Source organism: Meles meles, chromosome 15, assembly GCF_922984935.1.
Source record: "Meles meles chromosome 15, mMelMel3.1 paternal haplotype, whole genome shotgun sequence".
NCBI classification, from domain to species: Eukaryota; Metazoa; Chordata; class Mammalia; order Carnivora; family Mustelidae; genus Meles; species Meles meles.
In genome coordinates this window covers 55,513,365-55,585,453 of record NC_060080.1, presented here as the reverse complement: position 1 = coordinate 55,585,453, position 72,089 = coordinate 55,513,365, and the positions used below count along the sequence as shown (strand labels likewise).

The 72,089-nt window shown below is 40.4% G+C and overlaps 1 protein-coding gene across 1 annotated transcript; it reads left to right on the top strand.

Annotated features, from left to right (window-relative positions):
- Window positions 1-32,330: 32,330 nt before the first annotated feature.
- Window positions 32,331-34,281, top strand: LOC123925856 (importin subunit alpha-1-like). The gene has a single exon (XM_045979417.1). It carries the CDS (start codon window positions 32,449-32,451, stop codon window positions 34,036-34,038), a length of 1,590 nt encoding a protein of 529 aa, XP_045835373.1. The 5' UTR covers window positions 32,331-32,448; the 3' UTR covers window positions 34,039-34,281.
- Window positions 34,282-72,089: the final 37,808 nt, after the last annotated feature.

Genomic DNA, 72,089 nt, shown 5'->3' with positions numbered 1-72,089 from the left:
GTATCAGGAGATTTGGAAAAGGTCATGCCTCTTGCCCGAGTAGCTCAGCTTCCAGTTATCTACCCCAAGGAAGTAATAAGTGGTGTGAATAAAGATTTATGTGTGGAGATGTTCATCACAGCACTGTTTAGATTATCCGTGGACATACATGTCCAGCCACAGGGTCAAGTTTAAATTAATCTGGGATGAGGGTACAGCCATTCAATGGCATATCAGTGACCATTAAATGGGATGTTTTTTAAAGGGTTTTTAATGGCACAGAAGACATTTCACAATATGATGCTAAATGGGAAAGGCAGGATACAATGCAGTCAATACAATATGATTCCAAATCTGCAGTACAGAGAGATAGAAACTGTAGGGAGAAAGAAATAGATAAAGAGAAAATCAGAAGTTAATATTTCATGATATGAATTGGGGTTACACCTTAATTATGAGGTTATGAGTGATTTTTCAGTCATCCTTTTTTGTATCTCCCAATTATTATATATTCTCAAATAGTTTTTATAGTTAGAAAAAAAAACCCAGAATATTTTAAATTCTTATCATTGCTATCTGTTTAAACCAGTTAATACATCTTTTTTTTTTAAAGATTTATTTATTTATTTGACAGAGATTACAAGTAGGCAGAGAGGCAGGCAGAGAGAGGGGGGAAGCAGGCTCCCTGCAGAGCAGAGAGCCCCATGCGGGGCTCGATCCCAGGAACCTGAGATCATGACCTGAGCCGAAGGCAGCGGCTTAATCCACTGAGCCACCCAGGCGCCCCACCAGTTAGTACATCTAATATGGGGGAAACAACATATTCTAAATTCTAGCAATTTCAGTAATATTGAAAAACAGTGTTCCAGAACACCTCCTCCCACAGGACCCCTATGTTATCTTCAAAAACTCTGTGCATTTGCCCAAATATCCAACTGTCATGATCTGTGTGACAAGAGGAACTAATAATTACAAGGATTTGCCTGGTGAGGGAACGTAGCAAGGGAAGTTTAGGAGAGTCAGATCCCAGCCAGAGATTGCCATTGACTTTTTAAGCAAATCATTTAACCCCTCAGGCTTCCTTTGTGTCATCTGAGTTAGACTAGGTGATGTCCAAGTTTTTTTCCAGCTTTGAAGTTCATCAAATAATTGTCTCTTTCTCAGCCCTGGCCATGCTGTCCTAGGAGGCCACCACTGACTAAACTACATTTGGAACGTGATAGAACTCAACTGTTGCTGACTGTCCAGTAACTCTAAAGCACAAGGGAGGCCAACCACAAACATTTTGGTCATTAAACAGCCTTCCTCCACCTCATCCCCTGGCTCTGGGCCCAAATAATACAACATGCTTAGCATTCTGTTCTCCCCACCAGGTATAATTTTTAACCTGAAGTATCTACTTTTATCATAAGGGAAACCAAAGATGTCCTCAAGAATAGAGAACCTCAGCCTTTTCTGGGACAGAGCTGCCTTTGAGAACCTACAGAAAAGACTGATCGACTTCTCCTCAGAAAAATACTCTTTTATATCAAATTTTTTCACTTCATGACATTACAGAAAGACCAAAGTACTTAGGGCCCTTGGATGCAATGTTAAAAACCTCTGGTGAGGGGGGCACCTGGGTGGCTCAGTGGGTTAAGCCACTGCCTTTGGCTCAGGTCATGATCTCAGGGTCCTGGGATCAAGCCCCACAATCGGGTTCTCCACTCTGCAGGGAGCCTGCTTCCCCCCCTCTCTCTGTCTACTTGTGATCTCTCTCTCTCTCTGTCAAATAAATAAATAAAATCTTAAAAAAAAAAAAAAAAGAAACCCTGGTGAGGAAAATATTGACCTATTCAGTAGAGTCCCAGACAATTTAAAAGTATGCTTCTTCTTCAAGAATAGGATGATCATGATGACGAGAAATAATCCAAGTAACAAAGAGGCCCTCCCAGGCCTTGTGATTTGCAAGGAAGGGAAGACACTAGTCTACTAGTCTACTACTAGTCTAGTAGGACAGTTTAAGAGGCAACAAGCTTTAGGATTGCAGTGAGGAGATGGGATCCCAGAAACTTCCCCTGCTCCCATGCCCATCTATAAGTCACAAAGTTGAAACCATCATGACACACTTATCCTTTGTAAGAATTATAACTACCATGCACTGAGTGTTTACAATGCCCCACGTATTACCTCACTTGATCCTTACCACAACTCTCTGTAGTACTATTGTGCTTTCACGGTACTCAATACACTTCCATTTTACAGATGAGGAAACAGTGTCAGGGAGGTTAAGAAGCTTCCCCAAGGTCATAGCACCAGTAAACATGAGGAGCAAATTTGATAAATGCTCTGCTTGCTCTACTCCATCTGCTTAAAGCTAACCATTACCAAGAAAGTCTCCTTGCTCAGCCCAGTCACTGGGTTGAGTTAGTTTCTTAAGAAATATTGATATAAGCCTAACACAAGTGACACAGAGCAGACTTATGGAAAGTTGGCAACAAGTGGCAGCTGAATAGCAATAAAGTCTTGATGTCCAGTGCTTCCCGAAGGTCTGTTGGAAAGAGGAAGTAAGGGAAGAGGTTGCCTGAAGCTTCTGGAAAATAGCATCTTTGTTTTTTTTTCCCATTTGCAGAGTCATTGTTTCCCTGTCTGTTCAAGGCTGTGAGTGAACATCTATAGCCAGGGGGAACTCTATAGCTACAGACCATTGCCAAAGCCTTTACTGAAATCCCCAGGGCTAGGGAGTCACACACCAGTGCACAGCAAACTTGGCTCTGTGTTCCAGAAACTGGCTAATTCTCTCAACAAAACAGACTCCCTTTGTCCCCTAGTGACCTTACTCAGAATCTTAGAAATTAAGAAATGGAAAGAATCTCAAATGTTACTTGGTTTAATTCCTTTCTCCTTTTCATCATACCCACCTTCCTTTACCATAGTACTTGACTTTACCAAGGAAGAAATTCAAAACCAGAGAAAAGAAATGACTTGCTTGAGATTACTCTTACAGAAAAGAAATTGAACTCAAGTTTACTTTGGGCTGGGAAGTATACTGATATTTTATAAATAACATCCCATTTAAACATATAACCATTCACTAAAGTAGGTATAGTAATACCTATAATAATAATACAATGGAAAAATGATCACAAAGGTAAATAACTCTCCAAGGTAAAACATACAAACAAAATGCTATTTGAACACAGATTAGCCTGAACAATAAAACCAAGGCCTTTTTCAAAAACCACTATTGGCCACCAGAGTCGAGGAAGAAGTTACCCTGGTCATGACACAGTGAGGTGTAAATCCAAGTGTTTTGGTTCTCTTGCACTCTCCTTACCTCTGGTGCTCTATCTCTCTTTTTCTCTAGGTCTAGAGAATGCACAGCAGACATGATGGTGGAAATCAACATGAGACCTCTTCCATGGGCACAGTGGGGAGAGAGAACAAACACCAGAATCTGAAAAGGAACCATTCAGGTTTGGATATGTACTAGAGTGGATGGAAGACTCATCCTAGGGTCAAAAGAGATAAGTGGTATCTCAAGTATTCCAGAATACTAATATACAGAGGGAGATATAAAACAAATACACTTTCCCTAAAAACCATGGTGTCACCTGTCACCATCCAACATAGCTTCAATGCTTAGAGAAAGAAGGGAATAAAAGGATTTTAAAATGAAGAAAAAGAGTCTATCTAAAGAATAAGATTTAGTTTTCCCCATCAGGCAAAGTAGAAGTTCAAAATCAGTGTAAAGTGAGTTACAGAAAAATAAAGATTGGGGGAGGAGCAAGATGGCAGACAAGTAGGAGATCTAAATTTCATCCGGTCCCAGGAATTCAGCTAGATAATTCAGCTAGATATCAAGCCATTCTGAACACCTATAAACTCAACAGGAGATCGAAAAAAGAATAGCAGCAATTCTGTGAACATAAAAGCAACCACTTTCTGAAAGGTAGGACATGTGGAGAAGTGAATCTGAGGTGATATTTCAGAAGATAAACAATGGGGGAGGAAGCCTCCATCAGCCAGCTACTAGCAAGCAACAGAGCAGTAGAGCACAAAATCAGAACTTTTAGAAGTCTGCTCCACTGAGGGCCGACACTCCAGTGGCTAAACAAGAGGTGGAGTCCTCACGGGGACATACTGGTCTCAGGACCTCAGGGGTCACAGAAAGACTGGGGGTGCCTAAGTGTGACAGATCCCCCAGGTATCGGAGTGGGGAAGCTGGGTGCAGAGACAGAGCCGAGCAGTGGGCTTTCAGCTCAGGGTTGCCATAAAACCATGATCCAAGGCACTATTGGGCCACTGAACTCTGAACAGGGACTCACCAAGCAGCAGATCCAGGGAGACTCACCCTCCTCTCCTGGGAGGAGCTGCATGGGAGCATGCTGCAGGTATCTGCTGGGTTTGGAGACTCCAAACGGGGCCATGCGCTAGAGATAGAAACGCTCAGTCACAGTCAAATGAGCATAGAGTGTGGCCGGAGACAAGGGAGACAGAAGTGATTGACTACTTTTCTCTAAAGGAGCACTGAGGAGTAGGACCCCAAGCTCTCGGCTCCTCCAGGACCAGAGATTGGGAGGCCACCATTTTTATGCCCATCCTCCAAAGCTGTACAGAAAGCTTTCAGGGAACAAAAGCTACAGAGGAGAGACCTGAGCAGATTTCTTAGCCTGGCCCCTGGCAGGGGCAGTGCAATTCCACCTCCAAGACAAAGTTTACCAATCAATGATAACTGCAAAACTCCCGTATTAGGGGAATGTAGCACATACAATTCATGGCTTTTTCCCCATGATTCTTTAGCCTTTCAAACATAATTTTTAAAATTTCCTTTGTTTTTTTCTTTTTCTATTTTTGGATTATTCTTCTTTCCTTTTTCAAAACATCTTATCAATTCCTTTTTAAAAATATTTTTAAATTTTCATTTTACAGTTATATTCTATCCCTTCATTATATTTAACCTTAGTGTGTGTGTGTGTGTGTGTGTGTAAATAACTTGGGATATAGTTTCTTCTAACAGACCAAACTATACCCTAAATCTAGTGTATGGCTTTGTACTAGTCTCCCATCTGATCACATTCTCTCCTTTTTTTCTTTTTTAATTTTTTTCAACCAACTTTTTATCGTATAAATTCCTTTCTTAAAATATTTTATAATTTTTATCTTTACAGTCATAGTCCATCCCTTCATCGTATTTACCTTTGTGTGTGCATGTATGTATGTGTGTGTGTGTATGTATGTATATATATATATATATATATCTTTTCCTTTCTTTAAATTTTGGGAGGCAGTTTCTTCTAACAGATCAAAATCCACCCAAAATCTAGTGTATGTTTCTGTTCTATTCTCCAGCTTGATCGTATTCTTTTTTTTTTTCCTTTTTCCTTTTCCCCTCCGTTTTGGGTCTTTTCTAATGTGTTTGGTGTATTTTTCTGGGGTCATTATTACCCTTTTAGCATTTTGTTCCCTCATTCATTTGGACAAAGGGACAAAATGGAAAAACACCTCAAAAAAAAGAACAAGAGACAGTACCAACTGTCAGGGACCTAATCAATACAGATATTAGTAAGATGTCAGAGCTAGAGTTCAGAATGATGTTGATAAAGATCCTAGCTGGGCTTGAAAAAAGCACACAAGATACTAGAGAATCCCCTTCTGGAGAAATAAAAGAACTAAAATCTAACCAAGTTGAAATCAAAAAGGCTATTAATGAGGTGCAATTGAAAACAGAGGCTCTAACTGCTAGGATCAACGAGGCAGAAGAGAGAATTAGTGATAAAGAAGGCCAAATGATGGAGAATAAAGAAGCTGAGAAAAAGAGACATAAACAACTACTAGACATAAACAACTAGATCAGGAGGGGAGAATTCAAGAGATAAGTGATACCATAAGATGAAACAATATTAGAATAATTGGGATCCCAGAAGAAGAAGAAAGAGAGGGGCAGAAGGTATATTGAAGCAAATTATAGCAGAGAACTTTCCTAATTTGGGGAAAAAAAACAGGCATCAAAATCCAGGAAGCACAGAGAAACCCCCTCAAAATCAATAAAAATAGGTCAACACCCTTCCAACTGATAGGAAAACTTACAAGTTTCAGAGACAAAGAGAAAATACTGAAAACAGCTCAGGACAACAGGTCTGCAACCTACAATGGTAGAAACATTATATTGAATAGCCACAGAGACCTGGCATGTCAGAAAGGACTGGCATGAATATTCAGAGCACTAAATGAGAAAAATATGCAGTCAAGAATACTATATGCAGGTAGGCTTCACTGAAAATAGAAGGAAAGATAAAAAGCTTTCAAGACAAACAAAAAAAAGAATTTGTGAACACAAAACCAACCCTACAGGAAATAATGAAAGGGGTCCTCTAAGCAAAGAGGGAGCCTAAAAGTAACATAGACCAGAAAGGAACAGAGACAATATACAGAAATGGTCATGTTATATGTAATACAATGCCACTAAGTTCATATCTTTCAATAGTTACCATGAATGTAAATGAGCTAAATGCTCCAATCAAAAGATACAAGGTATCAGATTGGATTAAAAAACAAGACGCACTAATATGCTGCTGGCAAGAGACTCATTTTATTTATTTGCTTCTAAAGATTTTATTGATTTATTTGAAAGATAGATCACAAGCAGGCAGAGAGGCAGGCAGAGAGAGAAAGGGGGAAGCAGGCTCCCTGCCAAGCAGAGAGCCCAATGTGGGGCCTGATCCCAGGACCGTGGAATCATGACCTGAGCTGAAGGCAGAGGTTTTAACCCACTGAGCCACCAAGGTGCCCCAAGAGACTCATTTTAGAACCAAATATACTTCTAGATTTAAAGTGAGGGGGTGGAAATCCACTTACCATGCTAACAGATATCAAAAGGAAGCTAGAGTGGCAATCCTTATATCTGACAAATTAGATTTTAAGCCAAAGACTAAATTAGAGATGAGGAAGAACACTGTATCATACTTAAAGAATCTGTCCAACAAGAAGATCTAACAATTTTAAATATCTATGCCCCTAACATGAGAGCAGCCAGTTATATAAGCCAATTAATAACAAAATCAAAGAAACACATTGACAATAATACAAAAATAGTAGGGGAATTTAACATCCCTCACTGAAATGGACAGATCATCTAAGCAAAAGATCAACAAGAAAAAAAAGGCTTTAAACGACACACTGGACCAGATGGACATCACAAATATATTCAGAACATTCCATCCCAAAGCAACAGAATACACACTCTTCTCTAGTGCACATGGAACATTCTCCAGAATAGATCACATCTTGGGTCACAAATCTGGTCTCAACTGGTACCAAAAATTGGCATCATTCCCTGCATATTTTGGGATCACAATGCTTTGAAACTTAAACTCAATCACAAGAAGAAAGTTGGAAAGAACTCAAACACATGGAGGCCAAAGAGCATCCTACTAAAGAATGAATGGATTAACTAGGAAATTAAAGAAGAATTTTAAAAAAATCACAGAAACAAATGAAAATGAAAACACAACTGCTCAAAATCTTTGGAATGCAGCAAAGCCGGTCTTAAAAGTAAAGTATATAACAGTACAAGCCTTTCTCAAGAAACAAGAAAGGTCCCAAATACACAACCTAACCCTACACATAAAGGAGCTGGAGAAAGAACAGCAAATAAAGCCTAAACTCAGCAGGAGAAGAGAAATAATAAAGATTAGAGCAGAAGTCAATGATTTAGGGGGAAGGAGTCAAGATGGCGGAGAAGTAGCAGGCTGAGACTACATCAGGTAGCAGGAGATCAGCTCGATAGCTTATCTAAACATTGCAAACACCTACAAATCCAACGAGAGATCGAAGAGAAGAAGAACAGCAACTCTAGAAACAGAAAATCAACCACTTTCTGAAAGGTAGGACTGGCAGAGAAGTGAATCTAAAACGACGGGAAGATAGACCGTGGGGGAAGGGGCCAGCAACCGGCAAGCAGCGGAGGAACGGAGCACAAAATCAAGACTTTTAAAAGTCTGTTCCACTGAGGGACATTGCTCCAGAGGCTAACCCAGGGTGAAGCCCACGCGGGGTCAGCCTGGCCCCAGGTCCCGCAGGGTCACAGAAGGATCGGGGGTGTCGGAGTGTCGCAGAGCTCGCAGGTATTAGAACAGAGAAGCTGGCTACAGAGACAGAGCCGAGGACTGAACTCTCAGCTCGGGGTTACCTTGAACTGGTCGTGGGCTGGGTGAGCTTGGAGCACGGCTAGAGGCTGGGGATATGGGAGTGATTGGGTGCTATCCTCTGGGGGCGCACTGAGGAGTGGGGCCCCAGGCTCTCGGCTCCTCCGGGCCGGAGACTAGGAGGCCACCATTTTCATTCCTGTCCTCCGGAACTCTACAGAAAGCGTTCAGGGAACAGAAGCTCCCAAAAGCGAACCCGAGCCGATTACTTAGTCTGGCCGCCGGTAAGGGCGGTGCAATCCCGCCTCGGGCAAAGACACTTGAGAGTCACTACAACAGGCCCCTCCCCCAGAAGATCAACAAAATATCCAGCCAGGCCGAAGTTCATCTATCAAGGAAAGCAGGTTCAATTCCTAAAACAGCAGCGCAATTCCAGAGGAGGAGAAAGCAAAGCACGGAACTCATGGCTTTCTCCCCATGATTCTTTAGTCTTGCGGCTAAGTCCATTTTTTTTCTTTTTTCAATTTTTTTTCTTTTTTTCTTTTTTCTTCTTCTGCTAAGTTTTTTAAAACTTTTACCCTTTTCTTTTTTAACTTTTTTGACTAGTTTATCTAAATATATATATTTTTTCTTTCTTTTTTATATTTTTTCTTTATTTGTTTTATTTTTTAAATTTTTTTCTTTTTTTTTCTGAACCCCTTTTTATCCCCTTTCTCCCCCCCACAATTTGGGGTCTCTTCTGATAAGGTTACAGCACATTTTTTCTGGGGTCTTTGCCACCCTTTTAGTATTTTATTTGATCCTTCATATCCTCTTATCTGGACAAAATGACAAGGCGGAAAAAATCACCACAAACAAAAGAACAAGAGCCAGTACCGAAGGCTAGGGACCTAATCAACACAGACATTGGTAATATGTCAGATCAAGAGTTCAGAATGACGATTCTGAACATTCTAGCCGGGCTCGAAAAAGGCATGGAAGATATTAGAGAAACCCTTTCTGGAGATATTAAAGCCCTTTCTGGAGAAATTAAAGAACTAAAATCTAACCAAGTTGAAATTAAAAAAGCTATTAATGAGGTGCAATCAAAAATGGAGGCTCTCACTGCTAGGATCAATGAGGCAGAAGAAAGAATTAGTGATATAGAAGACCAAATGACAGAGAATAAAGAAGCTGAACAAAAGAGGGACAAACAGCTACTGGACCACGAGGGGAGAATTCGAGAGATAAGTGACACCATAAGACGAAACAACATTAGAATAATTGGGATTCCAGAAGAAGAAGAAACAGAGAGGGGAGCAGAAGGTCTATTGGAGAGAATCATTGGAGAGAATTTCCCTAATATGGCAAAGGGAACAAACATCAAAATCCAGGAGATGCAGAGAACCCCCCTCAAAGTCAACAAGAATAGGTCCACACCCTGTCACCTAATAGTAAAATTTACAAGTCTTAGTGACAAAGAGAAAATCCTGAAAGCAGCCCGGGAAAAGAAGTCTGTAACATACAATGGTAAAAATATTAGATTGGCAGCAGATTTATCCACAGAGACCTGGCAGACCAGAAAGAGCTGGCATGATATATTCAAAGCACTAAACGAGAAAAACATGCAGCCAAGAATACTATATCCAGCTAGGCTATCATTGAAAATAGAAGGAGAGATAAAAAGCTTCCAGGACAAACAAAAACTGAAAGAATTTGCAAACACCAAACCAGCTCTACAGGAAATATTGAAAGGGGTCCTCTAAGCTAAGAGAGAGCCTAAAAGTAGTAGATCAGAAAGGTACAGAGACAATATACAGTAACAATCACCTTACAGGCTAATAATGGCACTAAATTCATATCTCTCAATAGTTACCCTGAATGTTAATGGGCTAAGTGCCCCAATCAAAAGACACAGGGTATCAGAATGGATAAAAAAAACAAAACCCATCAGTATGTTGCCTACAAGAAACTCATTTTACACACGAAGACACCTCCAGATTTAAAGTGAGGGGGTGGAAAACAATTTATCATGCTAATGGGCATCAGAAGAAAGCTGGGGTGGCAATCCTTATATCAGATCAATTAGATTTTAAGCCAAAGACTATGATAAGAGATGAGGAAGGACACTATATACTATTCAAAGGGTCTGTCCAACAAGAAGATCTAACAATTTTAAATATCTATGCCCCTAACGTGGGAGCAGCCAACTATATCAACCAATTAATAACAAAATCAAAGAAACACATCAATAATAATACAATAATAGTAGGGGACTTGAACACTCCCCTCACTGAAATGGACAGATCATCCAAGCAAAAGATCAACAAGGAAATAAAGGCCTTAAATGACACACTGGAGCAGATGGACATCACAGATATATTCAGAACATTTCATCCCAAAGCAACAGAATACACATTCTTCTCTAGTGCACATGGAACCTTCTCCAGAATAGATCACATCCTGGGTCACAAATCAGGTCTCAACCGGTATCAAAAGATTAGGATCATTCCCTGCATATTTTCAGACCACAATGCTCTGAAGCTAGAACTCAATCACAAGAGGAAAGCTGGAAAGAACCCAAATACATGGAGACTAAACAGCATCCTTCTAAAGAATGAATGGGTCAACCAGGAAATTAAAGAAGAATTGAAAAAATTCATGGAAACAAATGATAATGAAAACACAACAGTTCAAAATCTGTGGGACACAGCAAAGGCAGTCCTGAGAGGAAAATATATAGCGGTACAAGCCTTTCTCAAGAAACAAGAAAGGTCTCAAGTACACAACCTAACCCTACACATAAAGGAGCTGGAGAAAGAACAAGAAAGAAACCCTAAACCCAGCAGGAGAAGAGAAATCATAAAGATCAGAGCAGAAATCAATGAAATACAAACCAAAAAAACAATAGAACAAATCAACAAAACTAGGAGCTGGTTCTTTGAAAGAATCAATAAGACTGATAAACCCCTGGCCAGACTCATCAAAAAGAAAAGAGAAAGGACTCAAATAAATAAAATCATGAATGAAAGAGGAGAGATCACAACTAACACCAAAGAAATACAGACAATTATAGGAACATACTATGAGCAACTCTACGCCAACAAATTTGACAATCTGGAAGAAATGGATGCATTCCTAGAGACATATAAACTACCACAACTGAACCAGGAAGAAACAGACAACCTGAACAGGCCCATAACCAGTAAGGAGATTGAAACAGTCATCAAAAATCTCCAAACAAACAAAAGCCCAGGGCCAGACAGCTTCCCAGGGGAATTCTACCAAACATTTAAAGAAGAACTTATTCTTATTCTCCTGAAACTGTTCCAAAAAATAGAAATGGAAGGAAAACTTCCAAACTCATTTTATGAGGCCAGCATCACCTTGATCCCAAAACCAGACAAGGATCCCACCAAAAAAGAGAACTACAGACCAATATCCTTGATGAACACAGACGCAAAAATTCTCACCAAAATACTAGCCAATAGGATTCAACAGTACATTAAAAGGATTATTCACCACGATCAAGTGGGATTTATTCCAGGGCTGCAGGGTTGCTTCAACATCCGCAAATCAATCAATGTGATAGAACACATTAATAAAAGAAAGAACAAGAACCATATGATACTCTCCATAGATGCTGAAAAAGCATTTGACAAAGTACAGCATCCCTTCCTGATCAAAACTCTTCAAAGTGTAGGGATAGAAGGCACATACCTCAATATTATCAAAGCCATCTATGAAAAACCCACCGCAAATATCATTCTCAATGGAGAAAAACTGAAAGCTTTTCTGCTAAGGTCAGGAACACGGCAGGGATGTCCATTATCACCACTGCTATTCAACATAGTACTAGAAGTCCTAGCCTCAGCAATCAGACAACAAAAAGAAATTAAAGGCATCCAAATTGGCAAAGAAGAAGTCAAACTATCACTCTTCGCAGATGATATGATACTATACGTGGAAAACCCAAAAGACTCCACTCCAAAACTGCTAGAACTTGTACAGGAATTCAGTAAAGTGTCAGGATATAAAATCAATGCACAGAAATCAGTTGCATTTCTGTACACCAACAATAAGACAGAAGAAAGAGAAACTAAGGAGTCAATCCCATTTACAATTGCACCCAAAACTATAAGATACCTAGGAATAAACCTAACCAAAGAGGCTAAGAATCTATATGCAGAAAATTATAAAGTACTCATGAAAGAAATTGAGGAAGACACAAAGAAATGGAAAAATGTTCCATGCTCCTGGATTGGAAGAATAAATATTGTGAAAATGTCTATGCTACCTAAAGCAATCTACACATTTAATGCAATCCCTATCAAAATACCATCCATTTTTTTCAAAGAAATGGAACAAATAATCCTCAAATTTATATGGAACCAGAAAAGACCTCGAATAGCCAAAGGAATATTGAAAAAGAAAGCCAAAGTTGGTGGCATCACAGTTCCGGACTTCAAGCTCTATTACAAAGCTGTCATCATCAAGACAGCATGGTACTGGCACAAAACAGACACATCGATCAGTGGAACAGAATAGAGAGCCCAGAAATAGACCCTCAACTCGATGGTCAACTAATCTTCGACAAAGCAGGAAAGAATGTCCAATGGAAAAAAGACAGCCTCTTCAATAAATGGTGCTGGGAAAACTGTACAGCCACATGCAGAAAAATGAAATTGGACCACTTCCTTACACCACACACGAAAATAGACTCAAAATGGATGAAGGACCTCAATGTGAGAAAGGAATCCATCAAAATCCTTGAGGAGAGTGCAGGCAGCAACCTCTTCGACCTCAGCTGCAGCAACATCTTCCTAGGAACCACGGCAAAGGAAAGGGAAGCAAGGGCAAAAATGAACTATTGGGATTTCATCAAGATCAAAAGCTTTTGCACAGCAAAGGAAACAGTTAACAAAACCAAAAGACAACGGACAGAATGGGAGAAGATATTTGCAAACGACATATCAGATAAAGGGCTAGTATCCAAAATCTATAAGGAACTTAGCAAACTCAACACCCAAAGAACAAACAATCCAATCAAGAAATGGGCAGAGGACATGAACAGACATTTCTGCCAAGAAGACATCCAGATGGCCAACAGATACATGAAAAAGTGCTTCACATCACTCGGCATCAGGGAAATACAAATCAAAACCACAATGAGATATCACCTCACACCAGTCAGAATGGCTAAAATTAACAAGTCAGGAAATGACAGATGCTGGCGAGGATGCGGAGAAAGGGGAACCCTCCTACACTGTTGGTGGGAATGCAAGCTGGTGCAACCACTCTGGAAAACAGCATGGAGGTTCCTCAAAATGTTGAAAATAGAACTACCCTATGACCCAGCAATTGCACTACTGGGTATTTACCCTAAAGATACAAACATAGTGATCCGAAGGGGCACGTGTACCCGAATGTTTATAGCAGCAATGTCTACAATAGCCAAACTATGGAAAGAACCTAGATGTCCATCAACAGATGAATGGATAAAGAAGATGTGGTATATATATACAATGGAATACTATGCAGCCATCAAAAGAAATGAAATCTTGCCATTTGCGACGACGTGGATGGAACTAGAGGGTATCATGCTTAGTGAAATAAGTCAATCGGAGAAAGACAACTATCATATGATCTCCCTGATATGAGGACATGGAGAAGCAACATGGGGGGTTAGGGGGATAGGAGAAGAATAAATGAAACAAGATGGGATTGGGAGGGAGACAAACCATAAATGACTCTTAATCTCACAAAACAAACTGGGGGTTGCTGGGGAGAGGTGGGATTGGGAGAGGGGGAGGGGGTTATGGACATTGGGGAGGGTATGTGCTATCGTGAGTGCTGTGAAGTGTGTAAACCTGGCGATTCACAGACCTGTACCCTTGGGGATAAAAATACATTATATGTTTATAAAAAAAAAAAAAATTGGAAGGGGAGGCAAACCATAAGAGACTATGGACTCTGAAAAACAACCTGAGGGTTTTGAAGGGTCAGGGGTGGGAGGTTGGGGGAACAGGTGGTGGGTAATAGGGAGGGCATGTTTTGCATGGAGCACTGGGTGTTGTGCAAAAACAATGAATACTGTTACGCTGAAAAAAAATAAATTAATTAAATTAAAAAAAAAATAAATCTTGTAAACATCAAAAAAAAAAAAAAGTCAATGATTTAGACACCAAAAAAAAGCAGAACAGATCAACGAAACTAGGAGCTGGTTCCTTGAAAGAATTAATCAGATTGATAAACCCCTGGCCAGACTTATCAAAAAGAAAAGAGAAAGGACCCAAATTAATAAAATCATGAATGAAAGAGAAGCGATTACAACCAACACCAAAGCAATACAAACAATTATAAGAACATATTAAAAACAAATATATGCCAGCAAATTAGACAATCTGGAAGAAATGGATGCATTCCTAGAGACATATAAACTACCAAAACTGAACCAGGAAGAAATAGAAAACCTGAGCACATCCATAAGCAGTAAGGAGATTGAAGCAGTAATTAAAAATCTCACAACAAATAAGAGCCCAGGGCCAGACGGCTTCCCTGGGGAATTCTATCAAACATTTAAAGAAGAATTAATACCTATTCTCCTGAAACTGTTCCAAAAAAAAGAAATGGAAGAAAAACTTCCAAACTTGTTTTATGAAGCCAGAATTACCTTGAGCCCAAAACCAGATAAAGATCCTATCAAAAAGGATAAAATTAAGTTAGAATAAATTAGATTAAATTTTTAAAAAGAATTATAGATCAATATCCCTGATGAACATGGATGCAAAAATTCTCACCAAAATACTAGTTAATAGGATCCAACAGTACATTTAAAGAATTATTCACCTTTTTATTCCTGGGCTGCAAGGGTAGTTCAATATGCACAAATCAATCAATGTCATACACTGCATTAATCAAAGAAGAGACAAGAATCATATGCTACTCTCAATAGATGTAGAAAAGGCATTTGACAAAGTACGGCATCCTTTCTTGATCAAAATTCTTCACAAAATGTAGGGACAAAGGGTACATACCTCAATATCATAAAAGGCATCTATGAAAAGGCCACAATAAATTTCATTTTCAATGGGGAAAAACTGAGAGCTTCTCCCCAAAAGTCAGGAACATGGCAGGGATGTCCACTATCACCACTGCTATTCAACATAGTACTGGTGGTCCTCGTCTCAGCAAACAGATGACAAAAAGAAATAAAATTCATCTGAACCAGCAAAGAAGTCAAACTCTCACTCTTTGTAGATGATATGATACTTTATGTGAAAAACCCATGAGACTCTACCCCAAAACTGCTAGACCTCATACAGAAATTCAATAAAGTGGCAGGATATAAAATCAATGCACAGAAATCAGTTGAATTTCTATACACCAACAACAAGATAGAAGAAAGAGAAATTAAGGAGCCAATCCCATTTACAATTGCACCCGAAACTCTAAGATACCTAGGAATAAATCTAACCAAAGAGACAAAGAATCTATACTCAGAAAACTATAGAATATTCATGAAAGAAATTGAGGAAGACACAACGAAATGGAAAAACGTTCCATGCTCATGGATTGGAAGAACAAATACTGTGGAAATGTCTATGCTACCTAGAGTGATTTAAACATTTAATGCAATGCCTAACAAAAGACCATCAACTTTTGTCACATAAATGGAAAAAATAATCCTGAAACTTGTATGGAATCAGAAAAGACCCCAAATAGAGGAATGTTGAAAAAGAAAAGCAAAGCTGGTGGCATCACAATTCAGAACTTCAAGCTCTATTACAAAGCTGTAACCATTAATCGAGCATGGCATAAAAACAGATGCATAGATCAATGGAAGAGAAGAGAGAGCCAAGAAATGAACTCTCAACCCTATGGTTCAACTAATCTTCAACAAAGCAGGAAAGAATATCCAATGGAAAAAAGACAGTCTTTTCAACAAATGGTGTTGGGAAAATTAGACAGCCACATGCAGAAGAATGAAAATGGACCATTTCCTTACACCACACACGAAAATAGACTCGAAATGGATGAAAGACCTCAATGTGAGACAGGGATCTATCAAAACCCTTGAGAATAGAGAGAGCAATTCTCCAATCTCAGCTGCAGCAACTTCCTCCTAGATACATCGCCAATAGCAAGGGTAGCAAGGGAAAAAATGAACTATTGGGACTTCATCAGGATAAAAAGCTTTTGCACAGCAAAGGAAATAGTAAACAAAACCAAAAGATAACTGACAGAATGGGAGAAGATATTTGCCAATGACATATCAGATCTAGGGCTAGTATCCAAAATCTTTAAAGAACTTATCAAACTCAACACCCATCGAATACATAATCCATCAAGAAATGGTGAGAAGACATGAACAGATATTTTTCCAAAGATGACATCCAATGGCCAACAGACAGTTGAAAAAGTGCTCAACCATCACTCGGTATCAGGGAAATACAAATCAAAACTTCAATGAGATACCACCTCACACCAGACAGAAGGCTAAAATTACCAAGTCAGGAAATGAAAGATGTTGGCAAGGGTGCAGAGAAAGGGGAACACTCCTACACTGTTGGTGGGAATGCAAGCAGTTGCAGCAACTGTGGAAAACAGTATGGAGGTTCCTCAAAAAGTTGAAAATAGAGTCACCCTACAACCAGCAATTGCACTACTGGGTATTTACCCCAAAGATACAAATGCAGTGATTCAATAGGGAACATGAACCCCAATGTTTTATAACAGCAATATCCACAATAGCCAAACTATGGAAAGAGCTTAGATGTCCATCAATAGATGAATGGGTAAAGAAGATGATATCATACACACACACACACACACACACACACACACACACACACACACACAGAGGAATATTACACAGCCATCAAAAAATGAAATCCTGCCATTTGCGACATAGACAGAACTATAGAGTATTATGCTAAGTGAAATAAGTCAATCAGAGAAAGATAATTGTCATATGATCTCGCTGACATGAGGAGTTTGAGAAATAAGACAGAGGATCATAGGGCAAAGGAGGGAAAAAGTGAAACAAGACAAAACCAGAGAGGGAGACAAACCATAAGAGACTCTCAATCTCAGGAAACAAAGTGAGGGTTGCTGGAGTGGAGGGGTTGGGAGGAATGGGGTGACTGGATAATGAATACTGGGGAGAGTATGTGCTATGGCAAGTGCTGTGAATTGTGTAAGACTGGTGAATCACAGACCCATACCCCTGAAACAAATAATACATTATATGTTAATTTAAAAAATAAATTAATTAATAAAGATGGCATTTTTTTGCACTCCTAGATGACTATGAACATTCATATCTGCTAATTCTCGGGATATTTTTGTGCCTCTAACACCAAACAAGTATAGTATTGTTCCTATAGTTGGGCTAAGCTGATTATTCTATCGTGCTATCAATTTGGAAATGCTCTACAGAAATCCTGGAAATTACTTAAAACTAGCTTGACATAGATTTTAGGTGGAGGAAGTACCACCTAAAATTGTGTGCCAAATTTCCATTAAAGGCTTTCCCTCCCACCCTTCTCCCACCACTTGTTATTACATGTCTGAAGGGGAAGTGGAAGAGATAGAGGAAAAAGAAAGAGGAGTTCAAGAGTAATTTGTTTTCACCTAAATTGGGTGATGAAATTGGGGTTGGGAGGCATAAAGCAGTGGGAATAAAGCTGTAAATAGAAAAGACAGATTGTTCTTCCCTTTGCCCCTCAAGAACAGATTCAGTCCAGAAATATTCTCAGAATTTTGGAACAGAAATATATCTAGTTTTTTCCTGTCATCTCTAGGAAGGCCAAATGCTATGGAAACATGAGCCCAATGAAATGAGAAGGTCCCCAGAGGACTCATACCCTAAGCATAACCTACAGATTTCTGCATTAGGGCTTCATAAAACTAAACATTTTAAATGTATACCTGTGTGATCATTTCATTCATCAGCCTCCCACTGAAAAATAAGTGCTAATGTTGCTCACCAAAGTGCTCTCTAAAAATAGCACAGTTTGTGTCACATAGAATGTGTTCTACATTGATTTGTTAAGTGAATTAATAAATATGACATTCCAGGAATTTGAAATATTCATGTATTAGACAACAGCATTACACATGAAATAGAATAGTGTTACTTGAAAGTAGACTTAGCTTAGTTAAAAATTTATACTGTACCTCTAGAGCAACCAACCATAAAAAAATTTTAAGAAGTATACTTGTTATGCAAAAGGAAATTACATAAAACACTCAATTAAAACTGGAAAAGGCCGAAAAATAGGACAGAAAAAGAAAAAAAAAGGAAAATTGAAATAAAGAAAAAACACTTATAAAAATGGTAGATACTGACCCAACTATATCAATAATCACTTTAAATGTGAATGGACTAAAAACGTCAATTAAAAAGACAGAGATTATCAGAGAGGATAAAAAGCCCTAAGGTCCAACTATATGTTGTATACAATAAACCCATTTTTAATATAAAACTAGGCTAAATGCTATAGTCTCTTCTGGCTCTGTACTGTCCTACACACACTCATGAACACATGCACACAAACTCACACACACACCTGATAAAATAGAACCAAGAATGAGTTACTTCCTATTCTCAATATACTAGATCTTGCATTATTAATCTAGATGTTCTCACAAAGGGATTGAGACCTCAAATTATTTCATACCTTCTGTAAGCAGTTCCCCAAATCTGGAACAAAAATGAAGGAAGTGCTTCACAAATTTGTTGAAGCCTTTCTCTTACATACACAGCCAGGATTTAACATAGAGTTGAAAATTAGTTACAGTTTCTTAGGACAATGATGAAAGAAAACACACAAATATAACCCACATGTTAACTTTGATAGTTGTCTGCTAAAGCCCTGTGAGGTTATCCTTTTACACTTAGCAAATGACAACCTCTCTCGTTATGTTGCATGAAGAAAACTGAAATCTTGCTTACCTAACTGAAAATAAGGTTGCTTTCACCTATTGAGGTCCAAATTGGGCATATTCTACTCCCACCCATTATTCTTAATAATTTGCACATTTTTTTCTGGAAACGAAAATGAAATTCTACTTTCTGAAACAAATCATCTATTAACTGAAATAAATTTAAACAATACGTACAGAAAATGACAGAGGGAACATACAAGCATTTTTAATTCAAACAACAAATACCATATGATTAATAATTTGTCAGTCATTTTCTTGTTAAACTAGCTAGCTTGGATCTTTGTAGTTGTGCTGTAATTATATGAAGCAATTACAAAAACTCTGTATGAGAATAATAACTCTGTTTACAGCAAAATTTGCAAACACACAATTTCACATGCCATATTTGTCCACCTGTGTTTTCTTGCCTCTGAAGGTTTTGTTTAATGAATAAATTGCCAACATATTCAAAATGAGAAATTTCACATATGTACTCTGCTTATAGACTTCTCTTGAAAAATAGATCTGTTAAACTCGGGCTTATAATTCAACATGGCAACATTAACTGGGCTAATTAACTGGGCTAATGGTAACTGCTCCCCTTAGATATGACATGAACTACCCAGTTTGCCTTAGTTACCACCATTCCCTATTGCTTCCCTGCGATTGAGACCCAGTGCAGTTGTCATTCATCATTATGCTTCTGCTGTTGTTTTTCTTATAGTAAAGAACTATTTCTCTGTATTTATGTTTCTATCAAAAGTGGGAAGAGATTACAAGAGAATATCAAGAGTTTTATATTATCTGTCTGCTTTAATCATGCACATTCATTGACCAATCCATGTAAACACTGGAATTTGCAACCTACCGCCTATAAAACAGTGATGGATAGTTCTAAGTCTGTAAGTCAAGAGGCACAGGGCAGTAACAACTTAGGGTTTACGGAGCTTCATTCATGGAAGAAGAGTTATCAAGAAGATGGCATTCCACACTGGAAGAATGTAAAGGGATTCAGGATTGATAAACATCTTCTGAAAAATCAAGACCCTCTGGAACACTCTTTGTGTGAGCTTTCTGGGACTAACATAATGAAATACCACAGATTCAATGGCTTAAACAACAGAAATCCATTTTCTCACAGTCCTGGAAGCTTGGAGTCCAAAACCAGGTTCCAACAGAGCTGGTTTCTCCTGGTACCCATTTCTTTGGCTTGTAGATGACCACCCTCTTGATGTCTCTTCATATGGTCACCCCTCTGTGCATGCATGCATCCTTGTATCTCTCTTTGGATGTCCTTATCTTCTCTTAAAAGAACAATAGCCATACTAGATTCAAGCCACTCTAACAGCTTCATTTTAACTTAATTACCTCTTCAAAGGCCCTATCTTCAAGTATGGTCAGATTCTGAGGTACTGGTGTTAGGACATCAATATACAAATTTAGTGTAGGGATACAATTTAATCCATAACAGTCCCTCATTCAGTTTTGGAAGCTAGCATAATCTTTATATCTTCAAATATTCCTCTTTACCCTCCTCCTCTTCATTCTTTATCTTCTCCTCTTTCTCTCCTTTCCCCACCTTTCCTCTCCATTTCTCACCCTCTCTCTCTCTCCCTCTCCCCTTCCAAATTTAAATTATAAATATGTTAGAACATTTACTATGGTCCCAGAATTCTTGGAGAGTCTGTTCTGTTTTGTCTTATTTTCACTTCTTCTCATTGTGTTTCAATCTGAGTAATTTCTATAGACCTAGCTTTAAGTTCAATAATTCTTTCCTCAGCTGTATCAAACCCACTAATGAGCCTGACAAATGCATGTTTCATCTCTGTTTTTGTGTTTTACATTCCTAGTATTTCTAATGGTATTTTTTAGTTTCCATCTCCCTGCTGAAATTATTCATGTGATCTTGCATGCTGTCTGCCTTTTCTATGAAAGCCTTTAAAATATTATTTATGTTTATTTAAATCTCTTTCCAGTAATTCCAACATCTGTGTCATATTTGAGCCTGGATCTGATGATGGCTTTGCCTCTTGGAGCTACATTATTTTTTTTCTTGCATTCTAACATGCTTTATAACTTTTTCTGCATCCCTGAGAAAAAAAAACAGTGGCTTAACATAAACTTGATATCAAAGTCCAAAAAGACCATTAAAAAAAAGAGAACATTACAGCGATCACTAAATAAACTACTGGAAAACAAAATTTAAAATGTATAAAAAGGATAATAAATCTTGACTGCATTGGGTTTAATCCCTCAGAACAAATGATTTCACATTAGAAAAATGAATTAACATAAGCCACCATGCTAAGAGACTAAAGGGGGGGAAATTATGTAATTATCTCAATACTTGCCCCCAAAAAAGCATTTGATAAAGTTCAAAATCCTTTTATGGTGTTAAATAAAAACTCTTAACAAAAGAGGAAGAGAGGGAAACTTTTAAAATAATTTTTAAATAATAATTTTTAAAACACATATATAACATACATATAAACATACATGTATATGTATATATTCATATATACATATATATAAGATATCACATTTAAGAGTGAAATGTTAAATTTATTTCCTTTGTGATTAAAAATAAGACAAAGCTACCCACTGTCACCAATTTTATCCTAGACAGTCCTAGACAGTAAAGAAAAAAAAAACAAAGATTAGAAAAAAAGAGGGGAGGATGGGTGGCTTAGTTGTTTGAGCATCTGACTTGATTTCAGCTCAGTCATGTCCTGGGATTGAGCCCCGAGTTGGGTTCCGTGGTCAGCAGGGAGTCTGCTTGAGGATTCACTCTCTCTCCTTTTCCCCCTCCCCCTACTCATGCTCTCTCTCTCTTTCTCTAAAACAAATAAATAAATTTTTTTTAAAAGAGAGACTAGAGAAAAAGAAAACTGTCTTTCAAATACATAATTAGAAGTCAGTTTATCAAGGTTATTTGAAACAAAATTAACACATAAAAACTTGCATTTTTATATACCGGCAATAATTACTTAGAAAATGAAATTTTTTAAATACCATTTATAAACATATGGACTATTTGGAATACATTTAACAAAAGAATAAAAGATCTCTATGGAGAAAATAATAAAATTGCTTTTTAAAATATTTTATTTATTTATTTGTCAGAGAGATAGAACACAAGCAGGGGGAGTGTTGAAGGCAGAGGTAGAAGCAGGCAGAAGGAGAAGCAGGCTCCCCACTGAGCAAGGAGCCTGATGTGGGACTCGATCCCAGGACCCTGGGATCATGACCTCAGCTGAAGGCACACAATTGACTGGGCCACCCAGGCGTCCCTAAAATTGCTTTTAAAAGAGATTTTAGTGTAAATAAATAGAAAGATAAAGTATTTTCAAAGACTGGAAAACTCAATGTTATAGAAATGTCTATTCTTCCCAAATTGTTCTATAGATTCAACAGAACAGATAAGTTTTAATAATTAGTAGGATAAGGTCTCCCAATTTTCTTCTTCTTCATGTATATCTTGGTCAAATATAGCCAATACTTAACACTTCCACATGAATTTTAGAATCAGTGTTCAAGTTTCAAAACACTCAAACACACACAGATTTTTCTCTTTCTCTTTCGCTCCCTTTCTCCCTCTCTTTCTCACATGCAGATTATTGGGATTTTGATCTCCTACTAATTATTTCAATAATAATTAAAATTAAGAACTTCTGTCCATCAAAAAGTCACCATAAACATGGTAAAAGATAAGCTCTAATCAAGAGAAAACATTTGCAACTCATGTACCTAAAAAAGATGACTGCAATCCAGACTACAGAATAATTTCTACAAATTGCTGAAAGGGAGGAGGGATGGAGAGATAGAGAGACAAAGGGAGAAGAAAAGGGAAAAAAAGGAAAAAGAAAAAGTAGGCAAAAGACCTTAACTTCAAAAAAAGAAATCTGAATAGTCAATAGCATGTGAGAATGTGCTCAGCCTTACTAGCAATCAAAGGAATTCAGATTAAAGGCACAATGAGCTATCATAATACTTACACCTGATTTGAAAAATTTATGAATCTAACAATACCAAGTGTTGGTGAGGATGTAGATGCAATGCCACATTTCATATGCCACTGGTGGAGGTATATATTTTTATGACTATTTTGGAAGACATTTAGCAATACCTAAGATAAGTAGAATACATGAATTCATTATAAGTAAGCAATTCTAGACATATACACCAGAGAAACTCTTTCCTCAGAGGACAAATGTACCAATTGTTTGTAGCAGCATTGCCTAAAACTGGACACAACCCAAATGTACACCAAGAGTAGAATGGAAAAAATAAATTGTGGCATATTCATAAAGCAAAATAATATACCACAATAAAACAGAGTAAACATCAATAACATACATACATCAATGAATTCACAGGTGAGGGGGAAAAGTAAGATAAAACAGAAATGAGGAGGAAAAGCAAGTGACAGAACGACATTAACAGTATGATTCCATTTTTATTAAGTTCAAAAGGAAAAGGAAATGCAATTCATATATTAGTGATAACTAATACAGTACACAAAGGAAATTATCATCTCAATAGAATATTAGTTATGCTTGAAGGGTAGAGGGGGGCTATGTCAAAAAGGAGCACAAAGGAAGTTTCTAGAAAACTAGCAACGTTTTATTTCATAACCTAGGTGGAGGGGTCAAGGGCGTTTGGTCCATAATTATTATTACTTTTTTAAATTGATGCATTTAATTGATTTTTTGAATGTATGAGAATTTTTTTAAAGATTCTATTTATTTATTTGAGAGAGAGAGAGCAGACATGAGCAGAGGGAAGAGACAGAGGAGAAGCAGGCTCCCCACTAAGCCAGAAGCACAATTCAGGACTCGACCCCAGGATCCTGGGATTATGACCTGAGCCAAAGGCAGACACTTAACCGACTGAGCAACCCACGTGCCCTGAATGTATGACAATTTTTTAAAATCAAGTTATGATTTTCAGAAGTCCATAACTATCTATAGAAGACAGAGAGGTAAAAAGTCTAGAGGGAGGAAATTGTTAGTAAATTATGATATGTCCATATGGATATGCTATGTACTATATAGCATATCCATACTATATAGCATATCCATATATAGCATATCCATATCCATGTACTATATAGCATATCCATATGGCTATACTATGCAGCAACTTAAAAGAATAAGATAGATCTAACTGAACCCATATGAATATACATCCAAGATGTAAAGCAAAAACAAGCTGTAAAAATTCCATTTATGTAAAAATTTTAAATCCAAAAAAAATCATAGATAGTCTTTTTAAATATTTAATTAATTTATCTGACATAGAGAGAAAACACAAGAAGGGAGAGCAGCAGGAGGAAGGAGAGAGAGAGGGAGAAGCAGACTCCCTGCCAAGCAGGGAGCCCAATGTGGGATTCAATGCCAGGACCCTGGGATCATGACCCAAGCCAAAGGCAGCCACTTAACTGACTGAGCTGCTAAGGCACCCAGTTATACACACAGATAAATTTGTAAATTTATAGAATGAGTTCAGAAAAACAAAACAAACAAAAACACCAACTTGGTGAGAGTAGTTAACTCTACTGAAGGAACTGACATAGGGTAGAGGTGATGTGGGGTGGGGCGAATTTAAGAATTCTATAGAGATGGGGCGCCTGGGTGGCTCAGTGGTTTAGGCCACTGCCTTCGGCTCAGGTCATGATCTCAGGGTCCTGGGATCGAGTCCCGCATCGGGCTCTCTGCTCGGCAGGGAGCCTGCTTCCCTCTCACTCTCTCTGCTTGCCTCTCTGCCTACTTGTGATCTCTCTCTGTCAAAAAAATAAATAAAATCTTTAAAAAAAAAAAAAAGAATTCTATAGAGAATTTTACCTAACAATTATTACTTGCCTCTTTTGTAAGGGATGTAGTCCTACAGCAATGGTTTCCTTTGTTGAAAGTCTAGGATTTCCACTCTTGCCAATGAAGGACTAACTATTATGGGAAATGTCTTCCTTCTGTAAACAGCTGAAAATCAAACTACATATATCAAAAAATTGTATTTAAACTTTGGACAACAGATAGCATAGGACTGTGCTGTGAGAGAGAAAGGAAACAAAGGAGATAAGCCCTGAAATTATCTCAGATTACAGAATAAAAGAAAAATGACTAATTGGATTTCATCAAATTGAAAATGTTTGATCTTTAAAATAGACTTTTAAGAAAACAAAAAGACAAACCACAAAATGGAAGAAAATGTTTGCAAAATATGTATCCAATGAAGGATCTGTATCTGGAACATATTAAAAAATACAGCTCAATAGTAAAAAGACAAACAACTTGATTTTTTAAATGAGTAAAAGATCTTATCAAGTATTTCACTAAAGAAAATATATGGGTGCCAAACAGGCACACAGAAACATTTTCAGTGCCGTTAGTCATTAGAGAAATGTGAATTAAAACCATGAGACACCACTCTACTTTCCCTAGAATTAAAAAGACAACACCTAGAGTTGGTGAAAATGTGGAGTAACTGGAACTCTCATACATTGCTGGTGGGAATGCAAAAAGGTACAGCCATTTTGGAAAATATTTTGGCATATACTTATCATACTACTTAGCAATTCTACTTATAGGAGTTGCTCAAGAGAAATGAAAACATTTTTCCATACAATGTTTTGATATGTAAATATATAGCCACTTTATTTATAATAATCAACTATAAATAAATCAATTGGTAAATGAATAAGCATATTACGGTAAATCTACACAGTGGAATATTCCTGAGCAATAAAAGAATTAATGGTACATGCAAAAACATGCACGAATCTTAAAAGCAGCTTGCTGAGGGAAAGAAACCAGAAACAAACAACTACATAAAATGGTTGCGCAGAGAAGATGAATTCTTCCTTCCCCTACCTTTTGTTCTATTCAGGCCCTCAATGAATTGGATGGCCCCCACCACGTCAGGGAAGGTGATACACTTTACCGAGTCCAATACAAATGGCAATATCTTATTTAGAAACACCAACAGACACACCCAGAAATAATGGTTAGCCAAATACCTACACACCCCATGACCCAATCAAACTGACATGTGAAATTAACTATCTCACCTTCCCTAAACCATCCAAACCATTTGTCTGGGTTAGAAACCCTGCTTTTGATCATCCACTGTACCCTGCGAATACCATCAGCATTACAAGTAAAACAAATGAAGTCTTGGCTAAACTATCCAAATTTTCTGACATCCCTCTTCCCAGTTTCTCTGCTCCAGAGGCCTTGATGCTTCCATTCCTGAGGTTAATTCTGTTCCTCCAGCATCAGTGCATGCCAGGCCTCTCCCAACATTGTAAAGTTCAGGGCCTGACATGTGTTATGGTCTCAGCTACTCCCTTCCTCCTGTGCTGCTGGAGGAGCTTTGGGCCCCAGATGCTGAAAGAGCAAGGAAGGTGGTCTATTACCCTGGATCAACGTGCTCTTCATTTCTTTTGTTCTTCTCAAGGACCTAAAAACAATTTCAGATGCATCTTCCACTTGCATGGGATGCTGCTCTCCTGCCAACACCTGCTAATAGATCTGGACAAGACATCCATGCCCAGTCCCAAACTTGACAACTGAAATAATTTCATATTATAATCATAAAAAAACATTAGCCCCTTCCCAACCTTAGGTTACCTACAAAACCCTCTCTCCTAACTTGACATTGCAACAAGCCCAGTTGTCCTCTCCCAATTCCTGGAATCCTATCTAAGCAAATGGGGTAGAGAAAAGAAAATACTGCCATACACCTACCACTTAATACCATGACTGTTTATTTTAATGTCATTCCCACAAGGCAATGTGAGGGCAAGCACCAAGCCTTGTTCACAAGTCTTGTTCACTCCCAGTGCCCTGAAAAGTATTTGCCACGTGGTAGCTGCTGAATAAATAAACAGAGGCCTCATAGTTGGCTTGAATTGGAAGAATAATACAAGATTATGATTTATTTACTCCCTGCACAGATCTTTAAGGAAGTTCATGAAAAAGATGACTGCAGGAAGGTTTCAGGCATTCATCATCCCATCTCCTTCAAATATTACTTGAGGGACCAAGAATGTCCTAATGCTTTGGTACAACATCAAATCTGCCCTGAAGGCACAGGCTTCAATTTTCATGGTAGGACTTAATTCATGAGTTTGACTGTCAAAAAAAAAAGAGGGGTGGAGAAATGCAGCAGGAATGAGAACGAATCACCACAAGATGAAGGGACGGGAGAGCAATTGTTAAGAGAGCCACAAAGTTGAGAAAAAAGAACTGATAACCTCCACTCTACATGTCCCCTATTCTCACCTCTACCTAGACAGAATTCATTCACAAGAAGCAGACTAGTTTCTGCCCGTTTTGAGTTCACAGGCTCAGTCTTTGTGAGCACTTCTTTTCTGAGTGCTTTAGTCCTCTGGGCAACAAACCAACCAAGTTCTACTGTGGTTCAATTTCTGTCATCCCCTGCAATGAATACCCTCCAGCCTTCTTCCACACCATATGAATTAAAAGCACATCAGTGGGAAAATTACTGGAAGGAATAAAATTCCATGCCCATTTGGCAGCCTTGTGATTCAGTGGTATCAGCAGCCATTCACCTTTGGCGGTGGGCATCCCGCACAGCGGAGCTCCCCCACAGCACCGCCATAGTGCCAGCAGTGCCCTTCACGGCAACAGCCTGTGTAAAATAAGCAGACGTCCACAGCCAAAAGCCAGGGAACCTAACTCACTGAAATGCCTTCCTCTCTCCTCTCCATTCTTCTAGCTTACTTTCTTCTCAAAATCTCCAGCTTTCAATGCAATCTCATCCCACAGATCTTCTCTCAGGGAAAATGAGAGGAAGGCACCACCCTCCTCCCCCCACCCACGCCCCCGCCCCTGCATCTCCGTTTTTGAAATGACTCCAGGACTGCCAGATGTACAGAGTTTTCCGGAAGGGTGTGCAGTGCACTCAGAGCACCAAGCCTCCCTGATTATGCAAGGGATATGAGAGCCCCTCTATTCATCACCTCGAGGTAGACTATTAAATCTCTGGAAGCCTTCCACACGGTTTAGTAACGGAGATCCATTATACCCTCCCTCAGGTTCCATTGAACACCAGCAAACAAACATATGGTGAGTAAGTTCTAATGGAATTCCACACCACATGCAGGCTCTGTGCAGAGCTCTGTGCTGGGTGGAAGCTGGCCCCAAGCAGCCTTTGATGGCAGCTTCTCTGAGTGGTTTCTGCAACAGGATTTTCCTGCTTTTACCATGTAGGGATGGGAGGCACTGGGAATTTGTTCCATTTTTCTAGTAAAGTATTTGGCAAGGAGGGTCGGCACCTTCTTCTGTCCCCAGCTCTTAAAGGAGCTTATTAGCTGACCTTGGACAAGTCACTTGGTCCCTGAAACCTCAGTCTTCCTCTTAAAAGAGCCACAAACAATACCATTCCTATTTCACAGGTGTTGCAATAATGAAACACCTCAGTGGACATAACTATGATTTGGAAAGCATTTCAGATTTGTGTAATTACCACAATCTTCTTCCTGGATTTCCTATCTCTAGCCCTTTCTATCAAAGCTTCATTTGATACAGGAGCCAACCACACTCTCCTAAGGCAGGTTAAAAATAAAGCAACAAAATTAGGGTATTGACCATATTGACACCCAGAGAAAAAGAAAAGATTCTTGAGAACTTCTCACAGACTAGCTCTAAAGCCACTTCCTTTTCAGAAGATAGACCATTAAAAACAAAAACCTATCTTCTCCCTTTGTCCTTCTCCCCCACTCCAAAAAGAAAAAAAAATTATGGAGTGAGAGCCATACTGATCAACTGAAGAAATTTAGATAAATTTGGCTTTTCATTAACTGCAGCTGTTGTTTCTTTCAGTGCCTTAATGAAATTTATCATTTGAACATGCTGGCTGAGGAGCATTACTTGAGTCTTCTTCAGCCTTCAATTGTTAATTCTAACAATATGAATTCAATTTCTATAGTCGGTCTTGAAAAAAAAGTCCCTTTCCTCTCCTTTAAGTCATTCTTATTGAAAAGTTATGCTTTCCGATCAGTTCCCTCTCTCTCTCTCTCTCTCTCATGTGTGCATGTGTGCCCCTATCAACAGGCTAATAGTCAAACCCAAATCCAGCTCCTATGCTCTAAAATGACAAATATAAAAGCCAAAGCCTCTCACTGTAGCTCTCGGATTTCCAGCCTCACCCCCCACCCGTCACTGCTCCCATCCACGCCCTTCCCGGGAACAATGTTGAATTTGGTCTCCCAATTCAAACATGTAGAAGGAAGCCCTCCCAAACTCAGTGAGATTTCCAGCTCCAGTGCACCAAAGACAGTTCTGTAGTTCCACATGAGTTGTCTATGAATGAGCCGTGAGGTGATAAATGACCTCCACACAATATCGGCTTATTTAAATTAAACTATTATTCATTTATACAGAATGATGACTCATGATTATCTGAATAGGGAAAAAAAATGAAATAGGAGGAGATAGCCCCAGACCTCGTTTCCCATTATTGCTCTAAGAGTAACATAATGCTAGTCTTTATGTGGTTTCTCATTATTCTTAGAACTTTAGTTACCAACTTAATTATCACATTGTTTCCCTTGGAAGAAGAGGAGGAATAGACAGACTGTATTTTCTCTTTTCATATCATGATGGATTAAATGTCAAGAATAATTAAATGCTACAAGGTGGTAGCCACCAATTGATGCTGACATCTTTTCAGAAAACCCACCCAGGAAGGAAGAAAATAGAAACATCTTAGCATCTCTGTGTCTTTCCTGACTTCACTTATGTAGGCGGAATCCCAACTTCTTAAACTAAAACGGAAAAAAGAGCAGAGACCCTGCAAGCTAATAATTACTCCATGCTTGGAATGAGAGTGTTCAAAAGAACAGACACGGATGTTGTAACATTTTGCAAAGAAGAAGAGAGTTTACTCTCCTGTGCATTCTGGCAAGTGGAATCAACAAAGAATGTGAATCATTTCAGAGGATTTAGAAACAAGATGGGGCCGATTTCAAAAGGTCTCTACTCTGAATTTTTGAAGAAATAAAAGTAAGCAAGGAAGCAGAGAAGATGTTACTGGCTAATTTATCAATAACGAATAAAAAGGTTCTACTTCCAGTTCTATTTAAGAAGTAACCAGTAACAAAATCACTATCACATGGCTAAGCAAGAACTATGTGAAGCAGATGGAGCCGAGCAATGCTCACTGAAACACTAAAATCTTTTATGAAAATCAGGGAACCAGCGTCAGTACTGGTCTGATGGACTCTGAAGTTCAAGTTCACTTTGAAATGCTTACGCATTTTATTCACTATGGCAAGAAAAAAAGGAAAACATCTTTTCAGCACACATCAGTGACTTTACTCCAGCAAAAAGTTGGCCACTATGGGAATAACAGTATCTGTTAGACAAATGAAATCCTAGCAAATACATTATCTTCTCAGGCTCCCAACATCCAATGAAGAAACCTTACTAGTTTCCATGTGTCTCAGTTCTCACACAACTAAATGATAAGGAATATCTCCACAACATTACAACCACCCATCTCCCATCTCTTGTTTCATTTCGTGGATCTTTTCTTTCCCTGCAGCCCAGTCTTCCTTAATGTTAAGAAACTGGGTTTCGATTCTGCATTCCTTTGGTCATTTCCTTCAATACCATGTGCTCTGGGTAGCCAGTCACTCACCCAAGGTCACAGGTGAAGTAAACAGACAAATCAAAAGCCCTGACAAGCAGAACAACAAGGGCCATGCCAGGTGCCATCCGCTCTTCCAAGGGAAGTTGGGATTCAGTGTCCTGAGTTAGGAGATAGCCCAGCAGAAACAGAGAACGCAACCTAGTCATCCTAGCTGCAAAATACAGGTCAATTTTTTAAGCATCAACACTAAGTCTTCTTTTTCTTTTCCTCTGAAGAACCACCTGTTAATCCATTGACCACCAGATGTGCCCTAGAACCCTGGAGCTCTGCAGCCACCCTGACACATAACACTTCCAGGATGTGGCTCATGTTGAAGAATGCTCTCAGTGTCTTGGGTGGAAAGCCAGCACTACAGCTCCCCTTGAGGTGTCAGAATTCTTCCTCTTCACTCCCAAATGAGTGCATAGAACCCCAGAAACTCCAGCCCACAAAAAGTTATGTGCAGCATAGTAGTTGGATTCTAAAAAGGGTCCATTCCACATCCTTCCATCCCAATCACCACCTTCCCACCCCTGCTCTGTGCTCTCCCATCTCTGAATGAGGGTGAAAAGTTAGAACAGAGACCCAAAAGACAGGACCCCAAAATTAGCTTTCACTGTCTTAAACATTTGTTGAGAGAATACTGCCACCATTCCATGCCTAGATAAAAATAAAATAAAGTAGATACCAATTGTGGTGAGCACTGAGTAATGTATAGAATTGTTGAATCAATATGTTGTACACCTAAAACTAATATAAAACTGTACGTCAATTATATTTTAATTTAAAAAAAAAGGCAGTTGAAACAGGAGAAGGAGCTTGCCCAGAGGCCAAAAGGGGACCCTGTGACCCTCCAGGCTGGCTTTGATCTCCGGTGGTAGGATACCATGAACATACTTGTGTGGCCATCTCTTCGTAAGTTTCCTTGCAACAGCTTTCACTACTCATCGCTCCCTTTCCAATCTTCTCTGTGCTCCAGGTGAGTGATATTTTAAGACTCCTTCTCTTCCACAGTGATATATTTCAGTGGTTGCCCGTCACCCAGGGGAGTCTGATGTGGCATAAACAAGCCATTGCTGCCTCTGCACTGTCCCCCACACTCACCATCTGAAATGGCTCCTGGTGGTGGTCCCACCTCCTGGTTTTCACATCCTTGTGTAATTCCTCCCTTTGAGTGTGGGCTGGACTTAGTGACTTAATGCTAATGAATAGAACACAGCAAAAGTGATAGGATGTCACTTCTTCAGAAGTGACTGGGCTACAAAAGACTGTCGCTCCGTATCTCTCTCTCTCTTGCTTGCTCAAAGCAAACTGACATGTTGAAAGCTGCCCTGTGGAGAGGCTCATGTGGCAAGAAACTGATGATGGCTTCTGGCCAACACCCAGTGAGGAACTGAGGGGCTCTGTCAAACAGCCTGCAAGGAAGGAGTCCTGCCCGTGACCGTGAATAAGCTTACCCATGGATCATTCCCCAGCACCAGGGGACACCTTTACTGCAGCTTTGCGATAGGCCCCACTAAGTCACAACTGATTCCTGACTCATAGAAACGAAGATAATAGATGTTGTTGATGAGGCTAAGGTTTGGGGTAATTTGTTACACACCAAAATAGATAATGAATACAGATTGTGGTATCAAGAGAGGCATAGTAGACACCGTCTTTGGGGTGATCCGTGGTGGACGTTTTGAGGGCAGCTGACCTGCAGCCTGCGCGTCCCGGACCACCTCCCGTGGAAGCCTGAGCCGGCCGTGTAGCTTTCTCCCTTTGTCTCATAACCATGTCCACCAACGAGAATGCTAATTCACCAGCTGCCCGCCTTAATAGATTCAAGAACAAGGGGAAAGACAGTACAGAAATGAGGCGGCGTCGAATAGAAGTTAATGTGGAGCTGAGGAAAGCTAAGAAGGATGACCAGATGCTGAAAAGGAGAAACGTAAGCTCGTTTCCCGATGATGCTACCTCTCCACTGCAGGAAAACCGCAACAACCAGGGCACTGTAAATTGGTCTGTTGATGACATTGTCAAGGGCATAAATAGCAACAATTTGGAAAGCCAGCTCCAGGCTACTCAAGCTGCTAGGAAACTGCTTTCTCGGGAAAAGCAGCCCCCCATAGACAACATAATCCGGGCTGGTTTGATTCCAAAATTTGTGTCCTTCTTGGGCAGAACCGATTGTAGTCCCATTCAGTTTGAATCCGCTTGGGCTCTCACTAACATTGCTTCCGGGACATCAGAACAGACCAAGGCTGTGGTGGATGGAGGCGCTATCCCAGCATTCATTTCCCTGTTGGCATCTTCCCACGCTCACATCAGCGAACAGGCTGTGTGGGCTCTAGGAAACATTGCAGGCGACGGTTCAGTTTTTCGAGACTTGGTTATCAAGTATGGTGCAGTTGAACCACTTCTGGCTCTCCTTGCGGTTCCTGATATGTCATCGTTAGCATGTGGCTACTTACGGAACCTTACTTGGACACTTTCAAACCTTTGTCGCAATAAGAACCCCGCACCCCCGCTAGATGCCGTCGAGCAGATTCTTCCTACCTTAGTTCGTCTCCTGCATCACGACGATCCAGAGGTCTTGGCAGATACCTGCTGGGCCATCTCCTACCTGACGGATGGTCCAAATGAACGGATTGAGATGGTTGTGAAAGCAGGAGTTGTGCCCCAGCTTGTAAAGCTTCTAGGAGCTACTGAATTGCCCATTGTGACTCCTGCGCTAAGAGCCATAGGAAATATTGTTACTGGGACAGATGAACAGACTCAGGTTGTAATAGATGCCGGAGCGCTTGCTGTCTTTCCCAGCCTGCTAACGAACCCCAAAACTAATATTCAGAAGGAAGCCACGTGGACAATGTCAAACATCACAGCTGGCCGCCAGGACCAGATTCAGCAAGTTGTAAATCATGGATTAGTCCCATTCCTCGTTGGTGTTCTCTCTAAGGCAGACTTTAAGACACAAAAGGAAGCTGTCTGGGCTGTGACCAACTATACAAGTGGTGGGACAGTTGAACAGATTGTATACCTCGTCCATTGTGGCATAATAGAACCATTGATGAACCTCTTAACTGCGAAGGATACCAAAATTATTTTGGTCATTCTGGATGCCATTTCCAATATCTTTCAGGCTGCTGAGAAATTAGGTGAAACCGCGAAACTTAGTATAATGATCGAAGAATGTGGAGGTTTGGACAAAATCGAGGCTCTACAAAACCATGAAAATGAGTCTGTGTACAAAGCTTCATTAAACTTGATTGAGAAGTATTTCTCTGTAGAGGAAGAGGAAGATCAGAATGTTGTGCCAGAAACTACCTCTGAAGGCTATACGTTCCAGGTTCAGGATGGCACCGCTGGGACCTTTAACTTTTAGCTTATACAGCCGACGCAGAACGTTGTTTGTGGTGTGCTCTGTTTGGTAGAAGTTTGTCTTACTGTTTCTCTACTAAGAACTCTTTTTAAATGTGTTTTGTTATTGTAGCACTTTTTACAACAAAACTCTACTTGACCAGTTCCAAACTGTACAAACTGTATGAAGCTCCTCCTCCCAGTGGGTTTCTTATTTCTATGTGGAATCTCCTCTCTTGCAGTGTCTGTAAATAAAGATTAAATTCCACCCTTTTCTTTACTTCAAAAAAAAAAAAAAAAAAGAGAGGCATAGTAAAAGAATAAATAAATACATAAATAAATAACAGGAGACTTGCCGATAGTTCCTGTGTCTGTTACCACACGAGACAATACTGTTATCAGGGTATCGCTTCAGTGCTTTGCTGCAGTACCTACTCAACCTTGCTGTCCATGAGTCTGCAGTAAATCAATCAGTAAATAGCTATCTACTATTTGATTGAATAACTACAATCATAGGTATAAACTGCTTTGTAGCACAAGTTCAGATTTACTGCTATAGATTAAATTCCTGACCACCAAACAAAATTTGCAAAGGGACCAGCAACCACATCAGGCCACTTTCCAGAGGCATTCTAGCTACCTTGGAGAAGCAGGCTTTCCATCCATTTTCTTAACTCACTCGCAAGCTATTGAGAATTTTGCACTCTACTATCTACCTTCTCAATGAGAATTATGACTCTGAGAACTACAGGGGGGGATGAAGGGATAATATACTCAATGGATACGTATTGATTCCCCAAATGTGCCAGGCAGCATGCGAGCACCAAAGATGAGCTGATAAACTGGATGGCAGGCAGCTTGCCCTCAAGTATTTTGCCACTTATTCTTCACAATCTCATGAGGTCTACAGCAACACCATTCAAACAGTGCAGAAAGAAAGATAAAGAAACTCACACAAGCCCCTCAAACAGAAATGGATAGAGCAGCATTGAAATTCAGATCTGTCGTCTCCAAACCACTGCTCTTTCCAGGAATTCACACTTCCCCCTGAGTTCATGAGGGGTGAATGAAGGAGAAAGGACTGCCCTGTTGGCTTCTTGCCTACTGCTAGAAAAATGGTGGGAGATAGTCTTGGATACCAGTCAAGGGCTGGAGCACTGTCAGTGGGGAGGGAGACCTGCTGCTGATCTCACTGATATCACATAGCCATGTACTAATGCTAGAGGGACCAAAAGGCCTATTTAGCTTCTGGGCACCTGCAATGTCAAGGAGTCCAAAACAGTATGAAAAAATTTTCTGAAAAAGAATTAATAGTTTAAAAAGTGAAAAGACAACAATGTAATAAGAATTCTGTTAGATTTCTTTATATGTGTTTTTGGAGCTCAGTATTATTTTTATTTTGAATTACAGATGGGAAGGGGGATACTAAAATCTTTGAGTGTATAAGGCCTCTAAAATTCTTAATCTGGGGATGCCTGGATGGCTCAGTTAGTTAAGTGTCTGCCTTCAGCTCAGGTCATGATCCCAGGATCCTGGGATAGAGTCCCGCATCGGGCTCCTTGCTCAGCAGGAGCAAAAAAAAAAAAAATTCTTATCTGACCTGAGGGGGCTCTTAGAGACCTCTGCTCTTATGCCCAAAACAGAAGCCACACATCCAGCTTTCCTGCCCTTAGAAAGAGAAGGCATTATTATCCCCATGTAACACTGTTAACTGTAGTACACAGTATAGTAAAATGACTTAGCCACAATCATACAGATGAGGTCACTCGAAGACCAGAAGCTGACATTTTCTGCTCCTTTCAGCACCGTTCTCTTCTTCCCTCCCCAAAGGTTATGAGGATTAAATGCTATCAGGAATTGAAAGCTGGGAATGCCCTCACCAGGATGTCAAATTAGGAAATCCCAGCCTCTATCACCCAACAAAGATCAACACTTAGACAGCTATCCATGAATAAAAAGCTCTGAGAGAGCTCAAGAGTCCACTTAAAATTCAGCAACCCAGCAGAACAAAAAACTCAAGAATAACTACACGGAAAGTAAAGGAAGAAAAATTTCATCGTGCCTGCATCATTCTATCCCCAAGGATGGCATTGGTCAGCACCAGGAGGGAACTTTCCAGCTATGAAGAGTTCCCCTCACCAAGAAAGAGAGAGTGGGGTGATCAACCAGCCTTCCCAGCCTTCCAAAACATTGAACAAAGGACCCACTGCAGTTTCACCCTACCAGCAAAGCTGAGTCTTATAAATACAGCTAGGAAGAAGAGGAAGAAGAGCAAGGCTACCAGCATCAGCCATGCAGTGGGAGCAACCAGGGTTCCCTGTGACTTGTTCTGTAGAGAACGTCAGCAGCATCTGCCACGGGGAAACCAGCCACCCACACAGCAGCCAGAACCCCCTGAGGATGTCACCAGTTTTCACCCCACATGTATTCCCACTTGCAGATGCCAGCCACCTGAGTCCCCCCGCCCCACGACTCTGCCTCCAGCAGAGCCTGCAATACAGACCAGCAGTCAACCCAGGGCTCTGTGGTTGAACAAATAAAAGACATGAGCACAGGTGCTCACAGCTGACCCTTACCACCTGTGTACTCTCAAGGCTAGCCCCTTTAACTGTGTATTTGCACACCACCAGACTGATGGCCATTACTAGCTTCTACTACCATATGCACACTTCTGAGGAGATTCTGCAGCCATAAAAGTGCACACCAACATCCAGAACACTTGCAGCTGCTTGCGGGCTTGGATCCAGCCCTGTCTGTGCTCCCCAGCCTACACAAGTAGGCTCACCTATAGGTAGCTACTCCAGCTGTGCACCTGCACATTCCTGGCCTGACTCCTCTCACTAGCCTCCACTGCCAGGCATGCATGCATGGGGAGACACTGAAATCACAAGAGTGCACATCACCAGCAAATGCCCCTCCAGCTGAAAGTGTGCCTGAAGATGAGCCAGGCTCTTGCTGCTGGCCTTGGCCACCATCATTACATGCGTATCTACAGCCAGTCTTTGCCATTACATAAGTACCTGCAGCTGGGCCCTGCAGCTGAGTATGTGCACACCATTGCCTCTGGCTACCACTGCTGCCTGCTCAGTTCCTAGCCTCTGGACCGGGAGGTGCCACTGAGGACACCAACAGCCTTTGTAGCCACTACAGATCCCTGCCACACTTGACAAGGACTACATAGTTGTTGATGTTATGGACCTCAATAGCCTGAGTCAAAGAGACATCATGCCACCCCTAGACAAGTAGCCACCATATGCCTTTACATTTGGCACCCTACGTCACTAGACCCGAGGTCATAGCATATTCCAGAGTGCTGCAGGAGAAGGTTTTTCCTAACAAACTCAGTCCATAAATTAGGAAAGAAATCACCGCTTCTCCAAATGCACAGCCTCCTACACAAGGCTACAGGAATCATGAGAAATTAGGGAAACATGGCACCACCAAAAGAACATCGTAAACTTCTGGTAACTGAGCACAAAGCAATGGAGATACATGAACTGCCCTTCAATGAATTCAAAATAATTGCTCTAAAGATACTCAAAGAACTATAAGAAAACAGATAAGCAATTTGGCAAAACAATAGAAGAATGAAATGAGAAATTCAACAAAGAGTAAACATAAAAAAAGAATTAAACAGAAACTTTGGAGCTGAAGAATACAATGACTAAATTGAAAAATTCAACAGAGTTCAGCTCAGTGAGATCAAAGAAAGATCATTCAAGATTATCCAATCAAAAGAGCAAAAAGAAAAAGAAATGGGAAAAAAATGAAGATGTATTTGAATGAGAAAGAGAAGATAGGAAGAAAGGGGTAGAAACCTTATTTATAGAAATAATGGGTGAGAAATTCCCAAACCTAAGGAGAGATTTGGAAATCCAAGTTCATAAAGCTAATTGGTCACACAAAAATTTCCATCCAAAAGAGTCTTCTCCAAGACACATTATAATAAAACTGCCTAAAATCAAAGACAAAGAGAGAATTTTAAAAACAGTAAGAGAAAAAAAATTTCTGTCATACAAGGCTATCAGCATATTTCTCAGCAGACACCACTCATGCCAGGAAAGAAGGGGATGATACATTCAAAGTACTGAAAAGAAAAAAAAAAGTCAACGAACAATACTTTACCAACCAAAATTATCCTTCACAAATGAGGGAAAAATACCTTTCCAAATAAACAAAAGCTGAGAGAGTTCATCACCACTAGACCTGCCTTACAGGAAATGCTGAAAGGAGTCTTTCAATCTGAAATAAAAAGGTACTAATTAGTAACATGTAAACATATGAAAATATACAACACACTAGCAAAAAAATAAGTAGACAGATGTCAAATATTTTAACATTTTAACTTTAATATTTTAGCTTTAAAGAATTAACAACTTAACTCTAGTATAAGGGTTAAATGATGAAAGTATTAAAAGTAACTATAGCTACAATAATTTGTTAATAGGAAATATATAAAAAGATTAAACTGTTGCATCAAAAACATAAAATGGGGGAGTAAAAGTGTAGACATTTTGCGTGTGATTTAAGTTAAGCTGTTATTAGCTTAAAATAAACTGTTGCACCAACAAAATGTTTCAAGTAAGCCTTAGGGTAGCCACAAAACAAAAACCTATAGTAGATATATGCAAGATAAAGAGAAGAGAACAAAAGTAGACTACAGGGAAAATTATAAATTTGCAAAGGAAGACAGCAAGAAAGGAACACAAGAACTAGAAAATATCCAGAAAATAATTAGCAAGATGGCAATAGTAAGTCTTTACCTATTAATAATTACTTTAAATGTAAATGGACTAAATTCTCTAGTCAAAAGACATAGAATAACTAGATAGATAAAAAACAAAACCCATCAATATGATATCTACAAAAGACTCACTTTAGCTTCGAGGGCACACACAGGCTTAAAAAGAAGGGATAGAAAAGATATTCCACACAAATGGAAAACAAAAGAGAACCGGGGTTAATGTACTTGAATCAAACAAAATACACTTTAAGTAAAAATTGTAAAAAGAGGGACACCTGAGTGGCTCAGTGGGTTAAAGCCTCTGCTTTCGGCTCAGGTCATGATCCCAGGGTCCTGGGATTGAGCCCCGCATCAGGCTCTCTGCTCAGTAGGGAGCCTGCTTCCTCCTCTCTCTCTATCTGCCTGCCTCTCTGCCTACTTGTGATCTCTGCCTGTCAAATAAATAAATAAAATTTTTTTAAAAAATCATAAGAAGAGAAGAAGAATTATTATATAATTATAAAGGGGTAAATCCATCAAGAGACTATGTGTGTAACCCAACATTGGAGTATTTAAACATATTTAGAAAATACAGATCTCCATAGCCATGGACATTGGGGAGGGGAGGCGAACCATAAGAGACTATGTACTCTGAAAAACAACCTGAGGGTTTTGAAGGGTCAGGGGTGGGAGGTTGGGGCAACCTGAGGGTTTTGAAGGGTCAGGGGTGGGAGGTTGGGGGAACAGGTGGTGGGTAATGGGGAGGGCACGTTTTGCATGGAGCACTGGGTGTTGTGCAAAAAGAATGAATACTGTTACACTGAAAAAATAAATAAAATGAAAAAAAAAAAAAAAGAAAATACAGATCTGGATGGAGTAATAGACAACAATCCAATAATAGTAGAGACTACAAACCTTACTTTCAACATGGACAAATCATCCATAATAGAAAAATCAATAAGGAAATATTAGGCTTAAACTACATAGCACATGACCTAACAAATATATATAAAACATTCTATCATTCTATAAAACAATAGCAGAATACACATTCTTTTCAAAGGCACATCAGACTTTCTCCAGAATAGATCATATGCCGAGTTACAAAACAAGTCCTAAATTTAAATTTAAGAAGATTGAAAAAGAAAAAGAAAACGAAAAGAAAAGGATCTTTTCTGGCCAGAATGGGATGAAACTAGATATCAATAATAGGAGGAAACCTGGAAAATTGACAAAATTTGTGGAAACTTAACAACACTCCTGAACAACCAACAGGTAATGATAAAAGGGACATCAAAATAATCTTGAGGCAAATTAAAATGGAAACACAACATACCAAAACTTAAGGAATGAAGAAAAATAACTTTTAAGAAGGAAGTTTAAATGCCTCTATTCAAAAAAAAAAAAAAAAAAGGAGATCTCAAATAAACAACATAACCTACACCTAAAGGAATTTGAGAAACAAGAACAAACTAAGCCCACAGTTAGCAGAAGAAAGATAACAAAGGTCAGAGAAAAAGAAACAAAATAGAGAAAAGACAAATAATAGAAAAGAGCAACAAAATTAAGAATTGGGATTTTTTTAACAAATAAATAAAATTGATAAATCTTTAGCTATTACTATGAAAAAAAGAGAAAGGACTCAAATAAATAAACTTATAATTGAAGGAAAATATATTACAACTGTTACCACGGAAATACAAAGGATCATGAGACGACTAGGAACAACTATATACCAACATATTAACTGGACAACATAGAGGAAATGGCAAACTAGTAAGTCTGGGTCATGGGGGAAAAAAAAGCCCAGAAAAATCTGAACGGACCAATAACAAGTAGGGAGATGTAATCAATAATCCAAAATCTCCCAACAAAGAAAAGCCCACTACCAGATGGTTTCAGTAGTAAATTCCACCAAACATTTAAATGCTTCTCTAACTCTCCCAAAAAAATTGAAGAGGAGCTCTCAGTTGCTGGACCAATCCGCTGTGGCAAGGGGCTGGAGTCCTGTTGTAGGAATGTGTTTTCACAGCAGCCATTAGGATGGAGGGGAAGAAAATCAGTCTAAAAAATAAAATGGAATGTGAGTGACATTCCAAATTTCTTTTTTTAAATTAACATATAACATATTATTTGTTTTAGGGGTATGGATCTCTGATTCATCAGTCTTATACAATTCACAGTGCTCACCATAGAACATACCCTCCCCAATGTCCATCACCCAGTCTCCCCATCCCCCCCAACTCCTCTCCACTCCAGCAACCCTATTTGTTTCCTGAGATTAAGAGTCTCTTATGCTTTGTCTCCTTCTCTGCTTTTTTCTTGTTTCATTTTTCCCTCCCTTGCCCTATGATCCTTTGTCTTGTTTCTCAAATTGCTCATATCAGTGAGATCATATGATAATTATCTTTCTATGGACAATCCAAATTTCTACAAATAAATTGACAACACTGATAATATCTGTAAGCAATCCTGTACAAATTATAATGTCTGACTCTCCTTTACCTTCCATTACCTCTGCACTGTGTCTCACCCCACATACCTCTGTCTCTAGGTAGCCAAGTCAAGCAATCTAAACAGCAATCCAAAGTACTCACTATGAGACCCTACCCACATGTATATCCAAATGCCAGATTTTTCTTTTCAACCTGGAGTCTTCAGGATTCAATGGGAATTTCAGTTACCTTGTCAGAACCCCAGGAACCTTGAAAAAAAATCTTGGCAGCCAGGTCTCACAGGTCAAATGAGAAGTAGAGTCCAGCTGTCCTGGTACAGACAGGAATGAGAAGGTCACTCAGTGTTCAGGATTCAAACTGACAGCTCATGCCCTCATAAGACCATCTTCATAGGATCTTTCTCTCATATTGTCAATAAAATGAGCTGGGTCTTCTCTGTGTGTGTCTATATCATTAGATATTTCCACTTCTACTCTTGAAACCACTACCCATCTCTCTTATTTAAATTCCTGGTTAGTTCATCATCTCTTTATTATCAGAAGTCAACTCACAGATTGGCTGGAGTCAGGTGTCCAACCCTTTAAGTCCAATTAGCTGTGTGTAGGAACAGGGTTGTGTGCTATAGACTTTTGCCACTCCAGATGTGCTCTGGGGACTAACAACATCAGCATCACTGGGGAGCCTATGAGAAATGCAGATTCTCAGGTTCCACACAGAGCTACTGAATCAAAATATTCATTTCACAAGAACACCCCAGGCTCATTGAAGTTTGAGAAGAACTGGCATAGAATATAGCCCTTCAAGTTAGGAACATTCCTGAACAGTACCGCATGCTGCTTGCTTGTCCACAACACTGATAACTCAGTCCCTTGTCAAACCACTAACCCTATTGATAACAGCAATGCCTATTCCACCTTTTAAAGGATATTTATATCATTTTATGATAGATTCTAGAAAATCACAAAATCTGCATAAGGAAAAGTAAGGATCTATTGGTGATGTTTCAGGCACTATAATGGGTAACTGGAGAAGGAAGAATTATTTATTTCTTGTGGGAGAGATTTTTAGGGGGGAGGGGTGGTTCTGTTTTGCTTTATTTTATCACAGTGTTCTTCATCATTATTAAAGCTTGCCTCAAGAAAGGCTACTTATTCTGTTGACTTTTCTATCTCCATATAAAAATAGCCCTGCCAAAGCAAGGGTCTCCAACTTCTATTGTAATCAACTCCTTACCCTGAAATACTACTGATAACTCCCTACAGAAAGGGTTTCTAAGGTTTTCTGTTCAACCTCCATATTTCCACATCTGTGGAAATGAAGACCAAAAGATAAAAGATGTTGAGACAAGGTCATGGGGCCAAGTAAAATCTTCAAATGATAACAGAACCCAGAAATCCTGACTTTTCTATGAGAGTTCCCTTCACTAAACAGCCACCACAGGACAAATGCTCTCACATGTGAGGCCTCTGGGGCAGGAAGAAAGGAGGAGGGCACAGTTAAGGTACTTCTGAGAGAACTAGCAAGAGGTGGGGACAAATACTTGTCAAATTTTGTGTGACAGCCTGAAATCTAAGGGTCTGCCTCAGACTTAGTCTCTCAGTACATGGGTGGCACAGGACCTTCCAGAACCTTCTGAAAGGACTTTTAAGGAAACAGCCAAGTACAAAACATGAAAACAACTGCCCCCAGCTGCTTCTGGGGGTCTCTCTATTCTGACTGCAGCTGTGGAGAACTGTTGTTGAATTCCGTTCTCCACGTAGCTCTAAAAGCATTTCAAAGAAGTTCAGAGAAAGCCGGGTGCACTTTGGTAAATTGAAAACTATTTGTGACTAACCATCCATCACCATCTCTCAACATTCACCATCAGAAAGAGGTGGGAGCCAAGAGGGCAGAAGGCCAGAGTCAAGTCAGGGAGGCTGCTTGCATTCCCAGTTGCTCCTGTCTTTCTGGGTGACCCTAGAATAATATATATACCCTTGTGTCCTTACTAAGGAGATTTTAGTAAAAGCAAAAAGGAAGGTGAAGAAGCAGTGGACACTTCTGTTTGCTGCATACCTGCTTCTCAAGAATTGTAAGCATCTGTGAAGTTAAAATAGAATAGATTTTAAAATAGAAAGTCCTTCCCATGAACATTTTTCCATAAATACTAACTATGGTGATGCTGCATTTACTTTAATACCCGCCCACTGCAACTACCTCCAAGCTGAAGACATTTGTTAAGAATCACTGTTATTCAACTACTTTTTCTCATTATAGTCTTATAATGTAGAAATGTTTTTGCAATACTTCCTAAGATTTACAGAATGCATTTCTTGGAAAAGGGGGGTGGGGGGGGAAGGATAGCTTTTAGCGAAAGAAGCCAGATTTTGTTATTCTGTCAATATAAAGTTGAAAAGGTGAGACTTAACTATAGTGCTTAGGGATGCCTGCTAAAGTGAAAATCCAGGAAGTAATCACTATAAAGCTTAGGATAGTGGTTCATTTTGGGGTAGTGATAGGTAGAAGGAAGGGGTAGAGGAGGGAATTTAGAAGTGTGGGTAATGTTCTATTTTTTGACCTGAGTGGTGGAAAAATGTGTGCTTACTTTCTGATCAATTTTTAAGCAACGTGATTCTGTTTTGTTCATCTTTTTGTTGTTTCCATTTCACAGTCTAAAAAGTTAGGAGGGAAAAGTGGGCCAAGATGAAGGGATGTGTCTCATCCACTAGGCCCTTTACCTGTATGAAACTCTATTTGATTGTTTTCCCCTCTAGTTCCCTCAGTGACAGGAACAGTCGGAAAAGGCAAGCTGTGGGCAAGATGGGAAACAGGGAAGCCTCCCCTGACCATTCCTGTCCTCTAGATTATTAGAGGGTAATCAATGGCATTCATTCTGATGTCACATTTTTTCCAAGCAAGAGCCTTCAAAAGGATTCTTCCAAGAAAGTAATATTATATAAAATCACAAGTGGTGCTGTATTGGTATAACTGAATTGCCAGTCTGGGGTCACCCATCCTTGGTCTCTAGTGGGTTCCACAGTGGCTCCAAAGGTACTTTTGTGGGACTTCCTGGGCTCTTTAAAACACAGTGTAAAACCCCAGATCTAAAAATAGCTTTTTTGTTGTTGTTGTTGTTGTTGTTGTTTTTGGTTTTGGTTTTTTTTTTTTTTTAAGTACAAATAACCTAGGGGAGAAGACAGTGATCAGGGGAACTGGGACATGGAACAGATAAGTCTTCACATGAGAACTGAGGTTGAGAAGAGTTAAGTGTCAGCAGCTGAGGGATTCATGGAGGGACTCAGGGCAGCTGGAGAGCTCTCAGTCCCAGCCACTGGATGGCAGGCTGAACAGGGACCAAATCATGGGACTAAGTTGTGTAAATGAGCGTGAGAACATGTCTAGTCATTAAAAATGAACGTAGCTCCCCAAGGTCCCAAAGGAGTCTTACTAATGGTGGGAGTGGTAGGAACTTACAGAAGATCTGGAGGGAAAAACTCTGGGTCACACAGAGCTTTTTGTAGCTTTCAAATAGTAAGTAAGCAATGTCTGTCCCATCTTCCAATAGAATGAAAGAGACAAAATAGCTGTGATTTTTTAGTAGGGCACCATCACACGGAAAATGATCTACTACCCAGTGAAGCTCTCCTTCCCTCTCCTCCCCCTTAATGAAATGAAACTGAGAGCTACAGAGAAAATTCACTGGGCAGTCCTTCACTTTCCTCCAAATAGAAGAGAAAGAGGAATGTTCCACTTTGTCCTTTAAGCTATGAGGCTTTTCAAACCAGATATCTTCATGCCGAAACACTTGCTTCAGGCTGGGCTCCGTTTTGCTTCGTTTTTTAACCAAACTAGATGAAGCAGAAAAAGGTGAGCATGTCTGCACAGCTCTCCAGGTCACCGCCAAGTACCTTCCCATTCCATCCCTCCTCAGCCCCACTGGACCCTCCCAGACTATGATTCTAATTCACTGTCAAGGCAGAGAGTTCTTCCCCAGGGCCCTAGAGACCTCTAGCATCATGTGTGGTGGGCCCATGTATAATATTCAGAAAACACTATGTGCTCAGTAAATGTTAAGTAACAGTAGTAATAATATTCATACCTGTAGACAGACATTGAACTGCTGAACTTCCCAGTCTGCCTCTATTAACACTGAGCATGTGCATATGAATGGCTGAGGTCCCCACAAAACACAATATGGAGAGCATAAGATAGCTCAGGAGTGGAGAATCTATAAAGTGTCACAGCTGATACTTCTACAGTGGCCTGTGTTCGATGTAAAGCCAGTTGAGACCCAGATCTTCCCAAGTAAAGACAGTTTCCCTGGATACCCTCAGAATCACTGCCAGCACCATGACCAAAAGTCATCTGCCAAGAGCCTAACTGTGCATGGTACCTTATGGGCATCCCAAGAGAACAGACTCAGCAAAATAAGTACTGAATGCGGGAGCTCCTAAGTTGCCCCTCTCTGGACCAGGTGAGTATGAGGTATCACCAGAAATGTCCCTTAGTTTCCCTCGAACCCCGGTTCTCATTCCTGACAACACAGTGCTGCTTACTTTCCCTTCTCCCACACATCCACAGAAGGTATACTTACAGCTTTCTCCCACCTCCTTCCACCACCAACCAATGGCACCTGTGCAGGCAGTGATGATGTCTTCCCACCCCTTAGTTCCAGGACGCTCGTACACTCTTAACAACTGACATCCCCAAATAACTTCTATTTATATGGGTTATATCTACCACCTTTACCATATTATATTAGGGGCACCTTGGTGGCTCAGTCAGTTAAGTGTCTGACTCTTGATTTCAGGTCAGGTCATGATATCAGGGTCAGGGGACTGAGCCCCACATAGGTCTTGGGCTCAGCACAGAACCTGGTTGAGATTCTCTCCCTCTGCCCCTCTCCCTGCTTGCACACACACATGCACAAACTCTCTCTCTCTCTATCTCAATCTCTATCACTCTAAAATAAATAAGTAAAATCTTTTTTTAAAGAAGTATTTTAAATACTTATTAACTTGTTCAAAATAACAACAAACCCATTAAATATAAGCATAAATAGAATTTTTATTACAATAACTACATTTACCAAAACAACATAAATCAATGGGAGGAGTGATGTTGTTTTGGAATTTTTTAATCTAGATTTTTATCTAGCTTGATAGAGGACACCCAGATTCCCTTATCCGCTTTTGCATTTAGTCTGTTGAGAGCTGTTGTGTTAGTTGAAGTACAGGGAGAATATCTAGCCTCACACAGAAATATATGAGAAAAAGGGGTATGTATTTTAATAGTCTTTTCAGATAAGTCTAGATATTCTTTTTTGACATTACCTCAGTGCTGATTTAATATTAACTAAAACTCAACAATGCTAATGAGGAATCTGAAACCATATCAAAAAACTTTTCAGATTATTACATTAAAATCCATTAGTGTTTCTTCTACTCTGAAGGGAACTTTTAGCCAGGCATAATTTTACAACATCATGCTTTTGTCATTTGGAAAATACCGATTTACTGAATTACGCAGATCTTCCAAATTTACAATGGAAAACCCAACTATTTGTTCACAAAAAAACTAAGAGTGGAAAAGGAGATAATATCTTAGCACTAGTCGTAATAGTTTATTAACAGTTTGGACCTCAGAAACCCTCAAGAGTCCCTGGACCACACTCTGAAAATTGCTGGATTAACCCATCAGATACGGTAATAGCTGTGGATGTGTCATTGTCACCTCTCCCCGGGAAATGCCTTAACCCATTTAGGTAATGTCAACTATTCCTCCTTCGAAACTTTTCAGAACAAGAATAGGTAGTGAGTGTGGGTCTAAAGAGAGTCCTGGAGTCAATCAAACACTCCATGAAGTGGTCATCCTTGCCCTGTGAACATCTCAGAAATGTTGCAATACAAGCAATGAAGTGCTGGTGAATGTTTAACAACTGGCTCTCCAGGAAAAAACAGAGTCCGGATTTTTAGCATTTGCCAGTTCCTGTGGTATAAAAACCTCCACCACAGCTGATTTCAAGTGACCAAGATGTCGCTGAACAAACTGTTAGGACAAGATGAACGCTACTGGTTCTTAAGAGCTGGTGTGAGCCAGCTCCAGCACACCACTGAGAAAGAGACATAGACCCCCCTCCTCAGTGGAAAGAATGTCAAAGAACTTTCAGTCATTTTGTTTTAGCTTCCTCATCTACCCTCTGGACATAGATGATTTACAATTCTGTGACATGCCAGAGCAAATCTCATCCCATTATATTATTAGACTTAGGCTCAGGTCCAGTATCTAACCATCTAGACCAGGTGTAACTATGGATGAGGCTCCTCAAGTATCATTATCTGGTTCTGGTACAGTTCCTGTTGCTTTCAAAGACCTGGGAGCTAACGAGAAAAACTATCTACCTTTAGAATACTTAACATGCTGGGGGCTCCTGGGTGGCTCAGTTGGTTGGGCGTCTGCCTTCAGCTCGGGTCATGATCCCAGGGCCCTGGGATCGAGTCCCACATTGTGCTCCCTGCTCCATGGGGAGTCTGCTCCCTCTGACCTTCTCCCCTTTCATGCTCTCTCTCACTGTCTCTCTCTCAAATAAATAAATAAAATCTTTAAAAAAAAAAAAAGAATACTTAACATGCTGTACACCCTATATACAAGGGTGAAACCCAGTTAGGATGACCAGATACTCCTGTTCAAAAAGCATGGCAATCCAAGCATATAGCAATCACTGGTCCATAACAGTTCTGAAATGAAGTCTGGCACAAGTCACAAGGATTTGGACTAGTGATTAGGACTGCTCCTGGGGAACGATTCTTCACAGATCCTGGTTCTACACATGGGCTCTTGATTCTGCCTTCTGGGTCATTTTTCTCCATGAGAAATGTCCTGTATTTTTACCTCACATTCTCGGTCTGCTTCTTGGCTAAAGTAGTTTGAGGCCTAAAGGTCTCATTGTGTACTGTCTTTATTTTAGTTCAAAAAGGAAGAGACAGTAAAATCAGCTTAAAGGGGGTAGTGTGGAATAGCACAATAAGCAAAAAGAGTCCAAGAGGTAAGACAGTGGCTTGAGAAACATGTAAGATATGAGGAAAAGTTGTGCCTTAGGAGTAATCTATGGACTGATTAGATCTGAGATTCCTGTGTAGAAGGTGGCTGTTTCTGCACTCCCAGAGGCCCAGGGAGCATGGCGTCCATTACCTATAACCTAAGACTAGCCCTAGTTTTACTATTTGTCTCTTAGCCTGAAAAAATATATATCTTACTTGGTTATTTTTCTAGTTTATTTCTTTTTTTAACCTAAGAAATAATAAATACTCATAAATTTATTTTGGACACACAGTCCAAAAGTAAGTCTTCTTCCCATTACAATTTCCCAGATCATCCCACAAAGCAAAACTGTTAGCAATCTCTTGGTGCATCCTATCTAAAATAGTCTATGAGTAAACACATAAATGGATGTATGGATGGATGCATGTAATCATCCGTCCATCCATACATACATGATAGATTTAAAAAATGTTTTACATAAATAGGGGCATGCTGTGCATATCACTATGCCCTATCACTTTTAGCCTTAATTGTTTATCTTGGAGATTATTCCATAACAAAGCATACAAATCTGTTTGTTATCCCTTTTTCCCTGTGATTTATTTTGTGATTCACTCCCCACCTTTGTGGAACTTATTTTACTTCTTCCTATGGTACACTTCCAACCGAATCCTGCTCTTTTCTCTTTTCCAACAAATCAATCTAGGAGGTAGATACTAGTAGGTACTAGACTTCCCAAGGATCATAGAGCTAGAAGTAACAGAGCTGGATTCAAACCCAGATACCACAGACCATGTTCTTAATCACTGAGCTACACTTCCCACCAAGTACTACCAAGATGTAATAAGGTCTCCATGTCTATCTTTTTCACTAAATCCAAGGGTAAGTTTCTATTAATGTTGCGCTCTGTCAAATTGGTGCTAAATAAATATTTGCCAACCGAACATCAGGAATGACATCATGTTCCAGATACTCTCTGCTCTGGGTCACTGTGTTAAGCATTTCATATATATTATCTCAGTTAATATAGAAACTTTAGGAACTTGCTAAATTTCTCATCATTACCCCAAATTTACACTGGAGAAAACTCGAGAGGCAGATTTGAACCCAAGTCTGAGCCTAAAGCATACACTTAAGCTCTGTGCCAGACCAGCCATTCTCTCTGACACCCACCAATCTCCCCCCCGCCCCCGTCTCCTGGAAGCCCACCTTCAGAATACCTTGAGCATCCAGAACCAGTTCGTCGTAAGGAACAGTCTCCTGCAACAAGCTTGCTACAGTTCCTACTGTTCCAGAAAAGATTTAGAAGGTATCTGGGTTGTTATTATTATGAATTATTATTATTATTATTGAAGAAGTGTCTTTCCACACAGAGAGCTACATTAGCACCCAGTGCAGTTAAATTTCAGTGCATCATAAGGCACTAAATATCATCTCAATTGTCATCACAGGGATTTACAAGAGACATTCACACCCCTGAAGAGAAAAGAGTACAAGTTTGCCACTCAGCCAGTCTCCATAGTTGATGTCTTGAAATTGGGGAAGAAGGGAAAATCTTAGAAAGTCTTTCTTTGGGGTGAAGGTAACTAGCATACATTTACTGTAAATCCAATAGACCGATTTCCCCATCTAACATAATTTATCTTGAAACATCACAGGTGGCCTGTATTAGGAACAGCCAGGCTGACCACACAGCTTGCAGCACTATGGTCTCACACTGCCCTCTGCAGTCTGCTTGTGTCTTCACACGGCTCCCCCAACCAGCCCCAAGTGTCACAACACCTCCAGGCCTTCAGACTGAATCTCCACCTCCCTTTGGTCTGGAGACAAACTGTAAATTAAATATCATTTAACTTGTGCCTGGACAAGTGCATTATAATCCATCTCTCTGGAGCTGGAGTGTGTGGAAAGCACACCTTGGGGGCTCCGTTCATAAGATTCTCTTCTGAGAACAAGACTAAATTAGGAAGACAATATTTAACCCAGATTGGTGTGGTCTGCTCACTGTGACCTCTCCCCGGCCCATCTCCATCCCACAATATAGCACGCAGCCTCTGAAAAAGAGAAGGCAGATACTATCTAGGTCCAAAACATACTGGGTGAAGGAGAAAGGAGAAAGAAGCCAGGGGAAAAAAGACAGAGTTCTGCAGACTCAACCCATTATTCTAGAAGAAAAATCCCTAACAGATATGTGTACTGAAAGAAGATGAAAAACTTGTCCTAAAACCCAAAATAAAGATTAGGAAAAAATACATTATCTTGTTTTCTTGGAGATGTGTGTGTGTGTGTGTGTGTGTGTGTGTGTGTGTGTGTGTGTGTTTACATGTACATGTTCTCCAAGAAAACTCTTTCTAATTGGTTGGGAAAAAGGTTTTCATTTTCTCTCAACATCCTGGCTTCCAAGAAAGACAGCAATAAATCCCCCTGGCAAACTTGCTACCAGGCTGTCAGATATTCTTAGAAATCTGCTTCTGTCACACTCACACACACACACCCTGCACATGCAGGCATTCTAAAAGGCCCTCTATGCGAGAGAGATTTTCTGGGAAAGCCATTGAGACCACAGGCAAACTAATCCACACCATCCTACACCAAGCTCTGGGCCCCTCCTTAACAAGGCTTTTAACCCAAAGCTCAAGGTCACTATTTTCAGATTATAAAATTGAGAGTCTGATGGAAGTTGAAGTAGCTCTTCATCTGGAGGAAGAGGAGACAAAAGATGATGCCCATTTTTGGAACCTCTAGGGATGGGACCAAAAAGGTCCAAGGAAGTCTGTGAACTAGTCAAAAGTTGGCATCCCACTGCCTTTGGGATCAAGTACAGGCTCTTCAGTATATTCAAGGCTCTTCCATCTCTGCCCAAAGCCGACCTCCCACTGCCCAGCTCCAGTCTCTCCAGTATGTTACACTGCCTCTCACCACACCCCCTCTCTCTCTAGCACCCACTTGCCCATTCCTCCAGCCTTGCCTGTTTTTTAAGACATAGACAAACCCCGTTTTAACAATGAGTTGGGTCACACTTCGGCCAGACACGTTCTACTTGTGGACAGACCTCGTTCATCTCTGCCACCTCCACAGGGGAGGGAGCGAATGGCCATTATGCCACTTCCACTGCCTAGGGAGCAAAAGCACTTCCCTCATCTCGCTGAGCAGACTACACATGGCTTGAGGCTGGGCATTGTACACTTTGGTGGCTGATCTATTTGTTCTCTGACTCACCCTGGCTGGGCTTGCTGCCTTCTGACCACATCAGAGCAGAGGGTCCATGGACCAGCAGCAGATCTACCCTAAGTAGCAATCATCATGTCCAGCACAGTTCCAGGCATTTTCTGGGCACTCGTCACACTTTAATTAAATGAATGAACAAAACACTGGCAGGGAGAAAAAAAATGGAGAATGACTGCCTGAGGTCACATATGCTAGGAAATATGTCAATCTACTGATAAACTCTATCTAGTCAACAAACAGGAAAATACTGAGAGGCCAATTTAAAATGATTTGATAGCTTTGCCCATTGCTCCTTATTGTACAATCAGAGTCATAAAAGGCTAGTCAATTGTTTGTAATTTAAACACACACACACACACACACACACACACACTCCATTGGCAAGGACAGATCCGTATGGATCTGTATGAAATGTCAGTCCCTCACCAGGCTTCCAGAATCTCCAAAGCTCTAAAGGAAGAAGCATTTCATACCAGGAGAAAGGGTATTTTTCCAGGGTCAGTTAGGTCCTTTAATACAACTCCCACCACCCAACAGGTCGAGAGGGCATGATTTTTAATTTATCCCAATTAGTGAGGCTTGTGTTCTTTGTTTCTCAGTAAGAAAGTCTTCCTCTGGTAGCAAGGAGGCTCTCACTCTAACCCTCATGTTCCTCTTTTGCTCCATGAGCTGTAGATAGACAGATACATACATACATACATAAACAGACAGCTAAAAGCAAGAAAGGGAAAAAACATAAGATCAGTAGTAACCCAAAGGTGTCCAGCTAGATTTTCCAAACATCTTTGGAGAGTGTCAGTTTTAGGCATAAGACTCTAATTTATATCACACTCTGTCTTTGGAGATAAAAATTACAAGACATAGATGAGAAGGTATGAGACCAGGTCTTTAAGGTTTTCTTGAGTTTTTGTTTTAATTATATCAAAGAAGACTAAATAGCCTTTTTATTTTTTCCTCAAAAATTGTGCTCCCTGTCTCCAGAATTAGCCCCATTTATTCAGCTACGTTTGCAAGAGGAACTATTATATACATTCTGTCCTTTGGATCAATGTGTATATATGGTCACCCAAAGTCTTGAATCAAAGTCGTTATGTAAGATCATCCAAACTGTCCAGCATTTTGAGCAACTGTAATAAATGAAGTTCTACAATGTCAATAATTTTAACTTCTTGGGGGGAAAAAAGTTTTCCTCAAGGATTTTAGTGCTTCAGAATCATAAATGGAATTATTCTATGTTTCAACCCATCAGCCCCACTTGTCAGTAGCGAAGATTAGCTAAAACTTTCGTCAATGTCCAAATTCATTATTTATTATTAGGCTACATGGATTAGCACATCCCCAAAGGACTTCTATTTCCAGTTTTATTTGTTGTATAGCATATTAGTAGCCAAGTTAGCATTTACAAAAATAAAAACAAAAAAGAGAAGAAGAAAGGAGAGAAAGAAAGGGGAAGGGAGACTTTTTTTTTTAAGATTTTATTTAATTATTTGACAGAGAGAGAGAGATCACAAGTAGGCAGAGCAGCAGGCAGAGAGAGAGGGAGAAGCAGGCTCACTGCTGAGCAGAGAGCCCGATATGGGGCTCGATCCCAGGACCCTGAGATCATGACCTGAGCTGAAGACAGAGGCTTAACCCACTGAGCCACCCAGGTGCCCCAGAAGGGAGATTTATTATGAGAATTTTTATTTGGGGTGTCTCTCCAAATTCAAAGCCAAGAATATGTAGCCAGACTCAAGAAAAGACTGGAACTAAGAACTGTGATATCATTAGGAACCAGAAAACAATTCTTATTCCTAACTCTGTTTTTCCCTGTGAGTCTACTGCATTGTCGCTCTCCCTCTCCCCTCCACCCCCTGGTTCTCTGTCCTATGGTGGCACATGGCTCACTTTGTTTCAAGTATCCACACATAGTCTCAACAAACATGGGGCTGGAGTAAGAGGGGGCGGGGGAGGAAGGAGGCAGTCATGTGAATCAGTATGGCAATAACTCATAAGTTAAGGAGATCTGGCGATTGGACTCAGTAGCCTTTTTGAAAGGCATCTACCCCTATTAATACTTTCAAGCCATTGGAGGGTAAAGAGATGCATATAAATTACGAATTAGTCTAAAACTAAGTACATCTTACATCCAGATAGCAATTAGGAATTTATATATTACAGGTTGAAACATTCAACTCTACAATGACAAAAATAAATTGCATTTAACATCCTCATCTAAGGGTCTCTAAGGGGCAACATTCCAGACTTAAGGGAAATGAATAGGTAATATTTATGTGGGGGGACTTGAAGAAGCCCATGAAGGTAGAGAAATTGTCCTGAGCAAATAAGAGGGGCAAGAGGGTGTGAAAATAAAGAAGTGTTATAAAAAGGAAGGTGTGATTACAGACTAAGAAATAAACTGCTTTATTCGAAAATCCTTCTGGGAAACAATATAGTATTATGTGTTTAAAAGTGTTAAGTATTCATAGCCTAGGGAATTATCCAAATTACTATTTCCCTAAAAAAGAAAAACATTTATAGTATGAAGATATTCATTGTAATATTACTTATAATAGTGAAAAGTCATGAGCATTCTAAATATGCAAGAATAAGGAAAGCAATACATAAATTATGGCATATCCACTTGGTAGGCTGTACATCCACAAAAAGGGTGATTATAAAAGTTAGGTAACAACTTGGAGAAAATGCATGTGAAATAATGGTAACGAAGAAAAAAGCAAGGGCCAAAATTGTACAAATGCTACGATACAAATGCTACGATTAAACCACATTAAATGATGTTTCTATGGAACAAAACAAATAAGGAATCCTTTTAATTGCAAATACTTGTGTGGGGAAGTTATGCATGCTACTATCACACTATTATAAAATATTTTCTTAAAATACACATGCAGTGAGCCCTGCTAGTTCCTCATCTTCAGCCTGAAGTCCTCACCTAGAATATTATGTCTTTTGCTCAGAAATGTGATTTCCAGTAACTGGCTGAAATTCCTCCTTCCCAGGAAGACCCGCTGACACCCAAAGTCCCTGGTCAGCACATACTCCTCACTCGAACTGCCTGCCTCTGTGTCCATTGTGTCTGAAGACCACTTGGACCCGTCAGAGACTGAAATAGATTTCTGGAAGCACCAAACCAACTAAGAAAAAAGCCAGACACCCCCAACAGCAGATGGTTTAGTCTTACCGTTTTTATTTATTTTCTCTGCACACCAGGAGAGGTTAGCTGATCTGCCACAGGGGTGTGTGTGGGGGGGGGGGGGGGTGACCAATACTTCTCTGCTTTAGAAAATGTCTGTTTGGCAGTGTGGCATTCACACAGGGCGAAATGTCACATCTTTTGTCTCAGCGTTCCAGGGGAAGCTCTATCAGGAGAGTTTTATCAGTGCAATTAACACAAAGGCCCCCTTCTGTCTTAAAAACACAGGCCTCCGATACATGGTAAGATGAACTAGCCATTGTTTCTGCACAGCACAAAAACTCCTTTCCCCTCTCCCCACCCCCAACCCATTTATGGGGTTTCATTAAGGCCTATGGGTGCCTCTGACTTATTTATTTAGGAAACACTGTTATTGTCTTAACGTAAACAGAACTCAAGATCAGTTGACAGTTGGAATGGTCCAGCAGAAAGGTTTTCAAAGGCGCCTCCTTGGAAAGGGGTCCCTCCATTCAGCCCCCAGTTCCTGTATCATACTGCCAGCACTGTTCACAAAATAAACAAATGTTTGTTTTACAACATGGCAAAGGGGGCTCCCATTCAATGCTGGCCAGATATGAAAACAAACTTTCACATATAAGGGCTTTTGATACACATGACTTACTTGGATGACAAGGGGCTCGGCTGGGGAGTGCTTAAAGCTTATTAATATTGCACAAAAGACTTTTGTTTATCATTTCGCTGGACTGCCTGGGAATCACAAGACTCAAGCCGCCACCCGGCTGGTGTCCTAGCATTTAAGCAGCTGTAACGTGTGGAGATTGCGAAAGCACTGCTGGTTTGGAGCCAAAAACAAACTCTCCACAGACCCAGGTGAAAGAACTCGGAGCTGCCAGCCTCTGAGAACCAGACTTGGAATTTATATAAAGAGTGAAGGGACAAGAGCTCCCCCTACAGGTTAAAAAAAAAGTGGATGCCTTGAACCTTCTGTTTGCAAGGGGGGTAACTTCCTTACAGAAAACATGAAATCCATGGCCTCCCTAATCTAGGGATGTTTCCCCTCCTGTTTAGAAAGTCTGGGTCTCTAGCAGCTTTGGAGTACTTCCTCTTCTTAGCTGACCAGCTCTAGTCCCAGAATATTTCATGAGACATTGGCACTCAGAGCAGAAATATGAATCTATGAGGATAAAAAGATCATGATCAAAAGTCAGTTCTTTCGGCAGTGGTTTGTTTAGCTGGCAAGAAAACTGAGTAAATCAGCTACAACCCTTACCCTCTAGTGTTCTGTCCAGTATAGTGTTCTGTGAACCTATATAGTGAACCCAATATAGTGAACCCTATAGTGTTCTATCCAATACAGTGGTCTTCAGCCCCTTGTGGCTTCAGGCTAAGATCTGCTATAAAAGTACATACAATATGTAGTTAATTTTTCACACTGATCACATGCTGAAATGATAATACTTGGGATATATTGTGTTAAATAAGATATATTAAAGTTAATTTCACCTATATCTTGTAATGCTTTTTAATGTTGCTACTAGAAATTTTATAATTATATACAGTTCATATACATCACATATTTCTATTGAACGGTGGTATATTATATAATAACTTAACATTCGTAAAAAACAATAATAAACTTTTTAATACCTAGAGTATTAGTGATTTTTTTTCCATGTGAGTTGATTTTTTTTCCTTAAGTACATTTCTTTAGTTCATAGACCTAAATCTCCTCTAAAGAAGAGAAAGTTGGGGGGCTCTTGGGGGGCTCAGTCTTTAAGGATTGCCTTCAGCTCAGGTCATGATCCCAGGGTGCTGGGATCAAGCTCCTAGCTCGATCTAGCTCCCTGCTTGGCAGAAAGCCTGCTTATCCCTCTCCTACTCCCTCTGCTTGTGTTTCCTCTCTTGCTGCATTTCTCACTGTCAAATACATAAATAAAATCTTAAGAAGTAGAAGGAGGAGGAGGAGGAGGAAGAGGAGGAGGGGGAGGAAGGGGAGAAGGAGAAGAAGAGAAAGTGGAAAAATATGATCACAGGCTGCGCTGCAAGTTTCACTTTGTTTAATTTAAATTCTCAACAAAATGGAAGTAAAGTCTTCAGTGTGGGTTAAGTTCATATTATGTTAAGAAAAAGTTTCAGGGGCGCCTGGGTGACTCAGTGGGTTAAAGCCTTTGTCTTCAGCTCAGGTCATGATCCCAGCGTCCTGGGATGGAGCCCTGCATCAGGCTCTCTCCTCAGCGGGGAGCTTGCTTTCCCCTCTCTCTCTGCCTGCCTCTCTGCCTGCTTATGATCTCTGTCTGTCAAATAAATAAATAAAATCTTTAAAAGAAAAAAAAAAAGGTTTCAGAAGTAAGGACATATTTTCTTTCCACAAACTCCTTCCTTCTCCTGGAGGAAGATATGTGTTTAACTACAAATAACTCCAAGAGAAAGAAATTCTTTTTACCATAACAGTCCTGCAAAATTGTTTTCAAGTCATTAGACAGCAGCTATTTGTTAATCCCTCCAATAACTGGCAATCTCACCCACCTAATCAATCCTCCATGTAAGCAATATTTGGGATATGTGAGGTATAGGGGATTATGTGAGAAATATATGACCCTAAATATGATCAGACCAGTAAGCTCGCCATAGTTTATACCAGCTACTCAAAAGTCATTTACCATGGGCAATGCTGTCATTCTAATTTCTGAATTCGATTTAAATGGTACCAGCAGTTGCCTTTGATAAACACACTCAGATCTGGCCCACAATCACCAGACCCACCCATAAGAGAAGACCAGCAGAGAATATTCTGCTTTCCAGCTCTACCGCCTTAGATTTGCCTTGGATTTTTTTTAGTCCCAGGAATGCACCAAACTTTCACTGAAAGCTTAACTATCTCTGTGATTACAGCAACTTAGGGATTATGGAAATCTTTCCGAAATCTTTCCCTGAAATTCAGACTTAAAACTATGTAAAATGTGGGTGCAGCACTCCAGGGCCCACAACAAATGGTCAAAAGGAAAATTCTACAATACAGAGACATCATGCTTTGAGGAAGTGCCCACATGTCTCTGAGTCTCTTCTAGTACAGCATGTCACTCAGCCAAAGGTGGAGATTAGCAAAGGAAACTAAAGCTACCATCTTTGAAACTATAGATGAAATTGCTAGGGAAAAGAAACTCAAACAAACAAGGATTTCAGTTACAAGTCAGAACAAATAAGGGCTCCTGCTGAATAACTACACAGAGAAAAATTTGGAGTGGTACCCAAGACCCTCATCATTCTCCCCACACACAGATGATGGCTCTGGGGAAGAGACGCTGCAACCCCACCACATGAATGGTGAATCCGGGCTATGGTATTCGGAGGGCACTGGAGTGGGACAGGATATTCACTGAAGATATTTACTGGTACGATTTTCCATCTGACCTTATTATTCTGGCATGGCTGCCAGCACCTTATAATCCCAGCATTGTATTCACAAGCAATTCCTCCGCTCATTAGCAGAAGCTGAGGCCAACTTTGCTCTTGTAGGGGCTTGTGCATCAGCATGGACCAACAGACAGAATTTCCAGGAGCTAGCTGCAAAGAAACAAGAACACTACTCATGGGTTGGGGAAGTCGTCTGTATCAGTTAGGAATTATATTTGACTGCTAGTAGTAGGGTCTAGAAATCGGCAGTGATTAAATGTTTTTTCCTCCTCATATGAAAGAAATCCAGTGTGAGGTAGTCCAGGATAGCATGGAAGAGCCATGGTGTCTGACTCCTTCTATCTTTATGTTCCATTACCTTTAGCATGTGGTTTCTATCTTCAAGGTTGCCTTATGGTCAAAATGGCTATTAGAGAGGTTCTAGCAGTCACTGCTATATTCAGGCATGGAGCAAGAAAAATAGGAAGAACGAAAGGGAGCACAGGGCAACTACTGTTCCCTTGTAAGGAGCTTTCCTGGAAGTCCTAAGTTACCTCTTTCCTTTCCTTTTCTTTTTTTAAAGATTTATTTATCTTAGAGAGAGAGAGCGTGCACACTCACGAGCCTCTGGGGGGAAAGGCCAGAGGGAGAGAATCCTCAAGCAGACTCCCTGCTGAGCGCAGAGCCCAACTTGGGGCTTGATCCCACAGCCTATGAGATCACAATGTGAGCTGAAACCAAGAATGGGACGCTAACCAACTGAGCCACCCAGGGGCTACCCCAACAACCTCTTCTAATCTAAATGCTAACTTCTAGCTACAAGGAAGACTAAGCACATTGCCACTCAAATAAAATTCAATTTCTGTTACGAAGAACAAGGGAGAATAAAAGGAATACCACGTAGGTAACTAGCTGACCCTCAGTTTTCTGCAGAAGTAAGCCTTTGCTTACTTATCTTACCATTTTGCTTACTTATTTGATCTCTAAAGGAGAGCTAGGTCCAGCTTGGAATGTTTATTTCAGCTTTGACAACGAAATTAACAATAAGCGTCATAACCACTGGGCTACAATATAATCTCAAGACTTCCGTCTTCTGTTGGATCCAGGAATTAATTGTTTCCTACAATTATTTGCAACTTGTGCCAGCTCTCCACAAAATTCCTTGGTATGAAGCACGTTGTTCCTGGGCCACATCACTGTCAACATCTACCACAGTCAACACTGTACCTGTGGACTTGATAGAGAACAAAATTAAGTCCCATGATTGAATTAATATTTACCTGTGTCTCTGTGTTGAACACAGTGCATCTAAGGAGAAAAACCAAAATGCTACACAAGCTACCATGTGCAAATACAAAAAGTGATGAGGACAATTGCAGCATCTAACCAGATGATGTAAACTCTGATTTGTCACAATTGCCTGAGCTTGCTCCTTGGTTTGCAGGGTGCTGGAGAATAAGAATACCTCTACCAAATAGAGGTAGCTAATGAAAACTCCTAGATGATAATAGTGAAGATAATGATTCTGAGGATGACAGTAAGTAGAATGATAAATGACTTTAATTCTTCACTTTATGAGTATAGTCCCACCAAGTCTAGTAGAAATGGAAGTCCCTTCCATTTCTACTACACTTCACAGTTTATAGGCCTATCTATGCCTCAAATCAGAAGTAGGAAGGACAGGTATCATTATCGGTGTTCAAAAATTGTTGGGAGAGGAGCTCAAAAATACCAAGTGACTTACTCAAGTTATCATAGTCAATGAAGAGGCAGAAGGCCACTAAGCACTAAAACTAGGCCCTTACCTCTGAGCTGGGACTCTCAATTATACCTCTCTAGCAGAACATTTATAGGCTTTACATTGCTTTACTTCATTGAACTCTGATGTTATTTCTTGACGATATTAAAGTCTTTAAAGCAAGGGCCATGATTTACTCATCATAACTTTATATACATTAGGCTTAATATTTTATTAATATTTATTAAAGATAATGATGTACTAACCAGTATGCAATGAGTTCAACAACACCTGCTTTTAGTATAAGAAGGAGTTGAAAAAAAAGGGGGGGCGGGGGAGATCCTGACCTTTTCTACCAAGAACACAAGAACACAGGTTCCACCTTTGGTTTCTGGATCTTGGGGCAGGGGTCTTGGGGGGAGTCATAAAAACTTGATCTCATTGTGTTGGAGTTGCCTTATCTGTAACATAAGGAGATGGGACTGGAAAATTTGTCACACCTTTTGTTACTACAGTTCCATGATTCTAACTGCCACTCAAAAGTTTCTGAGAAAAGAACCAGCTAAATGCTAGAGAGGTGAGGTCAAATCTCCTTCGGTCTTTTTTGAAGAGCTGGAAGTCTCCTTTGGGACATCTGTTCTTCCTACTCTCAAAAACCTCTACCCAACAAATCCCCACTCTCTCAGTGTAAGCACAATCACTAAAAAAAGACAGCTGCGACCCAGTGAGAAGCTCTTCAAAGACAGACTCCAGAGGTTTTCCTCTCTGGCCCCTGCTTCCACCTCACCACTTTGTCCCTAAGGGTTTGTATCACTGAAGTTGCAACAAAAATTTCAAAAGTTAGGGTTTTCGAAAGCCAGTGCCCTTGTAAATCCTTACTCCAGACCTGAACAAACTAATTCTACAGGTTAAACCCAATCTTTCTATTTCTAAAAAATGGGAATCAACAATCAAGAATTCCCATGGCCCCGGTGTTAAAAATAGACTCATGTCTTTAAAAGATTCTGACCTCAGATTCCTAATCTGAATGCTCAGTCTGTCCCATTGAATCATCCCCCATTTACATGTGAGAAAATCTTGACTTAAATCTTCCCTGCCTCAATAGTCAACCCAACCCTCCAAAAGCTTCACAAAGCATTCCATCCTCTGAGTCATGTTCTGGCTGGTGGCCTATGGGAATCTCCTTTTGGGGGAATAAAAAGAGTGGGAGCCATCAGCCTGATGAGTTCCATCACCTTCCCTAACACCCTGAAATAAATCACCGATATCCAGAATTCCCTTTTAGTCCCCAGCTTATAGCTGTGTATTATAGTCAGAGATGATGGTGAGGACGATGATGACACAACTGATAACAATGAGCATTTTTGAACATTGTCTACATAGTTCTGTGTGCCTTTTCTCACTTAATTTTAAGGACCTTCTCCAATAGTCCTACTAACCGCATTAGTTTCCTCATTTTATAGATGAGGAAACTGAGATTTACAGAGATTAACTTGTCCATTGCTCCACAGATTAAAAATAAGTCCCAACCCAGATATGTATGATTCTAGATCCTATGCACTTTAGATTATCCTGCTTTGGGGAGACTGGAAGCAACAGTGAATCTGAGTCTTGTCCCGAGCCAGGGGAGAATGTAGAAAAGTCTCCATCATGAGAGCTGCAGAAAAAGGATCACAACAAAAGCTCCCCCCAAAAAAGAAGATAAACAGGGCAAAGCCATTTAGACAATTATTCTTAACCAGATTAAACTATGAAAAATCCATCAAATTGGAGGCAATGCTCTCTAAATTTTTTATAGACCAAATTTAAGAACACCATAATTTGGGGTTACTAAAATAATAACAATAACAACTGAAAGCATCAATTTCCTTTCTTTCTTTTACCACCTGTGGACCTCATGGGGTAAGGGGCAGATGGTAAATTTGGGGGGAAGCTGGTCTATTTTGAATGCTTATTTACAAGACTACATTCATGCCATCCACCAAACACCATCTGCTGGGCTATTTCTTCCATGAAACTAGAGCATTTTGTTCCATAGCAAATAAAAGTGCAACCAGAATTCTATCAGCATGCTGTGTTTGGGAGAGCACCAACACTTTTCAAAACCAGCTTTAATCCTTCTCCAAGTCCGATGCAAAGAAGGCTCCCCTAAGAACAGTAACCCAGTCAACACATTCATTCATTCATTCGCAAACTCACTTTGAAAGAAAGCTGGCCTGCGTGGGCCAGCCAAATGTGGAAAGTTAATTTTACAATGTGAACTGTTTTCACCCTAGGCCAAGAGACAAGTATAGGCACCATATGACCTGGGCGTGATTTAGGAGTATCTCGGGACTCTGAAACATGAGGGTATTTCAGCAAGGAGCCCCCACCTTCCCTCCCTCCCCCTCCTCCCATCCACTAAAGCTCCCAAAGAATGTCTTTCATGTTTGCTGCATTCACCTCACAACTTGCTCCTGGTGCCTGTCCTTGAATTCTCGGCTCATTGCCCCTGAATCGAGGGAAGTCAAGTTGAATCTTTCAAAATGGGAGCCAGCAGTGAGTAAGAACATCAGCAGTGGGGCAGGAAAATCCACCCCAACTACTTTAAAAAAAAAAAAAAAAACTCCAAGTCCCATTTATTTTTTTTAAGAGAGGGAAGGCAGAATCGGTTCCAGGGAAGAGCCTTGGATTAGGAATCAGGAGATCTCAATTTTATTTCCAGTACTGCCACTGATAGGCTGTGTGTAATTAGATAAATCATTTAGTCTTTCTGGCCCCCAATGTGGGGAGGCGGCACCACAATCAGTACCTCACAGCAAGACTAAAGCCCAGACTGCTGTAAGAAGTAAAATCTCCACAGAGTGAGTGAGGAGACTGCAGGGTGAGTGAGGAGGGAACCAGAAACGTCCTCCGAAGTTCTATAGAGAATATCATAGGTGACATACAGGAGCAGCACAGGAAACCACAGTGAGCTTTACAGAAGCATGGGCCACCACGCCCACTTCCCAGTTTTGTGGCTACTCCAATATTGTCCAAGTGGGCTCAGGAAAGTAGTGCAGTGCAATGGTTAATAGCGTAGTCTTTGAAATTATTCTGGACCTGGACTCTTTACTTTCCTTAACTTTCTCCAAGACCATGGCCTGTTTCCTTCTTCAGCCTCATCCTCTGCATCTGTAAAATGGGATAATGATACCTACCTCTAGTGGTGTGCTCACATTAGCTCACAAAAGCCAATGGTTAAGTTTTCTGAAATTTTATCAGATGGCTGATATCACATGGATGTTTGAAACAGGACATGGAGGAAGTACTTACTACAGAAATCACCAAATGCTACAAATCTGGACATTCTTCCCAGACCATCCAAAGTTGGTTGTTAAACATTGAGCAGCACACCACTACCGATCACTCAGTACTACTGGAAGGACTAAATGAGGTGACGGATACAAAGCATTCAGCACAATGTTTGGTGCATGACAAGGAATGGGAGTTATTATTATTAATAGTGACTCCGGATGCCCTCACTCTTCTTTATTTCTCCTACTTCTCCTACCCCAGTTCTCAAGCTTTTGCCCAGAACATGAAGTCCCCTAAGTAAAAACCCTTCTTCTTCACTCTTCCTAATTGCTTGTAGCCTCTGTCTCAACAGACATGAATTGGTATCTGCTGTGGCTCCAGTCTGCAACCAGGTGCTACAGATAAGAACATGGTTAGACAAAACCTGGTCCTTGTCTTTTAGATGTTCACAGGCCCTTTGGTGGACAGGATGCAGGACGAGTCTATGAAGGATACCTTTTCCCAACACTTCGGAAACCAGAGGAAGGCAAAGGCTGCTCCCAACTTCGAAAACTCTCCTGCCACCAGGGATCCCAAGTCCTTTGAAGACTTCAAGGTAACTTCAGCTACAAAGCAATCATCTTCACTAAGATGGCATCATTATAGGACTATAAGGGACTCTGTTAGCTTTCCTGCTCTTCCTTCCCCGATGGCATTACCCTACTACAGTTGGCAACATACTTCCCCACTGGCTATGATGGTTGTATGTATGCCATGAATGCCGCCTAGAAACCAGAAATGTGTAACATCAAGTCTGGCCCCTCGCCAAATTTCTACAGGGCATTAGTAACAAACTGGTGAGGCTCATTAAAAAAAGAGAGAGAAACCTATAACCATTAAAAGTCCATTAAGCAGCCTGTCATTTTGTAGAGCTAAATAGCCCACAGTAATCAAAAGCATATGAACCCCAGCTGGGATACCCAGTGAATTGTTTCGATTTAGGGGAGAATTCATCAAGAAAGATTGTTCTTGGGATTGGGTTGATTTTTCTCCTTCAGTTCTTGGCCCCACGTTCCATTATAATTAAAGTGATTGATGCACCTCCCAGACAGAGGTGAGCAGTGACCACCAGAGCCAAAACATCTGCTCCTTCCAAGCAAACAGCTAATACGGAACTTGAGTCGAAAGGCACGTAACCTGAGGTTACCCCTCCACTGTCAATTAGGTATGGCACAGTCAACTCTTTGCTTTCCGGCTGGGTTACCTCTGGGTTATCTGTGAAATTTCTCTCCCCAACCACAGAAAGACTTTTATCCATAGCCAGGTTATGGTCAAGAAAGAACTGAGTCTGAAGCCAAGAAGGGACAGTGTATAAAATGAGAAATCAAAGATCCATCCATCAATTAATGAAATGTCTTACTGCCCATGGATGAACACTTGTTAATTTAGGAAACGCGGGGTCAATCCAAATTTACCACAATCCCTCTGCCTCCTTTGGCCTTTTTCCCATCCCTGCATGTGTACTCCTGCCATTCCATTGTTCATTAGCACTCCCACAGGTAAATGGCCACATGCTGAAAAAAGAGGGGAAACTCAAAATGATGGTTTACGGTGGCACATTAGTAGTTCTGGCTCTGACATTAAAAGTAGTGAGAGGGGCACCTGGGTGGCTCAGTGGGTTAAAGCCTCTGCCCTTGGCTCAGGTCATGATCTCAGGGTCCTGGGATCGAGCCCCGCATCGGGCTCTCTGCTCAGTGAGGAGCCTGCTTCCCCCACCCCCCGCCCCTGCCTCTCTGCCTACTTGTGATCTCTCTCTGTCGGATAAATAAATAAAATCTTAAAAAAAAAAACTAGTGAGAAAGAAGAGAAAATTAATGATTCAATATGGGTTTTGGAAATAATTGTAAAAGTTACTTCTTCATGCTTATCTACTCCACTTGGGTGGATGAAAGCAAAGGGTTGAAATAGAATGAATGATCAAAGATGATTAGTTTCAGTATAAAGTCTCCTGCGGGCACTCATGTGTCCTATCATATAGCTTTATTTTCTTTGCTTTATTTTTCTTTTATTTATTATTTATTTATTTATTTATTTATTTATTTTTCTTTTCTTTTCTTTTTTCAGTGTTCCAAGATTCATTGTTTATGCACCACACCCAGTGCTCCATGTAGTCCGCGCCCTCCTTAATACTCACCACCAGGCTCACTCATCCCTCCATCCCCTCCCTTCCAAAACCCTCAGTTTGTTTCTGAGTCCACGGTCTCTTCAATTACTTGTGGAACATAGGGAATAACATGAAAGACATTAGAAGGAAAGGAAAAGTGAATTGAGGGAAATCAGAGGGAGAGACGAACCATGAGAGAGACTGTCTTTATTTTTAATTTTCCCCCCAAAAAACCAATAGTTTGATTTAAAAAAAAAAAAGTCATATTCAACTTAATCAACACTCCTTCCTGCTCCCTGCACCACCATCTACTCAAACTCCTCCAGCAACTTTGGTATACCATTATTTGTATCGATCCTTTAAGAGCTTTGAACTGTTAAATTTCTGCTCATAAGCTTGTATCCAATGAGTCCATCATTGACTGTATGGTTGTCAAGGGCAGGGACAACATCCTCTTTCACCCTTTATCTCCTATAGCATCTCCTTAGTGGAGTCCTTGCAACTCAGAGAACCTCACTAAAGATCGATGGAATGATCTTTCTGCGTTGCCAGGCTCAGCATTCCAAGCTCACAGAGACTGCCTTCCAATTCGCCAAGCATGTAATGAGCCCCTGTGCTGTCCACACCAGTTCATTTGCCTTGGAAACAAAAACAGATCGATGTCCCCTTTATGCACCGAATCTGTTTAAACATCCATCACAGATTATGCATACACATGGTGTGCGTGAAGGGCAACAATCCCCCACCTAGTCTCTTCTCATTTTCTACATCTAAAGTCTGCCCAAATGTCGGCCTGGTTGTCCCCCCATTTCCACTAAGAAATCTTCACGGAACACCCACTCTAGTCCAGGGATCTCTTACCCTGAATCCTTAAACCTTGAGTATCTAAAAATCCACTGGTAACTCTCAAGTCTTGAATTGATTTAGTTAAAGCAATTATTTAACTCTGCGGGTATATAAAAAGGCTCCCCGCCTACCAGGTAAACACTTTGGGGACAGCCATTGTCGTTTATCCTGCTTTGTTTTTCTCACAAACCAAGCAGAGTACCTGACAGACCCTCTCCAGAAAGCATGAAAATATGAGCAAGACAGTGAATGGCATGGTGACAGGGTCAAGTTGAATGGGTGAGAATGAGGGTCAGAGGGCTGACTTTTAGATGAGAAGTAAGGCAAATTCACAGGTGAGTGAAAAACATGCCCTTCTGCCTTCACTCTATTCCAGGGAACACCTTGAGCCTGGAAACTTAGGGAGATGTGGCTGATTGCTGGACAGAGGGAGTCTCTGACCCTTGTGTTCTTTCTTCCTTGGATGTCTAATAGTGAAAGAAAAATAAACATATAAAAGGCCATAAATCCTCTTGCAAAAATAAAGGCCCCTTTTTAATGCCCAATAGCTAATGACTTAAGTTAAATTCCAGACACTTACAAAAAAAAAAAAAAGTAAGACCCCCTTCCACCTCTTTGCTGTCTTGACCTCCACCCCTTCCAGAGTCAGTAACTTACTAGGCTTCTCTTTGTTGACAAACTTCTTTAAGTGCTGTTTATGTCAATATTAAAGGCATTAAAACAATCACACACTTTGAAATCAACTTGAAAACTGTCCTGGGAAGCTGACCCAGTTCCTCTTCCCCCGAGTGTCTATATTCTCCCAAATCCACAGTTTGGACTGTGCAGACATAAAGATGTTTTTCTATCCAACAGCTCATTTTGTTGAGGCTGTCACATTGAGTGTACCCTGTGTCAGTCAGGAGGACCTGGTCTAAGAGAGACTGAGGCTCTCCCTTGTCCTTGTTCTGTCATTCACACAGGGATCATCAGGAAGGAGGGTGTTCTTCTGTGTCCCCTCCCCTGTCCAAAGTCCTCACTCTCAGGTAGCTTTCTCTGTGCAAGTCCTGGCTGCTTAGGACAGCAACAAAAATACAACTGTCATGAGGAGACCTACACAGGTCTTGGCTCCACTCTTTGCCTGTTGGGTGAGCTGAGTTCTTGGAACATTTTTATAGTCTGCAAAATGAAGGTGTTAACATTGCATCATCTCTAAGTCCTCCCGTCTGGCTCCTCACCACACATTTCTTTCTTTCCACCTCAAGTTGACTTGCCTCTGCTCCCATATCTGTCTTAAAAGACCACTATGTTGCCCCCTTTGCAACACCCATTCCCTACCTATGTTCTGGAGCCTTTCTCTATTGCCTCCTCAATAGTTACTTCTATCTTCCTCCCATCCCATTTGCTTCTCTCCATCATTTATGTCATCCCCTCTGATTATCCATATGCTCAGATTTCTGCTAGTCTAAAAACCAAACAAGAAACCTTATTTGACCATACTGCCCTGTCATTCTCTTGAGCCTTTCACCATCAGACTTCACTGACTATTCTCTACCAGTGTCCCCTATCGGTTTCTTATCATCCTTTCACTCCTCAACCCATTATAACCTGACATCTCCTTCTCAGCACTCCAGCCTCTGAGGTTGCTTCATCACATCAGGACTTTTCTCCCAAGACCAAACTATCATCAATCCAATTCTAGAATTCGTTCTAGAAACAGACCCTACAATGAGGATTCACAGGCAAGGGGGAGTGCTCCTGGGAGAAAAAGTAAGGGAGTGGTGCAAGTGGGACAGTGAAGAGAAACCAAGCAAAGCCCCACAGGGCAGTTGTACAGTATAAACCATGGCTTAGAGTTCTCCTGACCTAAGGCAAAGAAACTGGGCTTTCATACTCTCCAACTGGCAGCCATGGCTAAAGGCTCAGGACGAAAGGTAGGGGAAGGTAAATTCCAGGCCCTTTATCCTCTCTGAGCATGCCAGCAAAGCTGCTCCTGTAGCCTGAAGGTAGCTTTCCCAAGAGAGTTGCAGGTATACGTAAGTGGAACCAAAAGCATATTGAAGGTAACCAGGGACACCAAGAAACATAAAGGAGATCCAAGAGAATCTAGCAGTGCATCAGCACTAGCCATTACAACATGACTTTTCATCCTTCTGCAGCTTTTGACAATGTTGAACATGCTCCTTTTGAAACTTTCTCAACTTGGTTTTATGATAGGAGAGCATCCCTGCCTCACTACTCTTCTGTTAATTCCTTGCCTTCCTGCTTTGTCCCCATTCTACTCCTAGCTGCTCCATATTTATTTATTTATGTCATTTAGTGATCTCTCTATCCCTACAGCATCAATTACTACATCTAAAGTCTCTCAATTCCAATTTCCAACTCCATCTACTTGAATGTCCACCTAGCAATCCAAAATCAATCAAGTCCCCTAAAATTGAACTCCACATCTTCTTCTACGACTTATCCCTTCTTTCTGGCCTCCCAGAACACATTGATAAGCTGTAATACAAAGAAACACCTTTCACTCAGTCATTTCTTTCTCCTCATGCCCAAGCAGACCTTAATTCCCTCATACCTTTCATTTCCTTCTCATTCCCTTTGCCACCACCTTAGTTCAGTCCTTTATTGATGTCTACAGTAACTTCCTAACTGGTTTCCCTGCCTTTCTGTACTCCAGGATATCCTCTAGATTAATCTTCCAAAGGGGACACTATGATCATGTTACTTCTCTGCCACCCTCCTCCCAGACCAGTACTGGCTTCATTTGGCCTACAGACAATGTGGTAGAAACTTCTAGTGCTTGCATGTTCTGATATTCTTCTCCAGCCCTCTTACAGTTAAAGAACCAGGCCATTGGACTGTGAATGAAAGAGAGGGCATCGCCTCTGGACCAAGGCACTGAGAAGCAAGTATGTGTTTTCTAAGCCCTGTTTTCCTGCTGTGGTGACCCAGCAAGCCAACTGCTGAAATGGCAGAGCCACAAAATGGAAGTGTCTGAGTCACTGCCTTACCATATAGAGGATGACTGGCTATCATCTGGGAAAACAGCCTCAACCACATACATCATATGTGGTAAGCCATCCTATGAAAAGGCTCTGAGAGTAGTTTCTTTTTGTTTTGTTTTGTTTTTACTGCCACAAAGCCTGACCTGGCCTGACCAATTCAGTGATTTTTTTTTTCTATTACCTTCAAGTGAAAGTTCAGATTACACAGTTTAGCACCCAAATCTCTTTAGAACTGATCCACAATTATTTGCAGGCTCTTCCTTCCCTTATTTCCCTAGAAACACTTTTTGCCCTATCACAAGCTAAATCTGGCCCACTGCCTGCTTTGGTAAATAAAAATTTTATTGGAACACAGCCACAGAGTTGAATAGTTATGACCAAACCATCTGGTATGTATAGCCTAAAACCTTTACCATCTGACTATTTAAAGAAAAACTTGCCGACCTCTGCCTACAATCAACCCTTCCTTCGCCTAGCCTCCACCTTCACTGCGGACCACTGTCCCGAAGTGAGTATCTCCTTGTCTGCATCCCCACAGTAGCTCACTGTGGCTATGCCTCTCTTGGATGTCAGACTACCTGTGTGGCCCATCTCATCTTTCCTGCTTCACTGCAAGTGCCAGGAGTGGCAGGGCACATATCTTACTTCTTTTTTATTTCTCGGTGTCCAGCACCTCACCTCACTATAGTAAGTGTTCCATAAATGTTAACTAAAGACATAAACTGAACTCTTGGGCCTCCAATATATTAATGAGAAGAAAACAAGCAAGGAGATGAAGGAACTCTAAGAGTTATGGTGCTAGAATTAGAACAAGGGGATTTTTTTAGTTCAAATTCAACAAACTCTTTGATATAAATTGAAGTTGATATTCATATGATTAGTCTACGACCATACCACCCTGAACGAGCCCGATCTCGTCTGATCTCGGAAGCTAAGCAGGGTCGGGCCTGGTTAGTACTTGGATGGGAGATATTCATATGATTATTGCCAACCATTAAGCAATACCAAGTCTTCATAAAATACATGTTCACTTTTGATAGTTCTGCTTTTCAATATGGTTTGAACAATGTGTAAATGACCTTTAAAAGAAATATATTAAAGTATCAAACCGTACTCAATTTTAAACAGTGCATTTTGGCTAACAGACACATGAAAAAAATGGTCAACATCATTAACCATGAGGAAAATTCAAATCAAAACCACACTGAGATACCACTTTACACCAGTTAGAGTGGCAAAAACTGACAAGGCAAGAAACAAATTTTGGAGAGAATGCGGAGAAAGGGGAACCCTCTTACACTGTTGGTGGGAATGCAAGTTGGTGCAGTCACTTTGGAAAACAGGGTGGAGGTTCCTCACAAATGACCTGCAACTGCACTACTGATAATAGTGCAAGATACAGATGTAGTGAAAAGAAGGGCACATGCACCCCAATATTTACAGCAGTGATATCCACAATAGTGAAACTGTGGAAGGAGCCGAGATGCCCTTCAAGAGATGAATGGATAAAAAAGATGAGGTCCATGTACACAATGAAATATTACTCAGCCACCAGAAAGGATGAATACCCACCATTTGCATCAACATGGATGGGACTGGAGGAGATTATGCTGAGTGAAATAAGTCAAGCAGAGAAAGACAATTATCATATGGTTTCACTTATTTGTGGAACAAAAGGAATAGCATGGAGGACATTAGGAGCAAGAAGGGAAAAATGTGTGTGTAGGGGGAGACCAGAGGGGGAGACGAACCATGAGAGACTATGGACTCCGAGAAACAAACTGAGCATTTGGGGGGGGGGGGGCAGATAGGTTAGGGTGGGTATTAAGGAGGGCACGGATTGCATGGAGCACTGGGTGTTATATGCAAACAATGAATCATGGAACACTGCATCAAAAACAAATGATGTACTGTATGGTAACTAATATAATAAAAAAAGTGCATTTTTATCTCAGATTCTGTGAGGAACTGAAAACAACTATAAACAAGAAAGCAAATGGTACCTTGTAGCTTGCTAACACAATTAAATTTCGTAGCATCTGAGAAAAAAATTTAAATGCGACTTTAAATGCTGTTTTACAGATTGTTGACATCATCCTTACAAGTTTTATAATACCATTTTAAAATTCTAACATTTATAAAGAACACAAAACCTTATAAAGTCCCCATTTTATGAATCACTTCCATGTGTGAGAGGACTCAGCCCACTTTTACCTTTCTTCCCCAAACACCAGCCCTATTGCTGGGCCAGAGTGTCTCCCTCTCTGCATCTGGTCTTAGATTAGTCAAGACAAATGGTTTGGCCACACTACTCTATAGCATACCCAGGAGGGAAAATTAGTTTAACTAAGCAGCTTCCTCCATGTTGGTCAAATATCACAGAAGAGGGGCGCCTGGGTGGCTCAGTGGGTTAAGCCGCTGCCTTCGGCTCAGGTCATGATCTCAGGGTCCTGGGATCGAGTCCCATATCAGGCTCTCTGCTCGGCAGGGAGCCTGCTTCCTCCTCTCTCTCTGCCTGCCTCTCTGCCTGCTTGTGATCTCTCTCTCTGTCAAATAAATAAATAAATAAATAAATAAATAAATAAAAATTAAAAATAAAAAAACAAATATCACAGAAGATTGTGCTAAAAATATAGGGAGTTGAGAAACCTATTCAGTCATGGCCCACCCTTCCCCCATAAAGTCATCCCAAGGAAATAATCATCACAAGTTGTGGCTGAAGTACAGTGTTCTCCCACCAACTGTCCTACCTCTAAAAAAAGAAAGACTCAGGCTCAGGAGAGCAGTGCTACCGAAAGTGTGGTCTATGACTAACGCTGGTTGCGCACACTCTGTTCCCAAGATAGGGTAAATACAAAAAAGGAGAGAAACTAGTTAGAAACATGCACGGCAATTTGACATTGCCAGGACACCCAATTATACTTCTAGAAGTTGGTATTTTATACTTTAAAAATGATGGTCTGCATGGACTGGATTTTTTTAATAGCCCGTTGCCACAAATAGCTTCAGAAGCATTGTATTAGACAGAACACATGTATAATCCCATGCAGCCTCCAGACACACAGATGGAAAGATGGTTCTCAGTGGACAGAACTTGGACTTTTCTGAC

Coding starts and splice junctions, on each gene's coding strand:
- LOC123925856 (XM_045979417.1), top strand. CDS start 32,449: ATGTCCACCAACGAGAATGCTAATTCACCAGCTGCCCGCCTTAATAGA.